Genomic DNA, 72,089 nt, shown 5'->3' on the forward strand with positions numbered 1-72,089 from the left:
ATCTAACGAATCAGTCGATATTTTCTCCTATAAGAATACGCATCAAACTTTATCTAATGGATCAGATTTAGCTGAAAAGAAACGAATAAAATCTTAAATAATAATATGATTATTTAATAATTATCTTAAATCACAAACTATTAAAACAAATCTTACTTGGTAAGTTGCCAACCATTTTGGCAACAAGATTTTCTAGTCGTTTTCTTTTATCTAAATCATTAAATAATTTTAAGAAAACAATACTACATACAATGTAGAAAAATAAAAAAAGTCATTTGCCTTCTAATTTTATACTCTTATTGCTAAAAAATAAATGAGGATTTAATAAAAAAAGACATAACAAAAAAGTCGACAGATAAATAAAAAAAAGAAGTACAAAATAATAAATACAAGTCTAAAAAAATTTTGTTTATCTATATATATTTATATCTAATATCTGTCTATAGATAAATATATATCTATATATAAAGTTAATAATTGTTGTGCGTGATTAGAAAAAGACCTGTACTCACCTTATGTGATAACATCTGATTAAATAATTTGTTTTCTTTGTTTTCCATCTTCTTATATTTGCACTTGTTTCTGCATTAAATTGTTCATACATAAACTCACTAGATGCAAAGGTGACAGCCCACGAAGTTGCTTTAAATGAGTAATCTACAAATTTTTGAGCATTAAATGTAATTTTAGAATGCACACAGAAAAACTATAACAATTTTTAAAAATGTAATAAACACCACATAACCACACAACATTATAGTGGGGTATTTATATCATGATTTTCCTACCCATGGTGAAATTTTCATCTTGAGGCTCCTTTTGCTGTGGAAACATTCACCACAGCTAAGGAGCCTTATCTACCCCTAATTATATATAATATATTAAGTATAAAACTAAAAGTATGTATAATAAAGTATTGTCAAATTAGGTCACCAATAAATACCGAGTGCTGAAAATTCAACTCAGAATCAAGTTGCATTCTCCAACAAGACATGAACTAAATTAAATTCTTGCTACAGGGTGCGATCACAAAAAAAGACGAAGAGAGAGAAAAGTGAATTTTCTCAAACTTTAAAAGTTAAAAGGTTATTGTGTCTTATTACAGAATGATATTCCTAGGCAATAACATAACAATACCATTGGATCTTCCTAGTCAATAATATTTTATACAGAACTTATCATTTGTCATGTAGTTTAATAAATTTAATATTAAATAAGTTATAATAACTTATTTATTATTAAATTAATTACATTGACAAATTTGACAGTCTAAAATATTATATAATAGGGTAAAAAAAAAAGTATACCTTGTATTAGGGTTTGATCTTTTGCATGTTGCAATATGAGAATTATCTGCCATAACGTTACACGATTTTGAACTAAGCTTTGTAATATATTTATTAAACCTAAATTGATAAAACTTAGATATAAAATAATATAATATGTTTAGATAAAATATTATATATGTGACATTTTATATTTGTCAAAAATGCATTGCGATGTTATAAGATATCTTATACCCTGATACTTTTTTTATTATTATAAAACTACAATACAAAATAATTATACTCTTATAAAAGTATAATAAAAAGTAATTACAATAATGAATATATAAACTACATATTTCATATAATCATTATTATAATGATATTATAATGATGATGGGAAAAATTACGGGGAAAATATTCTGAACTTTTTCAGGATATTTTTCGCAAACAATTTTCCAAATTTTTTAAATATAATTTATATTTAAAAAATTTGGAAAATTGTTTGCGAAAAATATCCTGAAAAAGTTCAGAATATTTTCCCCCTAATTTTTCCCTTAATTTTGCATTCAGCCAAGCTGATGACAATAATATATACTTTAACTTGCATGTATGGAAAACTTTTTGGATATTTGGAAAAAGATAAATTTCAGAAAAATATCCGGTATTCCGGGAATATCCCAAAAAAAATAATCACTGAAACTCAATTATAAAAAAATAGTAAATAAAATAAAGAATATCTTTCCAAGTTTCTAATCATAGGTTTTTATAGAGAATAAAAAAAGATCCAAAATACACAATATTTTGGCAATGTAACTTTCATGCCTCAATTAAGTAAAATTGTAACCTGGACGAGGTCACCTAAAATATACATGATTGAAACGTGAAGAAGGAAACCGGGTAAGAGCATGAATCAAACTTTATCTAATGAATAAGTCGATATTTTCTCCAATAATAGATAGCGACTCCAAATTTAGCTAAAAAGAAACAAATAAAAACTTTATTAATAATTAGATAATTATTAAATAATTATCTAAAATCACATACTTTTAACACAAGTCTTACATGGTGAGTCGCCAACTGTTTTGGCAACAAGATTTTCTGCTATTTCTTTGATCTAAATCATGAAACAATTTATAAAAAAAGCAATGCTATATTTGAGAGAAACTTACTTTACATATTGGAAGGATGTCAACATTGAAAGATAAGTATAATGCAGTTTCAAATACAATAGCATCATAATCATCTTTTTGTGGGGAAAACATTGAACAAATCCGCGTTAATAACCTGTATTATATTGTACATAATAACAATAGCAGTAAAAGTCATATAATATATACAATAATAATTTCATAAATACAATTCAAATATATATATTAATCATATAATATTTAAATAATATAAAAAAATGAAATAAATAAGTATTAACATTTTTTTAACAAGTAAAGCGCAAGATCAAGATGTCATATATTACAAAAAGATAAAGTATATAATAATAATATATACATATATCAATAATAAATAACATAACACATTTGTTTATTGATATTATCTTGGATAAATTCTTTAACCTTGTTGATAAAAACCAAATAATAGAAAGAAAAAAAAATCTATTTTTGATTTTTATCTAACCGACTCTTGAGCAATAATGTATGCAGAAGTTCTACAGACATTATTATTGCTCAAGAATTAAGAATAAGTTCTGCTAGAACTTATAATTTCTCCATGTAGCTTACTTAATTTGATATTAAATTCGTTATAACATAACTTATTTTGTACTAAATTAAGTAAGCAAAATGGACAAATTCGCCAGTCTAAAATATTATATCATAAAGTAGAAAAAAAGCATACCTTGTATTTGAGATTAATCTTATTTGTGTGGCAAATAGGGACGCTTGGTACTAATTTATTTAACTTAATTTGATGTAATTTGGTTATTAGATATTGCAACTTAAAATATATTTGGATATTTAGTTTATAGTAAAAAAAAAAAGTAAAATAATTAAAACTAATATAATGAATACAAAAACTATACTATAAAAAAATAAATAATATAATAAAAAATATAATTTTATATTTCTTATCCAGGTTTTTATTTAGAATAAAAAAAGTTTCGTTAGACGGCACGTAACTTTCACGTAACTTTCACGTAAAATAGTAACCTGGACCAAGTCACCTAAAATACACGTGATTGAAGCGTGAATAAAATGTTGCGTGCCTACTGGGGTATATTTCTGACCCACTTGCAGCAGTAAATTTTAGAAAACAAAACATTGCAATCAACTTTGCTTACATACTTTAATGTTTCATTTGCAAACTAGTTAGTGAAGTTGTTGTTGTATTCGTTGCTGCACCTGCTTCCAGGGAAGTTATTTACCCAAAAGGTCATTTAGAAGTTTTATTGAGAATGTCAACTAACTTAGATCCTACGGTTTATTCACTTTTTTTCCCCAAGAAATGGCATAATTGGTACACAATCCTGAACATGCAACATTGGTCAGAAATCGTGTATCTCAGTTTTACAACAAATTTTAAGTTAAAATATAGTCTATGATTAGAAAAGATTCCAATTTGTATGATTCTTTTATGTTTATTTATTATTCAGTTGTTACAATAGTAATATTATTGGTAATATGTTTAATGATAGTAGTGAAATTGAAATGGATAATATTAGGCTCGAAGTTATTAGTATAAATGGTAATAGGCGACATAAAAATAGTCGTCGTCAAATAAAAGTGACAGATTTAGGTAGGATAAAATTATTCGTTGTTGAAATGCAAGAAATGCCGCTCAGCGAGCAGATAACTTACTTGCAAGAATTCAGTGTCAAGCAGTGTTAATGTCTGTTAATTCGATTTTATTTTAGACACTTGAAAACAAAGCAAAGTATGAATTTTTCTATTTATAGTAATATTATTTATATATTTATAGTAATATATTGAGTGATTTATATTATATATATTTAAAGTAATATTTAGAATAATAACAATTTATAACAACAATTTATAAACATACAGTTAATAACATAAATGACTTTAAATTTTTTTATAGTTTCAAACATAATTTTAATTTTTTTTTAGTTGCCTTTGTCATCACTTGATTAGTTTGCTTACTGTTGAAACATGGTTTTAATTTTGTAAAAATAGTATGATGTTAAGTTTTCTCTATTAATCATTAGTTAACAGTCAGAGACTTAATTAAGAAATGGTGGGAAACCATCTTTTATTCAAGGTAAAAATAATTTTGTTTACTGGTAACATAATAAAACCAGTTATTATCTATTGTGTGTTTTTTTACTTTTTTAAACATTCTGCTTTGAAAACACTTTCTTTCTCTCCCGCTTTCTCTTAGAGGAGAAGGAGAATTAATAAAACTTATTACATATTTCTTATTAGCATAATTGATAATGACCATTTATAAGAAATATCTTACAAGTTGCTCGCTATTTTCTGATGTAATTGTTTAAATTAATAACTATAACTGTCCCTCGATTGTTCAAATATTGTAACAAATAAAATCTTTTTAGTTCAAGTATTTTAGTTAATAAAATATCTTATTAAGTTGTAGTGTTATTATGTTGTATTGTCTGTGCTTTTTTATAATATATATTTTTTTAATTTTCTGGAGACACAGTAATGTGTGCTTACAAATTTCTTATGCTATGCGCTATTGTTACTGTATTTTGTATTGATAGAACTAGGCTGTTAAAGCTATTTTTTTGTTCTTTATATTTTATATTGTTATCCTAATTCTACTAACAATAAAACGCAAATAATATTTTTGTAATTAAAAATTGTAATTTTTTTAATTCCTTTTTTAGGTATTTGCAGGCTTTACTTGACTTTCCTTTACTGGTACGTACTGTGTTGTGACAGATTTTAAAAAGAACTTAACTGATGTTAATGCAGTTTTTATGTCGTTAACTATAAGCAATGACATTGCTGATAGGTAGTCAAACTTAAAATGTTATTTATAGATAAATTTGTATTTAATTTTTTAGATGACATATCAAGTTATTGATGTGTTTTTATTGTTATAAATGATTTAATTACTAATAACCCGTATTACGGGTTGCTTACTGCTAGTAAAAATAATTAGCAACAACACTACCAAAAAAAAAAAACACTACTTAACATAAACGATGCACAAAATTACACAACAGTTTAAAAAAACATAGAAATATACGACAGAATAAAAAATACACAAAAACACACGACAGTCCAAACAACTTAAATTAATAAAGCTTAAAATTTTTATTTTTTTGTTTTTTCTTTGATAACTTATTAAAGTTTTTTATTTTCGAACTTATCACTAACATTTTTATTCTTTTAACTTTGCGTTTAGTTCTTCTGTTTATTTAATGTTTTTCTTCAAATTTAATTCTTTAACATTTTCATTTCATTTTATTATTTTTTTATTTTTCAAATCTTCAATTTTTATTTGTTTTTCTTTTGCTTCTTTATCTATTTTTCACTTTTTCACGGTTAAAAAAACACGGTTAAAAAAACACGGTTAAAAAAACACGGTTAAAATGCTTTCTCCATTTGCGAAGTCATTGCAAAGGATGATTAAAGGATTAAAGGGTTTGTTAATAAAATGACCCATTATCATTTTTTTTCTTTTAAAAACAAAGCACATGAGCCGCAAAGCAAACCTTGCTGTACAACAGAATAGCATGCCTAAGTAACATTCGCCCATCCATTTGATCAAAATTTTTTTTTTGAAAAGTGTGTTGGTATAACATGTTTTTCAAATCTGACATCATTTTCGAGCGTTCTTCAACTATTTGAATGTTGCTTTGTTGATGATTACGGTCGTAATAAAAGATGTAGACAATAATTTGTGCGACCTTTTTGGGTACGTTTGCTCTAATTAAGTTATTTATTATCTGTTTACTGCCATCTGTAGTCCGTTATGAGGTTGGCGATATATAGAATCAACAAATTTAAATAGTTTAGTAATTGACCAGGGGTGGTCAATTACTCAGTTATTTCTTTGTTTATATTAACTCATTGTAATATGCATGTTTCATGTTTTTTCAGCAAACTACACTTGTTTTTATATTTTTAACACAATAGGTTAGATTATCTAATAGATGACCAGGTGGTCAAATACTAGAATAATGATGAATTCTGAATCCATTTTTTTTTTGTAATGTTTTAGATTCATTATGCCTGCCATAAAAGGTCAATTTCAAAAATACTCAGAAAAAGCGATGAAGAAAGCCATCTAAGATGTAAGAAATAAAATATACACATAGTCCGGGCAGCAGCTAAAAATTATGGTGAACCAAGAATTGCTCGAAAATATTAATTTAAAGGCAAGTCACCCATTAAAAGTAAACTGGGAACTCAAACCGTTCTAAGCTATGTAGAGGAAACAGCTATTGCCAACTGGGTCCTGAAAATGACCGAAACAGGATTCCCTGTAATTGTTAAACAACTTCAAGATACATCAAGGTACATCGCACAGTGAGTCAAAATCCATAAAAAACGGCAAAAAAAAAACCCATAAAAAACTATGTATAGAAAACAATTAATTAAATTATAATGTAACTAATTTATACGCCTTTTCCCGAGACTTATTTTATTTTATTTATTGGAAAACTCGTTCAAAAAAGTATCGCTTTAGTGTCACTCTTTTAAGTTTGATATGGGTAAAAACAGTTCAAAATTTAATTTAAAGTCATACATTTAAGATGTTTGGTAACTATTAACAACATGACAATAAATTTTATTTTTAGATTTTCATTAATGAGATCTCAAAAATGTGTCATAAATTGATTTTTTTAAATTAGTTTAATTATAATTTTAGTTCAAAAACTAAAAGATTCCACTTGGTTCCATGGTAGTTTTAATATTTTCCCATTAATATGTATATATGAAAGCAGAAAAAATAAAAATCATTAGCCTCAACTTGCCCCAATTAAAATAAAACCTTTTAAATTCTTCGTTTTTTTTTGTATTTTTTTTTTCCGTTTTTAATTAAAACTTGCGTATAAAGTTGCGTATAAATTATTCAACATTTGATGACATAGTGCATGTTTTAAAATTAAAATTTGCGTGTAAAATAACTAACAATAGTTCATTGTTTACATTCAACATGAAAAGAATACATTTAGTTCCTATAATTCAAGAGTTTGGAATCATGATAATTTACTCGAGGCTCTTCTACGTGAGTTATGTAGACTGGAGGGTCTATACTATGAAAGTATTGACAAACCTGAAATGATAAATCTAAAGAAAACTCTAATCATATTTAAATGTAAATTCCGATCAAAGTTGCGGAAACATTCAAGAACCTTCTCTAGACTTTTAGAACACGAACGAACTTGCTTAGACAAAGAGGTAACTGTTGACAAAAAAAAACTTTGCAGCAGGTCCAGGTAGAAAGTGCAAAAACTGGGAATATTTAAGTGATAGAAGCAGAAGATCTTAGGTAATAACAAATTAATTAAATTTAAACCAGTTTAAAAAATAGTTTACAAGTTTAAATATTAAATATTATCTTGTTTAAATGTTGCCAAATTGGCAGAACATCCTGCTTGAACATTGGCCCGAGGCTAAGTCCCAGTGAACTAAATAACCCAGTCTTCTTTCGTTTTTCTTTTAACTCTCATTCAAGGTAACTTGGTGCATTCAGAGCCAGCTACCTGGGGGAGGGAGGCCTTGGGGCACGTACTCCCACTTTTTTTGTAAAGGACTTTTTTTTCTTTTTTTTTTAAATTTCTAGATATATAGGACTTTCTTTAGAAACTGAGGATTGTGCCCCTCCGGTTTGAAATCTGTATTGTTGGCCATGTCATTTAATAACCCGTAGAACATTCAACACTCATGCTACCAATATTTGCTTGTTGTATAAAGAAATCCATGGGTCCATGAACTTGTTTGTTGAATTTGACCGCACTTGAGCTTTTTGGTGCTTTTTAATTATCGATTGCCTTGAGTAGCAAGTTAAGACAACCCACAATTAAAAAAGTACTCCACTTGACAAAACCTCCTCCATTTCATTTTATACCCTTATTTTACCCTCCCTCTTTTTCAACATAAAAGACTTCATTTATTCTTGACCTCAAAGGGAACTCGTGAACAATTTTTAACATGTGTCCTTTTAAGATGCTCCTTTAGCCTTTTAATTCCACCAGTGGTGGAATTAAAAGGCTAAAGGAGCATCTTAAAAGGACACATGTTAAAAAAAATCCTCTTCTGACAAAAAATGCACTCAACATGTATACAAGTTTTGCCTTCCTGCGACGTGATTGGAGGAAGTTTAACACAATACTCCTAACAAGGATCAGTCCTCCCCTTTTTTTCGACGACTTTACCATATCTTTAAAGCTGCAAATTTGTGAAATAGTCAAGAAAAAAAACAATCAACAATCATAGTGAGCTGCAAGTGATGATAAAATTCCATCTAATGAATCTAATGATTAGTTAATACGTATATTCGGACATATAAGTATAACATTAGATTTGATAATACAATTTCAGAATATATCAGTAACATATATATTTATAAATTTGACTAAATCCACCATCATCATTCTGATACATTAATATTCTTAGTAAAAGTAACATAAAAAAAAGCATTCTGTTGAGTTCTCGATAACAAAAATATATCGACTAAACTGTATTTCTTTATAATAATATATGAAGAGTTCACGGGAAAAAACGGCAGAGTCACATTTAAAAAGTTTTGAGAAAGTATTTATTAATCATTTATAAAAGTCTTTGTATAAAGTTAGGAAAAAAAAAATTTTAATAAAAGTTACAAATATTTTATTAAAAATGTAAACTTCAGATAAATTAATCAAGAAATAATTTTTTCTATTTTACTTCTATGCTTTATATGAAAACTTTTATAAATGATTAGTATATACTTTCTCAAAACTTTTTAAATGTGACTATGCCGTTTTCTCCCGTGTACTTTTCATATGTATATATTAAGAATTTATCAAGGTCTAAAATCGCACTCAACAAATTTAAATCTTTTTCAAACTCTCTTTTTAACTTTCTATTTTTTGATTTTTTAATGCCTTCCATATGAACGCACTCATTCAATTCGAGTATCATTATGTTACGTATTTCAAATTACCAACTCTCAACAGAGGAGCTTGATGAAGAACTGAGCGGAGCTCTAAACAGCCCGAAAGTGAAGCTCGCCGCAGCGCGGAAAACCAGAAGGTAGCACGTCCGCAAGGCGGAGGTTTTCTTGCAGCGAAAGGTTTAGGAATTAAGGAAAAATGTCAGGCTACAATGCCCGATTTTTTTTTAATTTGTCTGATCTTGAAAGCCTTAAGCAATATAGATATATCCCATAGAGGTTAGGATATCTCTTTTAGGATATCTTAAAAGAGATATCCTAACCCCTAAAAAACCCTATATTGAAGTATTTAATTCGTTATACAGCCTATATTAAATTATTGAGCACTAAAAAAAAAAAAACTAAACTAAAATATGTGTTTGTATCATATGAATCCCATGCGTAACTCATGCGTAATTATCCCTATGGGTTTGATGTTACAAATTTCTGTACAGTAACTACATGGAAAAGTCGATCCAAAACAAATCCCATAAATCCCACATGGAACCCACAGGTTGATCACGGGTTTTTTTTTGCTGTGAAGTCTCTCCGAAAGCTTCCACGATTATTTTAAATTATTATTTAAGTAATAGATTTTTAAAAATAATTGTAGAAGTTAATAAACTTTCATTAATTCATCTGGTTTCAACAACTTTTATACCATTTAGATTTAAATATATATGTGACACTTAAAATCTATAAAATATGTTGTTCTATCTAGATCTTATGTGGGATTTAGCATATAAAAACCATGTGGGACAAAAAATAATTACTACATGGGTTATATGCGGGAAAAAAAACATGTATCTCATGTAGAACTTGCCATATATAATCCATGTGGGATTTACAATATGAAACTTACTTGGGATAAAATAATATTCCCCATATAAGTTACATGCGGAACAAAACCACGCGTATCCCGTGTGCGATTATTCACTGGGAGGTAGCTCACCACTCCAAGCAGATAGTATAACTCAACGATGAAATAGCTTAAGAAACAAGTGTGGCTGCATAAAAACATAAGTAATGAAAATCGGACAAGAATATTCTAAAAATTTTAATGTCTTTTCTGCAATTTCCCAGAAACTAATGATGATATTTTTTTAATTTAGCTAAAGTTTTGAATCAGATCAAAAGATTTGAGGATTCAACTTCACGTCAACAGCATTGGTACTCTAAGAGTTTATCCGACATTTTGTGACCTAACACAGGAAGAATTAAATGTTCAGGAAGACATTATTTTGATTGTCTTTCGATCAGAACTTCAAGGCTTTTTAATCCATTTTATCAATTATAACTTGCTTGTAGTTCATTGTCAAAAGTTTTGTTTAGGTCAAAAGTTATTTGTTTTAAGTTTCTTCGAAATACTATTAAAGAACTCAGTGTTTGGCTAAATCAGTAAAATAACATTTTACTAATTTAGTTTATATCTTTTACAAAATGAAACAACAGCTCTCAACTATCTAAAAAAATATAATAAGCAATCAATGCCTTAAAAGATTAAATGATTTACGATTTAAAATTTTCTGGTTTTTTAGAATAATTTAGAATATTTTTTTAGAATTTTAAACATTATAAAGTTAATCAATCGCTCCAAACCTAGTAATTATGGTTATAGAACTAATAATTTAAAATCTCCGTTTCAACACTATCGCGACTTACTACTAAACAGATTGTTCATTTAATAATGCAACTAATCCAAATAATATTTTTAAGTTTATAACTTAAAAAATAAATTGCAAAGATTTAATCAAAGGTTTATTCCATTGAAAAGTTTTTTTATAGAAAGTATTATCACGAGAACTCAAAACTCTGTTAACAATCTTTTTCGTAACATTCTTTAAAATAAGTTTTTAAAAAACATTTCCCCTAAAGTCATATTAGTATGTGGCTCAAGTAACAAATAAATAGATTTATTAGATAATATTAAAATATTAACTAAACTAAGAAGTACTGCAAATAAATTGTATATAATAACTTAACTGCCAAAACCCAAACAAAATTAAAATTAAAAAACCAAACAACTTCTTTATTTCTACACAAACAGATTGCAAAACTGTTTTTTGTTCTTATTGTTGATACCTATAATTAGAGTTTACATTATGTCAACAGAGTAATAAATTTCAAATGCTTCATTTTATTTTTCCGTATCAGACAAACAGCCTGCAATATTATTTTTTGCACCTATTGTTGAAGAATAGCTGGTATCTAAAATTTCAGTTCGTACTTTATTAACAGAAAAATAAATTTCAAAAGCTTCGTTTTATTTTCCTATATCTCTTAAACATTTTGCGATACTATTTTTTGTACGCATTGTTGACGGATGGTTGATACCTAAAATTTCAGTTTGTATTTTATCAAGTGAATATAAAATTTCCAAAGCTTCCTTATTTTTTTCCATATGGAACAAACAGTTTGCGATATTATTTTTTGTACGCATTGTTGACGGATGGTTGATACCTAAGGTTTCAGTTTGTATTATCTCAATAGAGTAATGAATTTCTAATGCTTCCTTATATTTTCCCATATGGCACAAACAGCTTGCGATATTATTTTTTGTACTCAATGTTGACGGATGGTTGATACCTAAAGTTTCAGCTTGTATTATCTCAATAGAGTAATGAATTTCTAATGCTTCGTTATATTTTCCCATATGGCACAAACAAATTGCGATATTACTTTTTGTATCTATTGTTGACTGATGGTTAATACCTAAAGTTTCAGTTTGTATTTTCTCAACAACATAATAAATTTCTAAAGCTTCGTTATACTTTTCCATATCGCTCAAACAGTTTGCAATATTATGTTTTGTACTCAATGTTGAGGGATGGTTAATACCTAAAGTTTCAGTTTGTATTTTCTCAACAACATAATAAATTTCTAAAGCTTCGTTATACTTTTCCATATCGCTCAAACAGTTTGCGATATTATGTTTTGTACTCAATGTTGACGGATGGTTGATACCTAAAACTTCAGTTTGTATTTTATCAACAGAATAATACTTTTCTAAAGCTTCGTCATATGTTCCCATTTGGCTTAAACAGTATGCGATATTATATTTTGTATTTATTGTGGACGGATGGTTGATACCTAAAACTTCAGTTTGCATTTTATCAACAGAATAAAAAATTTCTAAAGCTTCGTTATGTTTTCCCATATGGCACAAACAGCTTGCGATATTGTTTTTTGTATACATTATTGACGGATTGTTGATACCTGAAATTTCAGTTTCTATTTTTTCAACGGAACAATAAATTTCTAATGCTTCGTTATATTTTCCCATTTTAAACAAAAAATGTGCGATATTACTTTTTGTATACATTGTTGACGGATGGTTGGTACCTAATGTTTTAGTTTGTATTTTATCCACAGAATAATAAATTTCTAAAGCTTCGTTATGTTTTCCCATATCGCTTAGACAGTTTGCAATATTATTCTTTGTATTCATTGTGGACGGATGGTTGATACCTAAAACTTCAGTTTGCATTTTATCAACAGAGTAATAAATTTCTAAGGCTTCGTTGCATTTTCCCATATGGCTCAAACAGTATGCGATATAGTTTTTTGTATCCATTGTAGACGGATGGTTGATACCTAAAATTTCGGTTTGTATTTTATCAACAAAGTAATAAATTTCTAAAGCTTCGTTAAATTTTTCTAAATCCCTCAAACAGCTTGCGATATTATATTTTGTACACATTGTTGTCGGATGGTTGATACCTAAAATTTCAGTTTGTTTTTTATCAACATAATAATAAATTTCTAAAGCTTCGTTATATTTTCCCATATTTCTCAAACAACTTGCAATATTATGTTTAGCACAGATTGTTGCCAGATCGTTGATACCTAAAATTTCAGTTTTTATTTTATCAACAGAATAATAAACTTTTATAGCGTCATCATATTTACCCATATTGTGTAAACAATTACCAATGTTCACTTTTGTATCAAGAGTTAGTTTATTATTTTCTCCATAAGTTTTAGCATTAAAACTTTGAACAGCTTTTAGTATTTTAATTGCTTCTTGGAATAAACCTTTATTTGTTAAGAAATTATTTATAACTGTTGATGAACGGTGAAAGAATTCAGTCATTTCTTTTCTATTTTTTTGAAACATGTGCAGAAAATGAAAAACAAAATCTTTTCCGTAATCAGCGTGATCGTTTATGTTTTTTAACTCAAAGTTAAAATAATTTTTGATAAGATTAAGGAATGTTTGTGAACAAGAAGTTTTACTTTGAAAATATTTACACGACAACTGTGTTAGATCGTGCATTAAATATTTACCATCGCCAAAAGAATCTAGTAAGGTTAAACTAACTAGTAATCGAATGGCATCATCAATCAAGTACTCTGTGTCTATTGACAAGCATTTTGAAACTTGGACTATAAAATTCTTGGTGATGTTTTGACCATCGCAATGTGATAAACAGTTCAGTAGTTTTAATGAAAGGCTGTCATCATTCTCTAGTTTTATTAAAACTAAATTGATTGTTCTTACAGCAGACATCGATTCTTCTTCGGTAGGAAATTTATCATTATCTAGTATTTGTACAGGATGCAATCTATATCGATCAAGATACGTCTCAATTGAAACTGAGTGTGCATTTATATATTTTATCGCCTGAGTGATAGCAAAAGGATGAAAACCAAGTTCTTTTATTAGTTCTTCTAACATTTCATCTGCATTTGTTTCAATGTTATTTTTTATATAAAGTAAAGCTTCTTCAGGAGAAAAAACATCTATTGACATCAGATTTACGTTATGTGACCACGTTCTCCATTGGGTGGTGATCAATGAAAAAGACTTCGGACACTTTGAAATGTACATTTGAAAATTTCTAACACTTTCATTGTCAATGTTGTCAAAAATATACAAGGTCTTTTCGTTTTTAAAATAGTTATGTATTTTTTCAATGATAACGTCAATATCGATATAATTGTTTTTTGTAGGTCCTATTTTTTGATAAAGAGCTTCTATTGAAGTTCTTAATTTTCCAAATCCTGCGTCAATCCAAATAACGTTTTCATAAAACTTTTCATATTCTTCACAGTACTTTCTGGCTATTTGTGTTTTTCCAACACCTGACATTCCGCATAATACTAAAGGCTTTTTTGAATCTTGTAATTCGACCAATAAACGGTGTATTGTACTAAGTTCTTTGTTACGCGGATGGAAATTTATCGAAGAGGGTTGGACACCAAATTTTGAATTCAGGGATAATTCTACAATAAAATTTAAAAAGATCAGTAAATATGACTTAATCACATGACTCAAAAAGAGCCATGACATAAATAATAATGGTATACTATCGCAACACTCCCCCGCGCAAGGAGCCGTTAACATAAATCGGAATAAGTTTTTCATCTAATTATAGTATGTTCAATTTATTAACATTCTCTAAGGCACATTCTATTGGGTAGAGTTTATTTACCGGTCTGTTAATCCTTAGACGCTCGTTGTTATAAATATACAACGAGCATCTAAGGATTAACAGATCGGTAAATAAACATTGTTAATTACTGTGACGCTTATAATACTAATTATTCAAACGTGGCTCTTTTTTATTCCTTGTCCTTTGATTGCTTGATGTTTTCAACAAAACCTATTTTCCACAGTATACGGGATTTACTGGGTTCTTCTATTAAATCTGTCACCAACTTGAACTAGAGATGAACCTTTAATTTTGGAGCTTTTGTGTTGTTCACGCTAATTCTTTAAATACTCGTCTCTTCGTCTCAATCTAAAATGTGTCAACAGGATTGAAAGATGCTTGGTTTACACGTTTTATACGTTGGTTTATGTTTGCACACTGATAATTTGCTGACGTTTCAGGTAGAACTTTTAAATTCAACTTCCTTTCAATAATTAAATAGTTGGGCGTTATTACCATGTCCCGTGGTTCTTCGTAAATGAACGTCAATGATCGGTTATTAATGACACTTTCATTCTCGAGATGGACAGTTAATAACTCTTCATAGGTTAATCTTAACTTGGCTAATATTTTCTTTAAGCAACGTTTTGTAGATCCTATTAGTCTTTTAAACATGCCACCCCACCATGGAGCAGCTGCTTCATTAAAACGCCATTTGATTGACTTCGATACAACAAATGCTTGCGTTTCTTCTAAAGTGAGTTGCGTGGTGTCAGATCAGGGCTCGAATTAAGCGTATCGCGATTGTTTTTCACACCATCGCGATTAGTTTTTTCTTTAAAAGAAAAATCAAATCGCGATGATTTTATTTGAAATTGCTAAGGTTTTATTATGGAAGCCAAAGTAAAATTTTAGCATACAAACTTGTCACATTAAAAAGTAATTTTAGATTTTTTAGCTAGCGTGTATTTTAAATATAACAAATTCTAGTATATTGGTGACTTTTTCAGCTGAACAAAGCTAAAGAAACAAAGATTTTTAAATTATGTAGTTCTCCTTTATTTTATCCTACAAAAATGAATACCATTTATAGTAGTTTCTTTACGTAGTTAAATACCAATTTTTAATTAAGCATGTTTAATATATATTGTATAGATCGTACATTTTTGGTGCTATATATTTATATCTTATAGATGTACATTTTTTGGTGCTACTTCACTTTTTCCTCTCCATCCCCTCTCCCTCCTCCTTCTTTGCTTTTTTTTTTTATTGTTGATTGTGATAGAGAACATTATGATGATTAAGAATCGTATGAAACATAGGTCTGAAATTCAACAGAAAGTGCTCTAATTCGATGTTGAAGTTTAAAAAATGACACTAAAAAACGCTAATAGTCGCCATTTTTTTCATACTCGGTTATAATTAAAATCCTTTTCAAAGATGACTTTAAAAAAGCCTGGTTTCTATCGACAATTTCCTTACTGCACAAACAAGTTTTGGCATACGTTTGATAAATTATCCAAATAAATTTGAGAAATATTTTTCCACACTCGTTAAAAAATTGACCGCAAATGAGTTGATGTAGGACACTCTTTTCTTACCTCACGATCCAGTGGTTCCCATAGTAGCTCCATTGGGTTGAGATCAAGGGATTGTGGGGGCCATGTCATAATTTTGAATTCTCCGCGAGCTTCTTTTTTTTGAAAATAGTTTGTACAGTATTTAGCTGTGTGTTTTGGGTCATTATTTTGTTGCATGGTGAACCCATGGTCAATTAGACGCTTTCCACGGCACGGCATGTCTACATAATATCTTATGGTATCCGTTCTTATCAAGAAGTCCATTCATTTTTATGAGATTACCAACCTGATTAAAAGCAAAACAGCCCCACACCATTACTGAACCTCTACCATGTTTGACAATAGGCTGTAAACACTGTGGATGAAATTTTTCAATAGCTGTTCGTCGCACATAGATCCGTCCCTTTGTTCCAAAAACAAGAAATTTGGATTGGTCTATCCACAATACATTTCGCCAGTTTATATCTGTCCAATTTGAATGTGCTAGAGCCCATTGAAGCCTCTTTTTCCATTTTATTGGTTTTAGAAGAGGTTTTCGAACAGCTACTCTACCATTTAAGCCAACAGTTTTCAAGCGACGTCTTACAGTTCTTTCTGAAATAGTTTTATTATGAGCAGCATTGAAGTTAGATTTTATTTCTTGCGCTGTTAATCGTCTATTTCGTTTACATGAGAGTATAATTGACTTGTCTTCAGCCTTTGATGTTTTGCAGGCACGTGCAGTTCTTTTCCTATTTTTATTTGTACCAGTACTTTAAACCAACGAATAGTATCACTCACTGTTGATTGCGGTATTTTCAACAACTTTTGAATATATCTAGTATAACGATTATCTTTTGCCAGAGCAACAATCGAAGAACGCGTTTCTAGTGATAAATTATATTTCTTTGACATTTTATATCATTTTCTAAAATTTTAGTCTAAAAATAATCAAAACGCACTTTTATAAACTAGAAATTAAAAAATAATATCAAATTTTATTCAGCTATATAAAATATTTGCTAAATTAATTTATTAATCCAATATATTATATTAACTTCAACGAAATTATGCTTTGATGACTAAAGAACAGTTGAATTTTATTTACAAATTTTTTACTCAGGCATATTTACAATCCAAAAGCGAAGAAAACATAGATTTTGCATTTTAATATTAAAAACACATTAGCACATCTTAATTGAATTATTTTATGGCTTATATACAGTTTTAAAATTTTATATCAATCATTACAAGTTTGTTTAAAACATTAGCACATCTTAATCGAATTAATTTATGACTTGTAAAGAATTTTAAAATTTAATCTCAATTATTATTAATCAATATTTATAGTTAAATATATTTATAATAATATATAATTATTATTAATCAATTATTATAGGTAAAAAATATTAGAACTTTAAGTGACCGGAAACTTTGGCCGGGCAGTGTATATACATAATAATGATATTGTAATTATTTAAGTGAAATGTAAGAATATTTTTGTGAAAATTATTTTTAGATAAAATTAGATACTCTGCGTGGTCAGTTTTATGGTATTTTTCACTTCTAATTTTTTATTTTACTTGTCAATATTTCATCTTTACATTAGCTGATTTTATTATATTTTAGTTTAAATATAAAGTGAAAACTTGTTTTCTTTTCGAGATTGTTTGAATGACAGTAATGAGGATTCTCTTAAACGTACACTAACTTTTTTAATTTTAAATATGTTTTAATGATGATTGATGTCTATATCCATATATATGTCTGTATTTATATAAATGTCTATTTTCACATATATATATATATATATATATATATATATATATATATATATATATATATATATATATATATATATATATATATATATATATATATATATATATAGGAGTTCATTGTTGGTACAACTTGGATATTAGTATAGGATGTATGTACTTTTTTTATATTGTTGGTACAACTTGGATATTAGTATAGGATGTATGTACTTTTTTTATATTGTTGGTACAACTTGGATACTCGTATAAAATGTATATTACCTTTCTTAAAGACCAAATTATTAGAAAAGGAATAATTCAAAGTTTTAATAACCGCTACACCTTTCCAAGATGAAATTGAGAACTTGAAAGTTGTAATTAATAAAAGTAAGATTTAATTGAGAAGGTAATTAAGTTGTAATTAAGAAACGTTACATGTAATTGAGAAGATGAATGCTGTAATTAAGAAAAGTAAGATGTAATTGAGAGGTTAAAAGTTGTAATTAAGAAACGTCAGATGTAATTGAGAAAATGAAAATTGTAAATAAGAAATCGTAAAATGTAATTAAGAACGTGATAGTTGTAAATAAGGAAAGTATAAAGAATACAAAGTTCTTTGTATTTTAAATTTTGTAGTCCTAATATACTTTGTAATTAAAGGCTGGAAATAATAATATAATACCAATAAAATATAGAAAGTCATGAAAAAGGCAAATGAAGTTTAAGCGGTAACTTGAAAAATCCTATTGGGTGTTAATTAAAGTTTTCTTTTATTTTTGTTGGTGTAAAATTTAATTGAGATTTCAGATGAATAATAAATAAAGCACAAATAATTTATTTACATAAAAATTTAAAATTTAAATTTACACAACGTCATTAAAAATTATTGCAATATTCAATTAAGCACCAGCTTGGACGTCTTCCTATTTAAAATCGTTGCGCAATGCGTGGTCGTATGTTGTACAGCGGTGTTTTTATTATTGCTCTTTTCCCCTGTTTGACACGTCATTCCGTTTTCATACAAAAAAGGTTAAAATTTGTTTCATCCAACCGAACTATCTGATGACCGTTTGTGATGTGTTCGTTAACGTTCCTAACGTATTCAGCTCTTTTTTGTTTGTTTTCATTACATTGTAGTAGGCTCTTTGTGTATTTTTTTTTAAATGAAAATAGTCTATCTTCGAAGTAATTGGCAATTGTGGTTGTGCTGACGCTAATTCTTGTTTTAATGGCCACCAATGTCAACTGACAGTCACTTTCAATCCATGTCAGTGTTTCTTTGATTTGATCATTGGTTAATTTTTTTGGTTTAAAACCACCTCTTTCAACGAAATTAAAATTTCCGCTGCGGACCCAATTGTATGTTGTTTTATATTTGAGACCTAAAGTTTGCGCCAAAGTCACCCAACCATCATTTCGCTCAGCACATTCAATAACTCTTCTTCTATCGTTCGATGAAGATAAAAGATGTTTTCTTTCAACTTGTTCAGTTGTATGTATTTCATATCTACAAATTGGACAAGGTGGTTCTGGTTGTTCCAGAAGTAAATGTAAACAGATTTGGTGAAATAAATGCTTGCACGGATTCAATTTAATAACAGACTTTCTGTTCAAAGTGTATTGACAAGTAACACAACGATCTTTCAATTCCATTCTGTATTACTGTATTGCTGGTGCATATAAATGCTAAATTTGATATAATTAACTTATTAAAATGCATGTCCAAGAGGATCTTTTATAATGATCTTTAAGATTACATTGCGAATTCGCAATTACAAATAATGTATTCTCGTTTACATATTACGATTTCTTAATTACAACTTTTGTTTTTCTAATTACTTATTGCGATTTCTTATTTCCATGTTGGGTTTCTTAATTACATTTTAAATTTCCTAATTACATGTTGTGTTTCTTAATTACATATTGCGACTTCTAAATTACATGTTGCCTTTCTCAATTACATCTTACTTTTCTTAATTACAACTTTCAAGTTCTCAATTACATCTCGAAAAGGTGTCGTAGAAGAGTTAAAAATAATGTGGCGAGAATTATAAGATAAGATGATTTAGATCCATATACATATATGTGTATGGATTAACGTTGAATTATATAAATTGAATCAACGTTGATCCATATACATTAGAACAACGTTGGATTTTACACAGTGGATCAACATTGTGTTTGCATCAAGAAAAGGCAAATATACAAATATACATTTGTATAATTTATAAGAATTATTTTTCATTCAAATATTTCAGTTGATTATGGAAATATATTTTGCTAACATTTTTTTCTCTTTTTGAAATAAGGAAATATCAAGCCACGAGAAAAACAAACATAAAAATGCATCTTTAATCAGATGCTAAGTATAATTATTAAAATATATCTCATCAGCAAAGCTAATGCTTCAAAGTGGTGGAAATATGTATGTTTAAGTATAAACAACACATATACAACTATATATGCGTGTAAATACATAATGTTTTATGATTATGTGTATGTGCCAAAATATAAAACAAAAAAATTTAATTCCGATAAAAATATAATATGACGTTGTGCAAACGTAAAATATAACGTTGAATCAACTTAAAATACAACGTTGTGCCAACATAAAATACAACGCTGAATCAACGAAAAACATGCAATGCCGACTTGAAATACAACGTACAATACAAAGTATAAATACAACGTTGTTTTTTTGTTGTTGGCAACGTCGCATTTGTAACCAAAATGATATTAAAACAACGCTGGCGGTCGATGTTGCGCCAACGCAACGAACAATATTGTTCTAACGTTTTATCAACGCATGTGTGTTAGCTGGGATAGGATGCCTAATACAGTAAATATTTCAATTTTAACCTAAATGGAAAAATAGAAAACAAAGAAATAATTTATAATATAAATATTATGCAGGTCAAAACTTTTAATAAATGAAAATTATAAGAAACAAATAAAAACAACATATTATATATAAATATATATATATAAATATATATATATATATATATATATAAATATATATATATATATATATATATATATATATATATATATATATATATATATATATGTATATATATATATATATATATATATATATATATATATATATATATATATATATATATATATATATATATATATATATATAAATACATATACATATTTATGCCACTTATGCCAGTAATTGCAATTGCTTTGTTTTTATATTAGTTTACATTTATGCAGATTCGCACTTACGCCAGTTCGCACTTACGCCATTCGCACCAATAAAATTCGTGCTTATTCCGTCTCCTTCACGTGGGATAGTTGCGCAGGTATCAACCAATTGGAAAATGTCTTATATAACCTATAATCTATAAAAGAATGAGTACAATATCACTTGCTAAATGTGCAAAAGAAATTTTTTTTATTGGAAGACAACAAGTTTGAATGAATGATTGCTGCACGTTTGAAGATTCCTTAGATCACTAATTATGGTATTGTTCAACACATCAACTCACAAATGGCATTTAGTAAAATCCTGTGAAAGATCAAGAATTTCTATTCTAAAACAGTCAACATTTTACTCTAATTGTAATGAACATATTGATTTCAAGCTTACCTAATCTTATTCAGCATCCTTTTAGGAACATCCTTCTAGAACTTGGAAATTTTATCGAGCAATTAGTTTAAAAGATTTCAAATTAGAAAGTTTGATATTTGAAGATATTGAAATTGAAGCATGCTTTTGAAACAAACAGACAGGTTTTTACAACACGATTTTTTTTTTTTTTCAAAAATGGAAATTTTTATCAAAAACCTAAAAATAAGTTAAACCAAGAAATTAAAAAAAGAAAATTTTATAAAAAGAAGTTTTAGCACCAATATTGAGTAAAAACTAGACAAGTTGACCGAAAGAATTGTGAAATTTAAAAAATATGTTAACAATAACAATCCCAATGTGTTGAACTCTCAAACAAACTTATGCGATGTTAAAATAACTCTAAATCAATTAAGAAACAAACCTAATAAAATAAATGATAAACGGAAAAAAACACATACTGAAACTTTTTAGTACTTGAGTAATAAAGCAGGCATCATTGAAAAGTGTGCTGAACTGTGGAACGATAGAAGCGGTTATTCAAAAAGAGGGTATTGCCGCTGAAGTCTAGTACTAATGAGACATGAAGAGTTAATTGGTGTCTGAGTTACGCAGGTCTTAGAGTTTCAGTTTTGTTTCGATTCCGTCCGTCCACGGGAGACGTTAAATTCTTGATAAACCCTTTAGTAGGCATACTGGGCTTCGGCCTAGTACAAACGACTTGGACATCGACTAATGCATAGCCATCGGTAAATCATTCCTATGGGACTTGCGCAAACTGATCGGTTTTGACTTTCGGTCGCAAGTCCCAAAGTAGGATGGATAATATGGACCTTAACGGAACAATCTGGACCTTAATGGAACAATCTGGACCTTAACGGTCCTTATAACAATGAAACGTCGATGAAGAAAAAAGATTTATATAACTTTTCAAGAAAAATATTTGTAAATACTTTTTGATAAAAACCCGGGCTAAAAAGCATAAAAAAAAAATATTTAAAATAAAATAAATAATACAAGTTAAAAAGTGTCGAACGAGTGATTGTAAATGTGGAAAAAGCGCATTGAGTAGACAAAATTAAGAAAAATAATTTACCCAGAAAAATAGTTCTAAAACAATCAGGATAAGAATAAACTCTTAAATGCAGTTAAAAAAAGCAAAGAAAGTGTGTTTTGTCTATATAAATGATGGTTTGGCAAAGAAAACTACCAAGAGTAATATAAAGTTACGGCAAATAGTTGAAAGACTACACAGTGAATCGTTTTCGGTATATTGTTATCAAGTATGATAACATTTATCAGTATCAATTAACATTATCAAGTATTTAACATTATCAAGTTTGATAACATTTGTGAAATAAAGGTACAAAACCCCATCGTTAAAAAAAAGTCGTTAAGTTTTAAAAAGAAGTTTTTCGGAAATATAAATGATTAAATGAATAGAAAAAAATGATCGGATTTTGTGACTACAAATCCGTAAGTTTTAACTTCCAAAAGCTCATGCTGATGAAAATGTAGACCATGTAAAGTTTACTTCATAAATTTTTCATAGGTTTTTTGTTTTAAAACTTTACAATCTTAAACGTAACAGAGGGCACTTGATTCACTTTTATTAGGGATACTTGATCTGGAGATTAGATCTGCCATGAACACACGCGTCTTGAAATTTATTTATTTTTCTTTCAGAATTCGGTATGCCTAGAATATACAAGATAAAAAGAATTTACTCAAAAAAATACTGATAGATAGCTGTGAATGACGTTTTTGGAAAATAAAAGTATTTGTGGAACTGCTAAAGCTAGCAAAAGTTTAATTATGACTCTCAAAAGGTATGTACAAAAAGAGAAAAAATCTACTAATGAATTTCAATATGTTCTAAATTCTTGACTATAAAAATTATTTTCTAATAAGGCAGATAAAGAATTAATTGACTAATTGAAAATGGCAAGTACACTTTATCGTGAGCCCCAAAAACAGCAAGACAGCTAGCATATCAATATGTGCTTTTGCCTTCAATAAGAATAATGTAAGCTACTTTTTTGAGAGTTTAAAAAGTTTGTTAGATTGGTACAACTTTGTTCCAGAGCAAGTTAGGAATGTAAATGAGTCAGGTATTACTACTGTCCGTAAACCAAAATAAATAATAGCTTGCAACGGTATCAAGCAAATTTCAAAAGCGTCTTCAGGAGAGCATCATTAGGTTGTTAATAACTGTGCAGAATTAAATACTTTGGAAAACCACTTACCACACTTTATGATATTTTAACACAAAAACTAGAAGCAAAAATAGTGAATGGTGGACCACTAGAAACAGAGGGAGCCCCACATCTAGTTAAAACTGTAATAAATCATCTGAGATGCAGCAAAGATTTTTCCAGACTTATTGTTTTTAATAATCCTGGATCACATCTAACAATTGAATCAATTAATTTTTGTAAAGATAATAAATGCTGTGACTTTTCCAACTCATACATCTTCAAAACTACAAACTTCAAACTTTGAGACCGAATAATAATTGGGCAATGAAATCACATTATAACACAGAACGTGATAACAGGATGGTCTCTCATCCTGTGCTTCCACTAACTACATATAATTCATCTTTGGTTAAAAAAAGAAAAAAAGTCTTGTGAAAAGTCTTTTGAAAAGTTTTGAAACACTAAATCAATTCAAAATTTATTATTTATATTTGATGATGGTTTTAAAAAAAAAAAAGGAACAATTTTTATCATTTCTTTTTGTTTATTTTAAATAAGTGTGGTATGACATTTAAACACTTTATTCATCACGGACTACCTAAAACACTATCGCGTCGCATGTACCAAGCCCGATTTAAAGCGCCACATTTAAGTTTTTTTTTATTTCGTGCCGCAAGAAGTTCTTACGGTCTTATCAGAGAACACCGCGGATGAGCATTTAATTGGAAGTTCACGCCTAACCCTAACCGTAAACACTGCGCCACGGCTGCTCTATTTAATTGTGGTATGATAAATTGGATTTCATTTTTCATGATTTCACAGTCATTTTTTTCAGTCAACGTTTTTAAAATTATTTATTTGAAAAACTATTGGGGAGGCAAGTGCCCCTGCTGCCCCCTGGTTGCCACGGGCCTGTTTGTCACATTTAAGTATAAGTTTTTTATTTGTCACTAATTTAATTGTAAATGTCATGCAATACCTAATATCTAAAAGTCGCGTGACCATTTTAATTCTTAACGTCACGTGTTAATTTGACCTTTGCGACATGGCAGTTTTATTAGAAAATTGGCGTGACATTTTTTACAGTATAACAAATAAAAAAACTTACTTCGTTCACATTTAATAATTACATCATTTCTTTCACAATAAATCAATCCATCTTTAATATCTTTCCATAATTTGTTAGGATTTTTTCTAAACCAAATTTTTAGAATTTGATAGGTTTGTTCAAAGGCTGTAGTGTACTCACTCAAAACACAATCGATTTTTTCATCGTTAATGTCCAATCTGCGAGCAAGTTTTTTCCAGTCATTAGGTAATTCATATGCAAGCGTGTTCAGCACTTCTTGGGGAAGTTTTTCAACTAAAAAATGAAGGAGTTTTGTCAAAATAATTATTAAATATACATTTTATTTATTTAAAAAATAGTTACTTCTCAAATGATCGAATTTGTTGCAAACTTCTTGATCATCCATTTGGTTTTGAACAACAGTATTTCTGATAAAGTTATAATTTTATTATTAAAAAATAACTTTTAAAAAATAGCGCCAACAACTGTAAAAACTTTTAACTTCAACTGTAAGGAACTTACTAGTTTTTATGTTCAGCAAAAACTTATTGTTATATTAAATGAAAAGAGAGATTAATTATTTATTGAAAAGAGAGATTAATTATTTATTGAAAAGAGAGATTATTTATCTATTATCAATAGATAAATAATTTCATTAATCTTAATAATCTTTTCATTTGAACTTTCTATTATTATATTAATAAATATTTCAGATAAAGCTTTATGAGGAATATTTTCATTAAATATCATAACGACAAAAACTCCCACGAACAGATTATTATATACATAGATATGCAGATTCCTTAGGCAATATTATTATTGCACTATATAATATGTAATATGCAGGGCCGTAGTGAGGCGAACCGGGCGTTAAGGTAAAATTTATTGCGGGCTTTATTTTTACAGTAATACTGATGCCCATATGAAACACGTAACTTAACGTAACTTATTAAACTTAAAGTGTATAAAATGATGCGTCTTAAGTTAGTTAGGCTGGTCAATGTATCCTTACATTAGTATTAGAAATTTATTAATTAAAATATTTGTATTAAAAAGCTTTTTAATTAAAAGAATTTTAATTAAGTGATTATCAGTAACTTACTTGAAAAAAAAAGACAAATATATTTTGAGAAAACAAAATGTTCTTTGTTTTTCTTCTTACAAAAATACTATTTTAAGTTTTAAAGTTTAAAAAAAGTTATTGTCTTTAACTGTATTATTTTGCAATTTACAATTAGTTAAAATGAGCCTTGCAAGTTTTTTGCTTGCAAAAAGTTCAATTACTACATCAAAGTTTAGCTTCCCTGCAAAAGGCGTTTTTTTTGCTCGTCTTCCCAAAATAAAAAGTCTTGACACATCGAAGAACGTAAAGCATTTTTAACTATTATAAGCGTTGTGAAATGGCGTTCTCCTGGGGAAATGGCGTTCTGCTAGTGCAACGGTCATTGTAAGAGTACAAAAGCTCTAAGAACATCTAAAGTGTTCAGAAAAGGAGAAGTAAGCTTTAACTCACGAGGTTTGTTTAATAATTGAAGAAGCGATAAATATATTTATTCTAGATTTCAAACGAGAACTGTCCTTAATTGTTCAAACTTATCTATTAAATAAAAAGAAACATCAATTCTGTATTTAATGCAAACAAGTAAAACTTTTTACGCTGCAGATCTTTATTTAACGTCTTGCTCTTCCATACAACAACAAATGATGCCTCAGGATCCATGGCTGCTTTAAAACGCTAGTTCATATTTTCTAAGAACATAACAAACATCACCCTTGAAGCAAAATTCTGCACTGGTGTTGCCTAATTTATGACTTGGTGCCTCATCTGCAAATCTAGCTTTTCTCTGAGGATAGGTATTTGGATAATTTAAATTTTCAATGACCACATCTAAAGTTACATCTCTGACTTGCAGCACTGTGACACTGACTTGCTGTGACACTCTGACATTGTGTTTCTGTAACTTATGCTAGTTAGAATTTTAAATCAAGTGCTAATGAGGACGGCGCACTTAAATGAACTCATGTTTTTTTTTAATGTTTTTTATATCTAATTGAGTTTCTGCAGTCCGATTTAGATCTTGGTTATCATTCTTTAAAAGATCGTAGATTCTAGCTGACAAACATGTATCTGACATACTCAGTGTCGTGGTGGGTTTGTCGAAAGCCCCTTCCCCCTCCCACCCTCTAAAAAACTTTTCATTAAGGCTCCAATTTCTAAAAAAATTTTCCACTATGCATTACTAAAAAAAAAGGCTTTGTAAATTTCCAAAAGAGCCCCTACATTTACAAATGGGTTCCATAAATTGGCTGGTCCCCACCCCCAATGGGGGTGTAGGACAGCCTAGCCACGTTTCTAAACATACTGTGCAAATAGCATCCAATGTTTTTTTTTTTTTCAATTTGCCAATTTTGCGGGCTAGAGCCGAACAAGTTATAAAACTTCTGCACAATACTGAAAGAGTTTTTTTCATCAAATCTTTACTCTATGACTAACACACGGAGTATAAATTTATCTTTTATATTCTTGTTTTTAGTACCACAACTTTGTCATTTACACAAATCATTTTATACTTAAAAGTCCGGACTCGTGATGGTAGGTTATGGTAGGTGTGATACTTTCCTTCAACAACAGCAGTTGAATCAGTTGCACCATCTAACTGAAAAAATGATAAACTGTTATGAGTATTATCTTGAAAGTTATTAATATTTTCAGATTCAGAAAAAGATGCAACTGTTTCAATTTGATTTTCTTTTCTTGAAAAGTATTCATTAACTTTCTTCATTTTACAACGTACAACTTATTACTTAAAAGTCAATGCACTGTTGAACAATTTAAAAATTTCTTCAAAAACTTGAGTTATTTAAATAAAGCGAAGAAGACAAATAATTAATACCAGTAATACTGCCAAAGTTATCAATTCTGAACGCGAAAAAAAATTAAAAATTTTAAATGAACATTTAACTCACTAAACTATCAGCTCTTCAGTTTTTGTAGTTGCGTTTGTTTGCTTTTTTTGAATAGTTTTTACCGATCTCAAACTTTCTTGAGACATCGTAAGCATGGAATTTCTGAAATTCGACAAAATAGGTTCGAAAAGAGCTTGAACTTTTGAAAATGATCATAAGTATTTGCTAAAACATTTCTATTGTTTTTAAATTATTATATTTATTATTGCTTAAGTATATTGTGATTTTTTTAATATTTTTGAATGCTTAGTGAATTTTTCCGCAATCTACGCCTATGGTTATGCTGACCCTTTCAATTTTAATATCATGTTTTATATTGAGTTTTTCTTTAATAAAATATTTTACTTTCGATTCGCTTTCCTCCCATGATTCGCTTTATTTTTCTCCAAAACCTTTAAACCTCAAATTGTTTCTCCTGCTGCGATCTTCTGATTTAGCAATTTTGTCTATAAAAATTTCGCTCAAACTTTTTTTTTTCATTTTCTTTGATGTGATGGTTTTTCATAAGCTTCGTTTTTGTTTGCTTTATGGTTTTTTCATAATATTTGTTTTAAAGGTTCATCCCAATGTTTATGGAAGAAACTTTATTTTTTATGGATATGTTTTCATTTTTTAAAGCTCTATTTTCCCTTTAAGTCTATTCTCTTACCATTGATTTTTAACAAATTATTTTTGTGAGCTTCTAATAGTTCTTTTACTTGCCTGATTGTTAAACTTTATGCCATTTTTCTTTTTTTAAAGAGTGTCTTATCTCGACAAAAGCCTCGCGCAAAAAAAAGATATATCCTATATGGGTTAGGATAGCTTTTTTGTGATATCATAAAAATATTTGAACTTTCATTCATCTGGTATTAAGTACTTTTTAACCATTTAGATTAAAATATATAAGGCACTTAAAATCTATAAAATATGTTGTAATTTCCACCTAGATCTCATATGGGATTTAGCATATAAAAATCATGTGGGACAAAAAAATAGTTCCTACATGGATTACATGCGGGAAAAAACACGTATATTACATGTAGAGTTTGCCATATATAACCCATGTGAGATTACCACGTTTATCCCATGTGGGATTTACCATATAAAACCCACCTGGGACAAAATAATAATCCCCAGATGAGTTACTATGGTGTAACAAACAAAATATTTAGTTGGGTAAAAATTTATCTTATTAACTGAAAACAGTATGTAGTCAATCCGGATTCTGGTACATTAAACATTTTGTGTGGAGTTCCACAAGGTTTAATTCTCGGCCCTCTCCTATTTCTAATTTATCTGAACAACTTCTGTATTGTATCTGCAAAATTAAACTCAATTATGTATGCTGATTATACTAATTTATTTATGTTTAATAGTGATATTAATCATTTATATGGAGATATAAAATAATAAAAGTAAATAAATGGTTTAGAGCTAACAAACTCTCAATAAACACGGATAAAACTCAATATACATTATTTTAAATAAAAACACAAGAAGAAAATCTGCCACTTAAATTAACAGCTCTCTTCATAAATGATAAATAAATTAAAAAGGAGGAATTTTTAAAATACCTTGGAGTTTTTGTAAATAAAAATTTATCTTGGCTTCCTCACATAAAATGCATAGAATTAAAAGTAAACAAAACAATTGGCATCATGTACAGAATTAGCCCATTCGTTAATATTCAAAGTCTTAAATTAACATACTTTTACCGAATTCATAGCTAAATTAATTACGGTAACATGGCGTGGGCTGGCACACAACTTGCTAAACTTAAAACGATGTTTAGTATGCAAAAACATGCTAGCAGAATAATAGGGTCAGCGTAACAACATCAGTTTTTGCCATGTCTAATAACATCTGTCCAACAATATCTGTAAATATTATGAAGTATACTAACATCTTTCCAACAACATCTGTAATTTTAATGATATCTAATAACATCTGTCCAACAACATCTGAAATTTCATTGGTGTCAAGTAACATCTGTGCAAAAATTAAATGAATTTTACAGATGTAGTTATATCTTTTAAATTATCAAAGTGTAATAACTTCTGTGCAAATACATCTTTGGATCTTTGAAACAAAATTTAAAATAAATCAAAACAATAACTATTCTCTAAGATCTAATCAGAGGCTCACATATACACTGCCTCGTAAATTAACTAAATACAATATAACATACCGAGGGCCCAAGATATGGAACAGCTTTAAAAAATCCATTTCAATTTAGTGAAATCAGTAAATTCATTTAAGTTTCAAATAAAAAGAGAAATTTTGAATCAAATGAAAGCTTTGAAATTTGATATGCAAACCTTTTTGATAAATCTTTTTGTTAAACTTATTTTCTTATATTATATTTTATTTTTTGTTTAACTTAATTCATGTTGAAAGGAGTTTATTCTATTTATTGTCTTTTACTTTTAATATATAACAGAGATGATTGTCTTTTTATATTTTAACGTATTTTTATATAATTTTTTTTTCAACAATTTATTTTACTTAAAACTTGTTAAAGTAAAATAAATTAAAGCCCAAATAGGGGTTCTATAAAACAGTTGTGATGACTTTGGTCATACATATTTTCTTTGAGTCCTTGTGTGTTTATATAAATCATTTTATTTTTTAATTTTTTGTAAACGTTTTTTTCTATTTGAACACGTTTTTAATTTAAAAACTCAATGATGAAATAGGCTGAGGAACAAAATGGCTGCATAAAAACATAAGTAATAAGAATCGGACGAAACGTTCTTAAATTTTTAAAGTCTTTTCCGGAATTTCCCAGACGCTAATAGTGATATTTTTTCATTTTACTTAAAGTTTTGTATCAGATCAAAAGATTTGAGGATTCAACTTCAGTTTGCATTTTATCAACTGAATAAAAATTTCTAAAGCTTCGTTATATTTTCCCCATATGGTACAAACAGCTTGCCATATTGTTTTTTGTACACATTACTGACGGATTGTTGATACATGAAATTTCAGTTTCTATTTTTTCAAAAGAACAATAAATTTCTAAAGCTTCGTTATATTTTCCCATTTTAAACAAAAAGCCTGCGATATTTGTTTTGTATCCATTGTTGACGGATGGTTGATACCTAATGTTTTAGTTTGTATTTTATCCACAGAGTAATAAATTTCTAAAGCTTTGTTATGTTTTCCTAAATCGCTGAGACAGTTTGCGATAATATTTTTTTGTATTCATTGTGGGCCGATGGTTGGTACTTAAAACTTCAATTTTCATTTTATCAACAGAGTAATAAATTTCTAAAACTTCGTTATACTTTCTTACATGTCTCAAACAGTTTGCGATATCGGTTTTCGTATCCATTGTTGATGGATGGTTGATACCTGAAACTTTTTATATTTTATCAATAAAGTAATAAATTTCCAAGTTTTCGTCATATTTTCCCAAATCTCTCAAACAGTTTGCAATACCATGTTTTGCACACATTGTTGTCGGATCGTTGATGCCTAAAATTTCAGTTTATATTTTATCAATAGAATAATTAATTTCTATAGGATCGTTTTATTTACCCATAACGTGTAAACAAATAACAATGTTCAGTTTTGTATCAAGAGTTAGTTCATAATTTTCTCCATCAGTTTTTGTATTAAAACTTTGAACAGCTCTTAGTATTTGAATTACTTCTTGAAATATATCTTTACGTGTTAAGAAACCAAATATAACGCTTGGTGAACGATGAAAGAATTCCGAAAAATTCCTGAAAAAATCTCTTTTCTATTTTTTTGAAACATGTACGGAAAACGAGAAACAAAATCGTTTTCCGTAACCAGCGTGATCGTTGATGCCCTTAACTCAAAGTTGAAATAATTGATAAGATTAAGGAATGTTTGTGAACAAGAAGTTTTATTTTGAAAATATTTACACGACAACTGTGTTAGATCGTGCATTGAATATTTACCATCGCCGAAAGAATCTAGTAAGGAATAACTGACTAGTAATCGAATGGCATCATTATTCAAGTATTCTTTGTCTATTGACAAGCATTTTAAAACTTGGACTATAAAATGCTTGGTGATGTTATGTGACCACGTTCTCCATTGGGTGGTTATCAAAGTAAAAGACTTCGTACACTTTGAAATGTGCATATTAAAATTTCTAACACTTTCATTGTTAAGATTGTCAAAGCATATACAAGGTCTTTTCGTTTTTAAATTAGTTATGTATTTTTTCAATAACAGCATGAATATGTGCCGCCGTGGCGCATTGGTTTGAGCGCTTGCTTTAGATCCAGGTTCGAAATGAACTCTGGACATATATTCACGTCACGGTAAGGAAGGAGGCGTGAACTTCCTGTTAAATGCACTTCCACGGTGCTCTGTGATAAGACCGTCAGATCTTCTTGGGGCACCTAAATAACAAAATACAAAAAATAACTTCGTACACTTTGAAATGTGCATATTAAAATTTCCAACACTTTCATTGTTAAGATTGTCAAAAATATAATTGTTTTTTGTAGGTCCTAGTTTTTGATAAAGAGCTACTATTGAGGTTCTAAATTTTCTAAATAATGCGTTAATCCGATTTTGTCATCTTACTTTTTCATTAACTACATCAATATCTAAAGAATAGCTATTTGAAGACTTTATTGAATCTTCGAGAACGGGTCTTAGTTTTTAACAAGGACTTCTATTGAAGCTCCTAATTTTCAAAATGCTGCATCTATCCTAATAATAAATAAATAATAATTTGTATTTTTCCAATACCTGATATTCCGCATAATAATAAAGGCTTTTTCGAATCTCGTAATTCGACAAATAAACGGAGTATTTCATTAAGTTCTTTGTTACGTGAATGAAAACTTTCAAAAGGGTTGAACACCAAGTTTTGAATTCAGAGATAATGTAACAATAAAATTTATAAAGATTAGTAAACAAACAATATCTTTTTAATTGAAGATTTTAAAGTCCAACACTTTTTATTGTTATAAAAGAGTTCATTGCTATGAAAGGTTTGCAAAGCTTTTTATTTCTCTCGAGAATTCAGATTTTAGTAAAATTGGCGAAATCTCAAATGTTAAAAAGAAAAATATTGTGTGCGTTGTATTCCTACGCGTCGGGATGGCTGAATAAAGAAGAATTTTATAAGTGCGAACAGGCATTAATCCTAAGCGTTACAAAAACTGACATAATTGCAAGTTGGCATATGTGTAAATTGGTATAAGTGCGCCAAATACATTTTCAAAAATTGGAATTTTTGAGTGCGAATTGGTATAAGTGCGAACTGACATAAGTGCAAAGCAGTTACAAAAGCTGACATAAATGCAAATAGACATAAGTGTGCTGAATAAAATTTCAAATATTAACATAAATGCGAATTGACATTAAGCACTAATACCAGTTTGCACTTATGCCAGTTCGCACTTATGCCAATTTTTGCAAATTCTTTCGGCGCACTTATGCCAGTTTGCAAATATGCTGATTCGCACTTATGCCAGGTTTTGCAACTGCTTCGCAATTATGCTAGTTCGCACTTATATCAATTCGCATTTATGCCAATATTTGCAATTTCTTTTGGCGCACTTATGTCAGCTTGCACTTAAGCTGATTCGCACTTGTGCAAGTTTTTACAACTGATTTGCACTTATGACAGTTCGCATCTATGCCAATTCGTACTTATGTCAATGTTTGCAAATTCACTTATGCCAGTTCGCACTTATGTCAGTTTGCATTTGCGTCAGTTTTTGCAACTGCTTTGCTTTTATATCAGTTTACTCTTATACAGGTTTGCACTTACGCCAGTTCGCACTTTCGCCATTCGCACCTATGAAATTAGTGTTTATTCAGTTGTATCTTTTAAACTCGAGCTTTTTTAAATTAGAAAAGTTAAAAATTTTAAAAGTATAAACAAATATAAAAAAATTTCTCACAAAATTTTGTTTGATTTGCTTCTATAATGAAATATGCTGTCAAAGGTTTTAAAAGCATATTTCATCACAGAAAATTTAAAAGTTTACACAGAATTAGTAGACTTTGACTTCAAGTCAATTAATTTTATATTGATTTCAGTATTATTTTTCATTGGTTTTAGCAAAAAAGGGCTTACCCATAGACACCAACACGGTATTTTGGAGTTTTAAATTAAGTTAACAGAAATAGAGTAAACTCAAACACTAATATATTCACGCTTATGTTAAAAGTAAATGCTTTGCAAAAAAATGCATCGATAATAAATATTAGAATGAAAAATCACTAATAGTTTGATTTCATTCTATACCTAAATATGAAACTATTAAATTTATAAATGATTTTTATAAATTAATACTGACATCTTTTACTCTTAATATAAGACGTAATGTTGACAAAATATTTTAAATATAATCTTTAACTAAGCAGAGTTTCAAAAAATCTTTTTACTGTTCTAAAATTATAACCATATGAAATTTTAATCCCACTTTCAAATGTCGGATCACAATTTTTTCATGTTTGAATATTAAGAGATGATTGTATGAAGATTGAAATCTTTAAATACAAATTTAGTTTAGATTTAAACAACATTTATTTAAATTGTTATTTCTTTTCGCACCACACACTTGAGGTAAAAGGTGCCAAAATTTTGCGAGTTTGTTGCGCTTTCTAGATAGACAAAGATTTGGATTTTTAACAATAGGGTAAAGGAAGGTATGTTCGTGATAAATTAACTAGATGTGTAATTACAAAGTCAATTTCAGTAATTTTACTTAATTACTTTAATTGTTTGATGTACATAGAGTAAAGTTACTAGAATCTATGCAGTTTTGGGATTTTAAGTCCTTTGATAAGTTTTTATAAAAGCTCAAAAGTCATTGAGAAAAGTTAGGTAATTTTGTGATATGATATTTAATTTCGTGATAGTGGTTAGGTAATTTCGTGAATACACAATAATATTTAAATTTTTCTTTATTAATTAAGTATAACATCTGGTATAATATAACAAAAAATATCAACACTTGTTTTGAATTCATAACTATTCAATCAGACTTTAAGTTCATAAAATATAAATATAGTCAGGCTTATAAGTTAACAAAATTACAATAATACTTTCATTACTTTATATTTATATATAAAAAAAATATACTTTTAACATAGGTAGCTTAGAAAATAAAATAACAGACCTACAAAAAACTCTTAATATAATAACTATAATATTAACCATACTTATATCTGATTAACTTATTTTTCTAAATCACATTCTTGTTGACAACATGTATCACACATAAATACTTCACCAATGTCCTCATATGTTTGACAACTCTCATGATAAGGTACTAAACAATAGGAACACTGCACCCATTTTTTTCCATTTTTTTTTTTTTACATCACTGTTGTAACTTTTTTTACAAACACCGCACTCCCAATCATCATCTTTTGAAGCATTTTTATTTTTTTCACTTTTTTTAGAACATACAGGAATAGAATCCTTTGAAGTTAATGGAATAGGTTGATCAGGAGGAGTCAGACACTTTGCACTTGAATCCCTTTTTGGCCTATTAGGGTTAGGTGTGGTTGGCTCTACAGATGGAATAGTTAACAATGTTTGTATAGCAGTATTACTGTGTGGTTGAATTTCTGTACTTTGAATCTCTCTGTTTGTCAATTGAGAAACATGATTAAAAATGTAAATTCATTTGAGGTGAAAACGTTAAGAAAATGTGTAACTGCGATAAGGAATCATAAGTTATAGGAAGTTAATAAAAAAACAAAAGTTTTACCATTAAATCAAGCATCTTTTCTAGTTTAATATTTAATAAAAATAATTTACTTACCTTAAAACACAAGTCTGGAAATAAAAATGTTGGACAAGTACTCCAAACAAATGTGCTGAACGCACGTTAAATAATGCTAAAGAATGTACAAACTGATAGTAAACAATTGACGTATCACACGCACCCAACGACTATTTGTGAATCGACAGTAGTACCCCGGGGTACCATTTGACGCAATTTCGATGTTTTTGACTAATAGGTATGTTCGCTACAAATGCCGAGCGAAATATCACGAAATTACATATATCACGAACATACCTTCCTTTACCCTATATAAAAATTAACTTTCAAAAAAATAAATTAACATTGTGATAAATATCAAAAAGCAATATTATAGATAATTAATATATAAAAAGATAATATCAAATAGATTCATCCTCATTGAAATTGAAGCGTCCTTTTGAAGCAAACAAACTCGTTCTAACAACACGATTATCTTTTTTGAAAAATGGAAATTTCTATTATAAACCTAAAAATAAGTTATAACCAACAAAATAAAAAAATAAAAATTTATAAAAAGAAGCTTTCAACACCGATATTAAATAAAAACTTAAAAAGTTAACCGATGGAATTGACAAAACTAAAAATTATGTAAACGATAACAATCCCAATGTGTCGAATATTCAAACAAACTTATGCGATGTTAAAATAACTCTCAATCAATAAAGTTAAAAAGCGTTATGACATGATAAGAATTTCAAGCAAAAAATGTTATAGCGAGATAAGCATTTTAAACAAAAAAAACCTATGAAAGCAGGTCTTAAAAACAATAATTTGCGAAATTGTTGTGTAGAAAAAAACCTTGTGAAAGCTGGAATTTCTGTAATAATACAGTTAAAAAATTTTTTAAAGGTGATTGTGTGTGTGGAAAAAGCGCATTGAGTAGACAAAATTAAGAAAAATAATTTACCCAGAAAAATAGTTCTAAAACAATCAGGATAAGAATAAACTCTTAAATGCAGTTAAAAAAAGCAAAGAAAGTGTGTTTTGTCTATATAAATGATGGTTTGGCAAAGAAAACTACCAAGAGTAATATAAAGTTACGGCAAATAGTTGAAAGACTACACAGTGAATCGTTTTCGGTATATTGTTATCAAGTATGATAACATTTATCAGTATCAATTAACATTATCAAGTATTTAACATTATCAAGTTTGATAACATTTGTGAAATAAAGGTACAAAACCCCATCGTTAAAAAAAAGTCGTTAAGTTTTAAAAAGAAGTTTTTCGGAAATATAAATGAATAGAAAAAAATGATCGGATTTTGTGACTACAAATCCGTAAGTTTTAACTTCCAAAAGCTCATGCTGATGAAAATGTAGACCATGTAAAGTTTACTTCATAAATTTTTCATAGGTTTTTTGTTTTAAAACTTTACAATCTTAAACGTAACAGAGGGCACTTGATTCACTTTTATTAGGGATACTTGATCTGGAGATTAGATCTGCCATGAACACACGCGTCTTGAAATTTATTTATTTTTCTTTCAGAATTCGGTATGCCTAGAATATACAAGATAAAAAGAATTTACTCAAAAAAATACTGATAGATAGCTGTGAATGACGTTTTTGGAAAATAAAAGTATTTGTGGAACTGCTAAAGCTAGCAAAAGTTTAATTATGACTCTCAAAAGGTATGTACAAAAAGAGAAAAAATCTACTAATGAATTTCAATATGTTCTAAATTCTTGACTATAAAAATTATTTTCTAATAAGGCAGATAAAGAATTAATTGACTAATTGAAAATGGCAAGTACACTTTATCGTGAGCCCCAAAAACAGCAAGACAGCTAGCATATCAATATGTGCTTTTGCCTTCAATAAGAATAATGTAAGCTACTTTTTTGAGAGTTTAAAAAGTTTGTTAGATTGGTACAACTTTGTTCCAGAGCAAGTTAGGAATGTAAATGAGTCAGGTATTACTATTGTCCGTAAACCAAAATAAATAATAGCTTGCAACGGTATCAAGCAAATTTCAAAAGCGTCTTCAGGAGAGCATCATTAGGTTGTTAATAACTGTGCAGAATTAAATACTTTGGAAAACCACTTACCACACTTTATGATATTTTAACACAAAAACTAGAAGCAAAAATAGTGAATGGTGGACCACTAGAAACAGAGGGAGCCCCACATCTAGTTAAAACTGTAATAAATCATCTGAGATGCAGCAAAGATTTTTCCAGACTTATTGTTTTTAATAATCCTGGATCACATCTAACAATTGAATCAATTAATTTTTGTAAAGATAATAAATGCTGTGACTTTTCCAACTCATACATCTTCAAAACTACAAACTTCAAACTTTGAGACCGAATAATAATTGGGCAATGAAATCACATTATAACACAGAACGTGATAACAGGATGGTCTCTCATCCTGTGCTTCCACTAACTACATATAATTCATCTTTGGTTAAAAAAAGAAAAAAAGTCTTGTGAAAAGTCTTTTGAAAAGTTTTGAAACACTAAATCAATTCAAAATTTATTATTTGTAACACAAAGTACAGAATACTTTGAAATCTCTAGACCCAAGTTGAATTCTCTTTTTAAGGTGGTTAAAGTTTTTTGCTTTGAAATCAATGGAATAGACTCTCTGTTTTAGGTAAACCCAAAATGTCTTAATGGCCTTAATTGCGGTACATTTTGTGGATTATCATCCTTAAAAACATAGGTTATATTTAACTTCTTTAAAAACAAGGTGGGCGGGCTAAGTAATTTTTATCTTAATTATGTTTCTTTTAAATCTTTAAGAATTTTATTTCAGAGGATCCTAATAAGCTCATCCGCAGCTTATTAGGATCCTCGCTCTGATAATTATTTTTGAAGAAGACTTAACTAATTAACTAAGCACATTAATAATATAAGTATCTCTATCATGACATATGCGCAAGTACATCATGACGCATGCGCAATAAATTTTTCCTGGTGTTTTGATGCTTTTAGAAGTTTGAAGGTTTTTTTAGAAATTCTCTCCTTTTCGATTGTTAACATCTTTAAATATATGTTATGTATATAATATCTATAGAAGTTTAAAAATTAAAAACTTCTTTCAATTGTTAGCTTTGCATAATGACAGCTTGCACCATTGAGCCAAAATATATATTTTATATTTTTGAGATGCGGTTTGATAAAGGGAACAAGTTTCTTTTCAATGCATTCTTTGGAATATATTTTTGCAACAATGGCATTATTCTTAATTGCAAAGAAAGGCTTTGATTTACTAAATCTACTGATTGCAATCCGTACTAAAACTTTCGCTTGAAACTTTGATTTAAACTTATATTCAATATTATTTTCAGTTTTGTCTTTATCTTGACTATATAAGCTATCATTTCCTGGTGTGTTTTGGCTGCTCAATGTAAATAGGACTCGTCATCCATGATAATTTCGAACTCGTTTGACGGTCGGAAAAAAGTTTTCGAAAGTTTTAACAGTCGTTGCTTTTGTTTAATTATTTGAATCTCAGAGCTTTCTGATGCTTTCTTTCTTTTGAAATATTTAAGTCCATGCATGTTAAAAATTTTATAAACATAACTTCTATGAATTCCATATTTTAATGCAAGATTTCTCTGGGAGATTACAACTTTATTTTCAGCCTTGTTAATGAGGGAAGTAATTTTTCCTATGTCCATTTTGTATGGTTTCTGCCGCTTTCCGAATTTCTTTTAAGGTCAATATTGCCGTCAACTCTTTTGATAATATTATAAATTGTTCACCTTGCAACTTTCATTTGCATAAAATGATGCACTGTAATTGTTTTCCCTTTGTCTATGTTATTTAGATAGAAGTTTCAAATAAGCTTCGTTTGTCGTTTTCTTTAATTTCATCCATTTTATTTAAATAATTTTAATTTCCAAAATCAGGATCAGATTATGAAATAAGAATGTCTAGTGAATAAATTTAACTCCGAGCTGCAGAAATATTCGAATTTGTTCCCGAGTTTCGAACGTTCAAATTTTGTGCAAATTTTTAGTAGCCTCGTTTTATTTGACGATGGTTTTTAAAAAGAATACATTTTTTATTTTTTTTTTTTAAGTGTGGTGTAACATTTAAACATTCTATTTATCACGGGATACCTAAAACACTATCGTGTCGCATGTCACTTAGCCCGATTTAATCCGCTACATTTCATTTATTTAATTGTGGCGAGAAAAATCGGACTTAGTGACATACAACACAACAGTGCTTTAGTGTTTTATTTGTCCCGTGACAAATAAAAAATTTAAATGTTACGCAATTTAATTTTTTTATTTATCACATTTAACTATAAATTTGTTATTTGTCACTAATTTAATTATAAATGTCACGCAATAATCAGTGCCTCATAAAAGACTACTGACAAAAATTTAGATGTTATGGGATTTCTGGTACATTGTTAAAATAGATTAAAGCATTTCTAAAAAGTAGAAGACAAAGAGTTGACATGCGAGAAATTGTCTTATCTTGGAAGAATATATTTAGTGGTGTGCCGCAGGACTCGGTTATTGGCCCTTAACTATTTATTATTTATATTAATGATTTGCCTGAGAACTTTGTTAATATTTTAAAATTGTATGCTGATGATACAAAAGTATTATCAAGGGTTGATTGTGAAGAAAGTGTTAACCTATTGCAAAATGACCTTGATAAAGCTGTCAATTAGTCCAACAATGGCTATTAAAATTTAATTTTGAAAAGTGTTTGATAATGCAGTTTGGTAAAAATAACCCAAAAAGAACTTATTTTATGCAAAATATACCTTTAAGTACCACTGTCGCTGAAAAAGATCTTGGTGTAGTATTTAACTCTGACTTGAAATGGAAAAATCAAATAACTCTATGTACAAGTAAAGCAAATTAAGTTTTGGGTATGTTGAGGAATACATTTTTAAGTTTAAATAGTGAATTACTAAAAATTATATACACAACTTTTGTATGACCATTAATTAAATTCGCTGTATCTGTGTGGTCTCCATGTCTTAAAAATGAAATTAATTTCTTAGTTACAGCATTGTGCAACAAGAATAATATCGCCACTAAAAAAACTACGTTACAGGGCCGTAGGAACAAAAATTATATTGGAGGGGCAGTACTACCCCGAATGGTTTTAAGGATCATTTTTTTTTTAGTCATTATTTTCAAAATTATTTATTTGAAATATTATTGGGTGGGCAAATGCCCCTCCTGCCCACCCGGTTGCTTCGGGGCTGCGTTATAAGATAGGATTAAATAAAGTCTTACTACCTTAGTCGCATAACGGATTCGGGGTGACTTGATTTAAATGTATAAGTTATTCAATGGAATTGAAAAATTTAATTTATGAAATTTTGCTATGAAGTTATCAATCACCAAGAGTGATCAAATGAAATATAGTTATCAATCACCAAGAGTAATCAAATGAAATATAGTTGCGAAATAACTAGTTTTTTACCTTGGCATCATTTTTTAACAAACTTTTTACTGGAGTTGACTACCTACTGATGTCGTTAATGCCGTTAATGTCGTAAATTTCTATGAATTCTTTTAAGGCTAAACTTGACAGATGGATTTTGAATAATGCAACTATGCTGAAAAATGATATAGCTGTCTAAGTGTACTTACACTCACCGAGTTATCGGTCACAGCTCAAATATATTGCTATTACTATTATTAATACCTATTAGTTAAAAGTTGCGTGGCTGCTTTAATTTTATTAGAAATTAAATCAGTAAAGACAATTTTATTAGAACATTTGGTGTGACAATTTTTACATTGTAACAAATGAGAAAACTTAATTCATTTGCATTTAATAAGTACATCATTTCTTTCACAATAAATCAATCTATCTTTAATATCTTTCCATAATTTGTGAGGATTCTTTGTAAACCAACTGATTAGAATTTGTAATTTTTTTTCAAAGACTGCAGGGAACTCATTCAAAGCACAACCGATTTTTTCATTGCTAATATCCAATCTGCGAGCAAGTTTTTTCCATTCATGACTGGAAAAAACTTGCTCGCAGATTGACTAGTCATTAGGTAATTCTTATAAATAAAAGTTATTTATTAAACAAAAAAATTCAATTAAACAAAATATAATAAACAATATATAGGTAAATAAAATAAAATACATCAGGTATTCAAGTCTAAAATAAATGAAATTTAGTGAGATCCTTGTGCTTGATGCAGGTTACAAAGAGATTTTATATTGGGTTCCAATTTTGTTAGCTTCATTCTTAGATCTCCCCGTTGTGTTATATCGAAACGATTTCTTTTTTTAAGTAACAAATCAGTTATGGCACTAAATTCGCATTCAGCTAAATATGAAGAAGGAAACGGTAATAATAGTTTTCTTGCACATTCTGTTGTGCCTGGATATTTAATTTTGGTCTCTTCAAAAAACCATGCCATCGATCCTTTTATATTAAATAAAGTTTTAACTGACTCGTCATTCTGCATTTCTGCTAATTCTTCTTGCATATTTGAAATATGAGATAAATTAACGAACATTGGCTGCATCAACCAAGTTGGAAAATCAATTTCTTTTAAATCGGAAAATTTGCCGTTTAAATCAGCTCATAAGTTTTTAGATGCTCGACAATATTAAGTATAGCGTTATCAGTTACTACACATTTTTGAAGCCAATGAAACTTTTTAAATTGTTTTTGGTAAACGTCTTTTTCAAATAGTTCAATAGACGTAATAAAACCAAATATCTTCGCTTTTGCATCAACAAGAGTTTTATTTGTTCCTTCAAGTTCTTTATTCAATATATTTAATTTTTCAAAAATATTGGTTAAATAACTCAAATATGCCTTAGAATCGATCGTTAACAGATATTGCATTTCAGTTTTGTTGTTTAAAGAAATCACTAAGAGTATCAAACAGTTCTATAAATCTTTTTAAACAGTTCCCTTTCGACAGCCATCTTACCTCAGTGTGACGTAAAAGTCTCACATGGGCTTCGTTGTTTTCTTCACAAAATAATTTTAAAATGCGCTCTTGTTTTGTACTTGCTTAAATAGAATTAAAGCATTTTATAACCAAGTTCATTATTTTATTTAGAACAGGAGAAAGACTTTTAACTACAAAGTTTTCCCTGTGAATAAACAGTGCACAAGAAGCATATCTGGATTTTGATTTTTCATCAGTTTTAAGCAACCATTTTTTTTGCTCATTATTTTAGGAGCACTATTAGCAGCACAGGACGTTATATTTTTCATCGGTATTTTACTCGTATCTAAGTAACTTTTTAGAGTACTTTATATATCTTTAGCGGTAGTGCTGCTTTTTAATGATTTGCAAAATAACATTTCTTCAGCAAAATCATTATTATCAATGTATTTGACATATGTAAGTAATACTGCTTCGCTGTCTCTCAATGTTGATTCGTCCATTTGCACCAAAAAAAGTCTTGTTTTTAATTTTTTGATAAGTTGTATTTCAACATCTTTACTCATTTCGTCTATTCTTCTGCTGACAGTATTGTTACTTAGTGGCATGATATTCACGTCTTTGTCATCTTTTCCAAAAACAGTTTTAACAAATGTTGATATTGAAGGCTTGATTAACTGCTCTCCTATTGTATGATTTTTCCCAGATTTAGCGATAAGTAATGAAATTTGATAGCTAGCCTCAAGAGTGCAATTAATATTAACATTATGAGCAGTAAAGTGAGACTTTAAAGTTGCTCTTTTTTCATAATTTTTCTTTAAAATTTGAAAATAATTCAAATTTGAATTAATTTGATCTTTATGTTTTGCCTTCAAATGTGCTTCAAGACGACCTGGTTTCATCAATTCATTGCTCAAGCATTGTTGGCATAATAGACAAAAAGGTAACCGTGCATTATGGACAGCAGGTATGAAACCAAATTTTTTTCTTGCTTGCACTACTCATGGGCTAAAAAATGAATTTTAAAATCAATTAGGAAATTAAAAATATATATTTTGTAATGTTTCGTATTCTTATTTATTATTGAAAGAGAATCCACGTTAGTTTTTGTGTTATATTTATTTCTATATTTGAATATTAAATTATAAACAACGAGTTATATATAAACTGTGTGTAGTCTTCTCGACTTGTTATTCCAACTGTTATTATGTTTAGCGCTATGGCTTTTAAGTGAGAATTCCTCGGGCGGAATTAGTCTCTCAAGGGAATACTTTCGCAATAAATTTTCGTGCAATTCTCCAAAGGGAATTGCTTATTCCGCAATCGCTAATCGTTATTCTGAACTAGCGTTTGAAGTTATTGCCCAGAGGGGATTGTTTTTGTAACAATCATTACATACTTCTTTATTTTTCTATGAGGCATCTAAATTCTAAATAATTTATAAAATACATCTACAATTTTATTTACTTACCAATTATATTTAAATGTCACTTATATCTATTTATAAAATGTATTAAAAATTTGAAAACAAAGGTTAATTCAAACAACTGCTTTTATTTCTAGTAAGCACAGCACTGCTTTTATAAGCACAGCTCTACTTTTATTTCAAATTAACGGTAACGCACAGTGACAGAACGATACAAACAACTGATAATCCTGGTCCAAATTCTAGTTTTCCGAATTAGTTTTTCAAATCCTAGTTTTCCGAAGCAAATCTTAGTTTTCCGAATGCATTCCAGCGAAAAAATTTTACATGATGCACTTCATAATGGACGTTTCCTGGAGATTCGACTATGCGGTTAAATTTAGACTGAAAAAGTCCTTTTTTTTTCCCATACTCCCGAACAATCGAATTGCCCCTAGAAAATTTTCTACGCCCCTCGTTTGGGAAATACTGCTATAATGTAATGCGTCTTAAGTTAGTTAGGCTGGTCAACATATCTTTACATTAGTATTAGAGAATTTATTAAGCAAAATATTTGTTATAAAATGCTTTTTAATCAAGTGGCTTTAAATAAGTAAATTTTTCATTAACAATTAAATTATCAGAAATTTACTTAAAAAAAAATCTAGCTTTTATCTGAGAATATGTTATTGAATAATTTAAACTTTCAATCAACACATCTAAAGTTACATCTCTGGCTTGGAGATCTGTGTTTTTGTAATTTATGCCAGTGATAATTTTAAACCAGGTGCTAAGGAGTATGATGCACTCAAATAAACTCAAGTTTTTTTTAATGTTTTTGATATCTAATTAAGTATCGCCAGTCCGATTTAGCTCATTTAGGTCTTGGTTAGCATTCTTTAAAAAAATGCAGAGTCTAGCTGTCAAACGTGTATCTGACATACTCAGTGTCGTGGCTGGTGGGTTGAAGCCTCCCCCCCCCCCCATCCTCTAAAATTTTTTTTTAAGAAATTGGGTCTTAAGGGACCCGATTTCTTAAAAAATTTTCCGATGGGCATTACTAAAGTAAAAAGCTTTATAAATTTCCAAAAGAGCCCCTACGTGGCTTCCTACATAGGCTTCCCCACCCCCAAAAGGAGTGTAGCCACGACTCTAAACAATAGGATCAATAGGAATAATGTAAGCTACTTTTTTGAGAATTTTAAAAGTTTATTAGATTGTTACAATTTTGTCCATAGCAAATTAAGAATGTAAATGAGTCAGGTATTACTACTGTGTGTAAAACCATAGTCGAAGCAAGAATTCTATCATCTTTACAACATACTCTTCTATTACTCAAGCCATCTTTATTTTAATTGATAATTATTAACAACACTAAAGTTAAAAAAAATGAATTTGAGATTAAGACGAATTTTATTATAGTATTACTTAAATATAGTATCATGAATGTTGTCTTAGATTTTATGATTAAAAGCAATTCGGTGGAGTAATGAAACTAACTATAACCATTTTTAACGATAGACACCAATGGAAAGATAATCTAAGCTGTCTATTAACACAAAACTTTACAACAATAACATCATAACAATTACGCTGAGCAATAGCACTTGGCATAAGATATTTGTAGGATCAAATTACATTACACTGATTATTACGAAACATTACGTGTTTTCTAATTAATTATAAAAGGTTAGACTACAAAGCCTATATATACATTAGTAACACCTCTTAGAAAAATTTTTTTGACCGATGTTTCTGATGATAAAATATTTTTATTGGTGCTGATCAATATTAATAAAATTATTTTGAAGAGCAAAAACTTTCATTTGAGTACTATTACATAGCCAAGTTTAATTAAATTTTAAATTTTGAACATTGAGGAGACGTACCTGGACGAACTAAGTTATTTAAAAACTCAATAGGAACGTTATTTCTTTTATTGCTGTTCAAATTGAGATTATCGATCTCAGTTTGATCAGCATTTACAAAAGCTTTCACTCTTCCCGGTTATTTCGAGCACTTGCTCATTGACTTACAGTGAATCCACATTAGTGAGTGTTTATATAAATCGTTTAGTATAATCGTCTCAATCTCCAAATATCTTATTAACAATTAAACAGTTTTCTTTAATAATGCACTGATGCGGTGTTTCCATACATCTTTTAAAAGGATCTTCTTTTTTGACAGGTATTGTTTAACTGCCATGTTTTAATAGCCGTTGTCAAAGTTCTCCTTCCCCATTATGTACTTTCATATTTTTAGTTAATAAAACTTTTGCACCCATTTCCAATGTAATAAACATTTTAAACATGCTTCTACAACTTCAGTCCTCTTTACGCAACAGACAGCATTTGATTAAATCTCCCCCAAAAAGAATAACAGTTTCTTCCAAATCGAAAGTTGTTGTTGCAAACATATTATGAAAAGTTGTTTTAAAAAAACTATAAATTGCATTTAAGGCGCGTTTAGGCATAATGAATGAATGTCTCATCAAGCAAAAAAAAAGACAGCTTTGCTTTAAATAACATACATGAATTAAGTTATGAGTTATATTACACATGCATACTACCAATATTAAAACAGCAGACTTGCTGTTGTGCTAGCCCATGCGACTGTAGCAGATTTAACACCCTTACTGCTGGTTTCAGTTATTAAAATTATTATACATAAACGTTTTTGCACTTCCGGCTGGTCAGTCCATAAAAAGCATTCAAGAATGTTAATTATATAGGTACTAAATAACCCACGGGGTACCGGTCCAATATATAGCTAATTTACAGCATGCTTCTAAATTACCTGCTATATTGATACTACATAGCTACTATATAACACGTGGTCCGTAACATAGCTACTACATAGGCATCTAGTCCGCTACGTGCCTTTATATAAAATATAATATTCAATATTTTAAATAATTCTTAATTAAATATATGAACCTAGTTTTAGTGATATAAAATCAAAAGTTGGAAGAAAAAAGCAACATTTTAGTTAAAAATAAAATAATAAAATTTTCCATTTAAATATATTACCTGATTTTTTTGATATAAATTCAAAGGCTTTGGATGTTTATACAATTTAATTTAAGGTCAGTTAACGTCAAATAAACTACCCAGAGAGAATAACTAATAATCGTAACTATGTGCATCAAACAGTAACTAAGCGCAATAAATTTGATTACTTACATACAGCCAACTACATGCTAGAAGATTCTTTTTTAGCCAATTACAATAAAGCTAACAATCGTATTTAAACGCATTAAATAGTAACTTAGCGTATTAAATTATTCGTATGAACCTAGCAGGCATTTTGTCCTAAAAAGACGTTCTGAACATAAAAATTGCATCATGATAATTGCGTATTATTATTGACATCGCGATCATAAGACGTTACTACTAGTAATCATAAGACAGTTACGTTATGGTCACGAGGTAGCGTTATTTGTGATCATAAGACATTTATATTATGGTCACAAGACAGTGATATTTATATTTATTTGTGGTAACAAAAAACTATTATAAATAACGATGGGACAAATTTATTCGTTATGTTTTCTTTTCAGTTGGCAATGTTGCAACCGAAAGGGTAAGGTATTGCATATTTTAAGTTTGCGATGTTGCAACTTAAAGGGTGACATAATGCTTATTTTATCTACTTATGTAATAATTCCTGTTGAATTTTGCTTTAGAAAAAAAAAAATTTCTCCATAAATTTATATTTAGGGAACACTTTGTACATTTTTAAGTTTATCTTTTGTTACAGACATTTTTTTTTTTTTAACTTTTTATGAAAGACATCTTCCGAGTTCGACAATTTGTTGTTATATAAAATTGTTTATATAAATATTTATTTCTACAGTTATACAAGTCTCTCCTAATCCGACAGAATATATATTTTAATTGAAGTACTTAATATTTATAACAGATTTTAATTGCAGTTTAATACTTTATATAAAAAGTTTTGTTTAATACAACGTGACAGAGTAAACTTTAAAGATATTTATTTGCTTTATTTTCTTCAACCAATTTTATCCAAATGGCTTAGCTTTAACCAAAGTATTTTTTAACGTTTGAAATTCAACACCTAAATGTGAAAAAAATATTTGATTTCTTTATTTTGCTCCGTCAATTTTAGCCACATTGCTTTAACCAGAATATTTTAAAACATTTGTATTTTGACTTTTTTTTTTAGACTTTTTTATGTTTATATTAATGTGAACTTAAAATATTAGGCTAAAAACAAAAAATTCCTATATGTTTGTCTCCAGCCCCCCTTAATGTTTGTCTATCCAACCCGCCCCCCCCGCCCCCTCCTTTCTTCTCCTTCAGTAAATAAAGCTTTAAAGACTATTTTCTTAATTCTTACTTTTTTAAAATTGTCTAAAATTTATTCGAAGTCTTAAAAAATCATAAAATAAAAATGTTAATAAAATTTTCTGTCATGAAAAATTGTTTCTACCTAAACTTTTTCTGTATGTTTTAAGAGAATAAAAATGTTAATAAAATTTTCTGTCATGAAAAATTGTTTCTAACTAAACTTTTTCTGAATGTTTTAAGAGAACAAAAAGTACAGAAATTATTTGACGCAATTTATTTCCTACCTTTTTTTATGAGAAATAATTGTCAATATTAAGCTGATTAAGTGAAGTTATAAATAAATTGTTTTGTCTAAAACCACATAATGTGTTTACAATAACTTCAGTTTTACCTTATGTGTCATTTACTTTGCACTTAATTCCAAATTACAAGCAAATTCCTTGTCAAACGACATTAAAGCTTAATCAAATAAAATAAAACTTATTCAAAAATAGAAAATATTAAAGATTAATATTAAAACATTAAAAATATTAAAAATTATGTTAAATATTAAATATTATGTTAAGACATTCCATTTTTTAAAAGAAATTTTCATAACGTAACTGTAAAATCTTTTTTTATAAACAAAAAACTTTCAATTACATAGAAAGCACCTACAAGAATAATTGAAAATAATTAAAAGCTTCAAAAACAAAACTTTTTAATCATCGAAGAAAAAAAAACTTTAGGTTAGCAGTTACTGTTCTGTGCGATTGTCAACTGAATATTTAAAACAAAATTTAAACTTTTTGTTTTCTTTTAGCTTTAAAATAAATGAATAATATAATGAAATAATCTTTTTTCTTTTAAATATTGACTTATGTTCTTAAGAAATCGCATTCAATATTGCAGTATTCATAAAGTAGCACGTGACACAGATCAACTGATAACTACATTTTATTGCCCATATGTAAAAACATTATGCCGCCAGACAAAGCCAAACCTTAGATTTGAATATAAACTTTTTATTTACCTTCACCGTGCAAGAAAACTTTACAATACTTTCTGCATTATACTTATTGTTTTAATTGAAATTGCAAAACCACTTATGAATCTATGACACCCCCGAGTTGGGGTGGAGGTGGGTGGGTAGGGGTGGAGTGCAGCATATTAAGGGGAACATTCGCAAATTTTTGGAGCCCTTTTGCAAATTTAAAGAAGTTTTTTTTTTAGTAATACGTAAGAAATACCTAAAGGAAAAATTTTTAAGGTTTTGGGATCCTTAGGAAAAGTTTTTTTTTTTGGTGGAGGAGGAGGAGGAGGGAGGCTTGGACTTAGTAGCCACGGCACTGTATATATATATATATATATATATATATATATATATATATATATATATATATATATATATATATATATATATATATATATATATATATATATATATATATATATATATATATATATATATATATATAATTTTCTTAACGTTTATATATAAATTACCTTTTGCATGCGTTTTTAAAACCAAATAGTTTCCTGTTGTTTTAGTTTGCTTGGTATGCTTTTTTTTAAATTTGCTTGTTGTATGCTTTTTTTAATTTGCTTGATGTATTTTACATTTTATTTTTACTACATTTTATATAAACTTATTCAACTTAAAATTTTTAAAACTTTAAGTTTTAAAATAAACCGTACATTTTACGCTTTGTATGTAGCGGCGTATTTATCCTGAACATGACCTAATTATCCTAAACATGACGTACTTATCGGCGTATTTATCCTGAACACGACTAAACGGCTTATTTATCCTGAACATTAAAGTAATGTGTAATATTTTATTTATATGTGCTGGTTATTATAATAATTTAAAATATTTACTTCTTTTATTTATAAGATTATTTGATATTTTAACATGTAACATATAAGTTTACTATGTACATCATTTTGATACGTGTTTGAATATTTTTAGTAATTAATATTTTTATGTTATTTTGTAGTAAGTAAAATAACTTTTAGTAATAAAATAAAGAAAATGAGTGTATCAAAATCATTTATGGAAAATAGAGATACAGTAGATACCTATATTATTAGAGAAACTTTAAATGAACCACCTCTATTGACTGAATTATTAAATTATACTGTTGCAAATGTTCCTAGAGCAAACATGATATCGGATCCTGTTCAAATTCAGCTATTTCGTATGCTTCTTAAAATGCTAAATGCTGTGAAATGCATTGAAGTAGGCTCTTTTACAGGCTATAACGTTTTAAACTGTGCACTTACAATACCAGAAAACGGTATTGTGTATGCTCTTGATATTACCGATGAATTCATCAGTCATGGTAGACAGTTTTTTGAAAAAGCTGGTGTGAGTCAAAAAATTAAAGAATGCATTGGTCCAGCTAGTGAAACACTACAAAAGTTTATAGACGAAGGTCACGAAGGTACATTTGACTTTATTTATGTTGACGCAGATAAAACTGGTTATCCATTGTATTACGATTTAGGAATTCAACTTTTAAGACCTGGTGGAGTATTAGCCTTAGATAATACACTTCTGTGGGGATTAATGGTTAATCCCGCAGCAGCTTCATTGGAAAATAAAGAATATGTAGCAGCTATGGCAGAAGTAACAAGAAAAGCTCGAAACGACGAAAGGGTGGATATTTCTTTTTTAAAAATAGGAGACGGAGTATGTTTGTGCCGAAAACGTTAAATATTAAAACATTTATATTTAAGCATTCTTATTTCTTGCATTACTCTTATAATGGTTAAATTGTAATAAAAGATAAATAAAGTGTTTTTATTTATTTAATAATTTAATGAACTATAATAAAATAATGTTGCACATAATTATAAAAAGGTCCTTTAGAAAAAAAGTGGGGGGAGAAGGGGTCCCTGGTCCCCCCGGTATCGTCGTCCCTGATGAAATATTAGATGGTTAAATTCTCTTAATAATATTTGATACATTTAGCTATTACAAACAAGAGCATTATTTGCTACCTTTAAAATACAAACAACCAGTCGGTTGTTTAAATTTGATGTTTTTGAATAACTATTGCAAATTTTTACTACCGAATACCCTACCTGTTGTTTCTCCCATGGTGTAGTAGTTAAAGTTGTTAATGTTGTTAATACAGCCGTGTTGTAGTTAGTGTTATGACCAAAACTAAAAATTGTAACTAACTTAACTAAAAAAACCGTAACTAAAATTACCCAACTAACTTTTTAGTCTAACTAAATTTAGTCGACTAACTTTTTAGTCTAACTAAAATTAGTCGACTAACTTTTTAGTCTAACTAAATTTAGTCGACTAACTTTTTAGCGTAACTAAATTTAGTTGACTAACTTTTTAGTCTAACAAAATTTAGTCAACTAACTTTTTAGTCTAACTAAAACTAGTCGGCTAACTTTTTAGCGAAAATAAATTAGTCGACTAACTTTTTAGTCTAACTAAATTTAGTCGACTAACTTTTTAGTCTAACTAAAATTAGTCGACTAACTTTTTAGTCTAACTAAATTTAGTCGACTAACTTTTTAGCGTAACTAAATTTAGTTGACTAACTTTTTAGTCTAACAAAATTTAGTCAACTAACTTTTTAGTCTAACTAAAACTAGTCGGCTAACTTTTTAGCGAAAATAAATTAGTCGACTATCTTTTTAGTCTAACTAAATTTAGTCGACTAACTTTTTAGCGTAACTAAAATTAGTCGATTAAAACAAGCTTCAGTACTAAAAACTGAATAACCTATGAAGCCATGAAATTTTCACACACGATGGCACATTATTGTGGCGGTTGAATGTCCCAAATATGGTTCATAGGGGCACGTCAAATCAAGTTCGTAACGTATTAAATCAACTTTGATTATTAGAATTTTGTCCCAGCTCTGAGACAACTACCAATGCGGTTGTTGCAACTGTTTATAAACACCCAATGGGCACGGAATCTAAAAAAGGCACCCTTTGAACGTTTAATTAACATTCTGCAGTTTAATTTAACGTCTAATTCGGGGTTGGGAAAGCCAACTTGTTGGGGGTATTTTTGTTCTCACGCTCCAATCACCGCAATTTTTTTGAGAAACATTTTCATTTGACTTAACAACATTCTTGGGTTATGAGTTCGCACGATGCCTAAAAGTGTCATATCTGAAACGACAAAAAAATCCTGCCCACGCCGCTGGTAAAGCAATATACGAAAAATAAAATTTTCGCAAGAATCACAAGCGAAAAGAAACTTGCTCATCGATTCATTTCGAAAGAAGATTTTTAAAACCTACCGAAAGGACTCAGTAAAAAAATAATATCAGTTTTTTACTTCATAAAAATTTGCATGCGCGATAATTGACACTTATGAGTAATGAGCATTTAATTACTTAGTTCATTGAACGGATTTTTTTAAATGGAACATTTCAATCTTGTTTTTATGACGAATTTCAAGTTTTCTTCCGTAAGTGACCGTTCTTCAAGTGGATTTATCGAAATTTTCCTTTCGAAATAAATTTTTTGATCATTATTTGAAAAAACAAACTAGTAAAAAATTTTTACTAGTTTGTTTTTTCAAATAATGATCAAACTGTTTGTAATGAAACTTTATCTTCAGTATAGCAACATGTTAAATTTTTACTAAAAATTTAATATGTTGCTATACTGAAGATAAAGTTTCATTACAAACAGTTTGATATATACAGATATTTTATTTTCACATTTCTTGCAGTTAGGCGAATAAACTTCCTTTATAGATTTCGAAACGTAGTTATTAAAAGCGCTCATTTCTCAAGTGCTACTTCCGAAAGTGAAACTTTTGGAAGTTTTGGAAGAGCATTATTTGAAATAGCAACTTGCGAAAGTCTAATTTTCAGAAGTATTATTTGCGAAAGTTACTTTGACAAATTTTATTGCTTCTATATATTCGTTACGAATAAAAATAAATACTAATTGTATATACCCTTTTGAAAGATTTTTTTACAGAAATCTTTGAAACCTTTCGGTTAACAACCCTATTTCCAAGGCTTAAAATAGCAACATAGGAAAAATTATCCCAGGTAAGTAACGTTCCTAAAATTGGATTTTATTATACCTTGCCTATAAATTTTCATTTTCATATTAGTGATATATAGTATTGGAGCCAGCGAGAAGGGAAGGTGGTGTTGGGGGTATGACACTCACAATCTATTACCATGGAACTATAAGAGATGGACGTGCAACCTATTGTTTTACATCAAAGAGGCCGCAGAAATCAGCAAGCTATGCGAGTTTCCGACGAACTCTAAATTTTCACCCGTCAACAAAAAAATCTATTAAAATGGCTGCCCTTAGTTTTTAAACAGAAACTCTGATCACGTGGTATTAGTTTAAATTTTATAGCATTTGTTTAATAAGACTGTTCAGGATAAGTAACAACTTCACGTGTTGACAAATTACTAAACAAATTACACCAAGGAAAAGGAAATCAGTTGTCAGCACGAACAGATTTTCATCATTTTTCCAAGATAAACATTTGTAAATTTGGGAACTTTTTTCGTGTAAACAAAGTTCCATCAATAATAAAATAGATCTGTAAAGATAATTTTAAAATGACTAAAAAAAGTAAAGCGAAAAGTAAAAATGCTTAAATAAAATTTTTAGTCAAGGTCTGGTTTCATGCAACTCCTTGGTCCTTCATTCACCAGCCTTAGTTTTGTGTATTTTTTGAGTATTATTTCCGATATGTCGCCATTTTTTTCCTCGACTACTCTATAAGCTCCATAATATATATTCCACTGAGCATTGTTTTTTAGTAGGTGTATTTTCTAATGGGCTTTTTTATAACTCGTTTGATAATGCAAAACCTTTTAAAATGTAGCCAGATATTTCATGTTTTCGTATTTCATATTTCATATACTATTTCATTTGTCATAAAAGGCACATAATAACCCATTTGTTTTTGTCAAATAAAAATTAGTTTATATATAGCTGGTAAATCATGCTATGTTAATATTAAATACTTAGTTATTCTTGCGGTTTGCCATAAATTGGCTTTGCTAAATTCTTTAAAACTGTGACAAATTATTTTTTTCTTTATTGTATTTATATTCATTTTATGTATGAGTTATTTATCCGTAACTGTATATATTTCTGTTGTTAAACATAAAAATAAAAAATTCTATAATATTCATAAACAATAAGTCTACAGCAATATAGTAGATGGTGTAGTTCCCTGGACATGAAACCAATATTCTCTAAGTAGCTACAAAACTAGTTGATATTTTGTATTATTTGTTATATCTCTAGTTATACATGTACTAAAGTAGTTAAGTAAATGATCTCAATTTCTATATTATTACCAGTGTTATTTCTTAAAATATAAGGAACATCTAGCTATATAAAAATAAACTTAAAATCTGATTCTATTGTAGCCATTCTTGACGATTTTTTTATTATTCAAATAAACATATGTAACTTATATCATTGTATAGAGCTTGACTTGACTTAAAAAATGAGGGGTCATTCGGCCTTTGAAGTTAAGCGGATCTAAAGTTATTGAATTTTTTGTAGTGCAATAATTGATGATTTTTTGACGAAAGGTATAGGGCTTGAGTATAGAAAATTTGCATTGTTATGGCACCGAAAATTTGTATTGTCACGCAAAATCAAAACAAAAAACGTCATAAAATATGCGAAGGAAGATAGTTATATATATATACATAATTTCTATATAAAAATCATAAGAACCTATTCTTCAAGAAAACATAAATAAATACTTGTTATAAAAAGAGGAAAGAGTAAACTTGCAATTTCCACCTGGACACTTTTAAAAAATACTTTTTTTTTTTCTATAAAAATAAACCTTGAAGTTTTGAAACGCTAAGAACTAAAAATTTATGTATAAAAGTTAAAAAATGTGCACATTCCATTTGATTCGTCATCCCTTTTTTAATGTATACGGAAAGTTTTATAAATGATGTGTTTTGGTACTAAGGAATCCTAACCTCTAAATGCTTTGTTTTAAAAAAATGTTCCCGCTTCGAGCTTTTTTCTTAAAAGTGGTCTTAAGATATGGATAAAATTTAAATGAAGCCATATAAACCATAGTACTTTCTATATATGACTGGAAAGAGGTTGAGTAACACTAATTGATGCAAAAAACCTTAAGGTGTTTGCTTAAGCATACAAAAAGATATAAGAGAGTAAAGTTCATGAAAGTTACGTGTTTTTTTTCAAATGTCAAATGTTTTTCGTTGAGCCGTGGAATCGCTATCTATTGCTGTTATCTTGAATAACTAAGAGGAAGTTGATGTAACTGGTTAGACGAGACCAAAAGTTTTCGACGAATCCGACAGACTTTATAATTTAATTTCTATTGTTTAAAACAAAAGATTTGTAACAATGCGCAATGAGTATGGTTCGCAAAAAAAAAAAAAATAATAGGTTGTACGTCCATCTCTTATAGGTCATGCTATTACCAATATTTAGTTTGATCATTCGGCAAATTAAGATGTTATTATAATTATTAGCAAATCTCAGCAATCGATATATATATTCTTATACTCAGCAAGTATAATTTTTAATCGGCAATTATTCTTACGGCAGTTTTCAACTTACCACCTCCCCCCCTCCCCCCTTTATACTAGCGAATATACTTAATCTCTAAATATTTAATTTCATATAAGCGATAAGAAGTACCAATTTATTAACGCTAACTTCCATCATTTTTCTCAACAAGCTTGACATTTAATGCGAAAGCTTATATATGCAACGTTATCATTACATTCATAATTAAAACTTAATCATTTTCTCATTTTTTCAACGTACGGACAAATAAGCACGGAATTGCGCTTAAATTGGTTGGCGTATTTTGGTTATGTTTGTTACAATTTAAGTACATTTAAGCTTCGGCAATTTATTTATTCTAAAATGCATACCAAATGTTAAACGTATTAATAGAGTTTTTAAAATGCAAAACATTTAATAGCATTTACCGAGAGGCTCATCGTCTGCATTTAAAAATGCAACCTCCGCAATTAAATCGTGTAAAACTGTAAAATAAGATAAACATTCTGTTAAATGGCAGCGGTCGCTTTATCAAACCAGAAAATTTCTTATCACTTTTTAATGACTTAAAAAATGCAGAATATCTATCATTTTAATGTACATTTTCACTTTTTGTTAAAAAAAAATTAAGTTACGATATATTTTTCCCAAAATAATGTGTTTTTTTTGGTATCAAAAATTTAATTTTTAGTCGTATATAAACTCATTTAATTATATTAAATATGGCTGTATACTAGGCAGCAGCAATTTTTGGCTTTAAATTGCTTCAAGCTGGAGTACATAGTTTGTTAGAAAATAAGAGTTTTAGAGTGAAAAGTAAGATCTAAAGTTAACTAGAAGCAATCTTATTTAAAAAGTAAGTTTGAAATATCAACTTAAATGAACCGCATTTAAGACGCCATTTTTTGTAGAATTATAAAGAAAAGGAAAGGTTAATGAAATCATTCATTATGAAATATAAACTTGGGTCGTTCATAATTAATACATGAAAATGTAAAATACGTTTACAGATGTAAAAAAACTTAAATTTAAATAACATAGAATCGGGAAGACTTGCTACGTTCATATTTTGCACTTAGTTTTATAGTCTAATTAAGCAATTGGTTTTTCTAAAAAAAAAATTGAAAATCGGATAATGATACTTTGCAAAAAATTGCGATAATTGTAGCCTGGAAACATAAAAGCCCTCAAGTTTCTGGGGTCCCCCCCTGTCCCAAACATGAGAGCAACAACTTTATAAAATCATTTTTTAAACATGTTGCAACCTTGTTTGATTGTTTTTAACACAAAACAGTTCAAGTTCTAAATTTAAGAGTTTTTATTTAAGAACAATAAATTAAATTCAAAAATAATTATTACAACAAGATATTCCCGTATTACATTGATTAAATTGCACCAATTTTAAATCAAATTAAAAAATTCCAAATTTTCGTACAAAAACATCAACATTTGAAAATATTCAGCCGTCATCCTGTTTCGCTGAGCATACAAATTGTTTAATGCATCAGAAAAAGGCGCTCATTTGGTGCACTGGTAGCAGGTGTACATAAAATCATCGTTGAAATGCAATACAATATTGGAAAAACATATTGATTTTGATCCCAAAACTCTAAAACATTTTGTTCGTGCACTGACAATCTTATATATTCACTGATTTCTTTTTTTAAATCTAAGGTGACATTTTTGTCACTATCACTTCCGGAATCATCTTCTTCATCCTCAAATGACAACTTGAATTTTTTTGATTCCTTTGTCACCTTTTTAATTGGAAACTCTTTTTAACTCTTTTTGAGAGATAAAAATCTGACAAAAATTCTTTCACAATTTTTAAATATTTCTTTTTTTCGTACTTTTCAAAGAATTGAAAACTTTTATAATTTGGATCCAAAAAAGTGGCACACAATAAAAAGGAATTATTCTCTAATTCATATGAATCTTTGTAAGTTTGTAAAGATTCGAACAAATGTGATTTCAATATTACAATTAAAGGAGGAGTTTCACTTTTATTTTTACTCAGCTGCTTCTACTTTAAACTTGGAATAATTAAAGAACACGTTCCTACCTATCGCCAGATAGTAAAACACTTACTTGATTAAAGCTTAATAAAGCATTTACCGTTTCTTTTAAGTTAACCATTTCATCTTCATCGAGTAAATATTTTCTCATATCTTTGTATTGTTGTTTCGAATTAAAGATATCTTTTACGTAGGAGTGTAGCTTAAGCATTCGCTCTGCCATGATAAATGTAGAGTGCCAACGAGTTTTCACATCTTGAATCAAATGAAGTATGTGATTTTTTTCGACACCTTGTTGTGTTTGACTTTCCTCTAATAAATCATTAAGTTGAGAAGAATGATTGAAAGATGTAACAATTTTCCTGCACTTAGTTAATGTTCTTGCAATGAAAAAGAATTTAGACGAACTATCTTTTTCACCTTCTTTAACTAAATCTATGACATTTTTAACAACTAATTGCAAAACATGTCCTATGCATCTTATTGGTTGAATGTTTAAACAAACTTTTAAAGAATTTAGACAGTTGCGTACGTTACTGGCGTTGTCTGATACTATACTCATTTTTTTTATCATCTACTTTAAACTTTTCTACGATTTTTAGCAAAGCCTCTTTTAAATTATCTGCATCATGGCGGCCATTAAGGTATGCAAAGCCCAAACAAAAACTGATGAAATTTATTTTGTCAGAAATTAAATGTGCAGTTGCAGATATATAACTATAGTTTTGACAGGACGTCCATCCGTCAGTAGTAATAGATAAAACTTTAATTGATAATAATTTTGATTTCAAAAGTTCAACTTTTTCTCGATATAAATCAGTTAAAAGAGATCTTAACTTTTTTCGGCAAGGCACTTTATACTTTGGATTTAAACACAAAACAAATTCTTTAAATGCACTACTTTCTACCAACATAAATGGAGGACAACAGGCAATAATGAAAATTAAAAGAGCTCTATCAATCTTATCGCTAACTTCTTTTGACAAGCCACTCATAGTTCGTTTTTTTTTCGGCGTTATTATATTGTGATCATGTTCAAGATGGTAATCTAATATACTCTTTGATGTTTTACAAGAGTACTTTTTAGGTCTGTTACTATTACATTGATTGCATATCCATTTTGATGTTTCCTCCTCGATTGAGTAATATTCGTATGTAGTTTTAGCTGCTTCTTCAATGGACTGAGCATCAACTTCAATTTCTGTTTGACCGGATGAAAAACTTGAACTTGTTTCGCTATCGTTATGATCTGCAGGGTTTTGTTCATCTATAGTCTTTCTTTTATCCGATCTTTTCTTCGTCAGATTTATCAAATCAGATACTGGAGCAGCATATTCAATTGGAGACAACGTATTATTTTTCGACATAGTTTAAAAATGCAATTTCTTAAAGTAAATTTAAATATATATTTGAGAATAACGGTTTATCTAATATATAGCGGGAAACCATTACTTTGAGGTGTCAGTTAAGACATTCCTTAAATTTTGTTGTGTTGAGAAATTATATGAACATAATATGAATAAAGACAAATAAATCAACTTAAAGACATTCATTAAAATTTATTGTTTTTAAGAAATTTAAAATACGTAATATAATTTGTGACAATTAGGCAATAAAAATGTTTTGTTTGTACCTAGTATTGCCCCACATTTTCTTTCATTGAATTAAATAAAAATTGGTTTGTTAGTAGAACAACTCCGGCAAAAACAGCTGATATTTTATGCCGAATACATAATTAGTTATTAGCATTTTAATAATAATTTAAAAAAAAATTAAAATTGTGAGTTGAACAAGATATATATTCAATTACACAATATAGAAATAATAAAAAACATTAATTGCGTAACAAATTGTTACGCAATTAATGTTTTTTATTTTTTCTATATTGTGTAATTGTTACTAACAACTACAATCATATTGTCGTCACTGTAAAAACTGCGTTTTATGAGTGTAGAACAAAATAAATTAGGTATTATTACCTCAAAAAATGATTGCGGGTATTATATAAAAGAAATCCGAAAAAGCTTCTGCATACAACACATTTCAAAAATATGGCACCATTTTTTTTTCTAATAGTTTATGGTTCATTTTAATTAGAAATTGAAAAAATCCAGATTTAAACCGCTTTTCATTGAAAGTTAAAACAAGTACTTAGTAATAAGGGGGGAGTAATTGGATACAGTTTTTTTACAAAACTCCAAGTGTATATCTCGCAAACTTAAGAAAAAAAAATTTTCTCCAAAAACTTGAAAAACTCTGAAAATCAACTTTGACAAAGATGCCATGGAGATCTAAATTGTAACTTACAGCAATTTGTTATTAAAAAAATGGCGCTCAAACCACTTCACAACTAACACATAACAAGATTTAAAAAAAGTATTTTTTGGGTAAAAGTAACAATATATTTTTCGCAAATTAAAAACTTAGTCGACTAAATTTAGTCAAACTAAAAAGATAGTCGACTAATTTTAGTTACGCTAAAAAGTTAGTCGACTAAATTTAGTAGACTAAAAAATTAGTCGACTAAACTTAGTTAGACTAAAAAGTTAGTCGACTAAATTTAGTTAGACGAAAAAGTTAGTCGACTAAACTTAGTTAGACTAAAAAGTTAGTCGACTAATTTATTTACGCTAAAAAGTTAGTCAACTAAATTCAGTTAAACTAAAAAGTTAGTCGACTAATTTTAGTTAGACTAAAAAGTTAGTCGACTAAATTTAGTTAGACTAAAACTAACCTTAACTCCCACCCCTAGTTGTAGTGGTTAGAGTTCAGACTTCAGAACTGCTGGTCCGTGGTTTGAAGTTGGCTCAAGCCATAGCCATGATCAGCATTGGTAAGAAAGAAAGCGTGAACTTCCTTGTTAAATACTATTTCGCGGTGCACTTTGATAAGACCGTTAGGATTCATTGAAGCACCTGAATAACTAATGGAAAAAAATCTGTTTCGCTGATTAGGACTGAGTATTTTTATTGTTAAACCAAAATTATCTTGCATTTTCTTTCATTAAAAGAAATGACTCTAATCTTGCGGATATTTTGAAATGATTATTGAATAAGCTGAGGGGGGTGTGGGGTAGCCTAGCCATGGCTCTGCTATCAAGTATCCGATACGTAATAGCAGAACCGTCACACATACCAATAAAATGTAATGATTTGAGTCAATGACGCAAGCATAACTTTTTGATGTTTCAGATATGACAGATTCAGACATTTTGTAAACTCCAATGTTCATGCTTATGTCAAGTGAAAATTTTTGCAATAAATTGCAGCAATAGGAAACGTAAAAGAAAAATTTATTGCCGAGATACCATAAATGTGAAGGCAATTAGTAAATTAAATACATTTTATTAGTAAATTGTACTAAATTTAAACTTATCAGCAGGTTTAAATTTTCAATTAATAACTTTTTAGTTTCAAAAGTAATGATCATATGAAATTAACAATCTTCTAATTTTAGGAAAGGCGAAAGTTTTACATGATCATAACTTTTGAACGTTAAAAGATTGGTAAATGAAACTTAAAAATTGAAGATGAATTTAAGTTTTGTACAAAATGCTAAAGAATAAACTTTATTAACTCATTGCCTTCACGTTTGGGGTAGGGAGCAAACTTTTCTCAATATTTTTTACATTCATGCTACGTAAACATGCTTTTAACGTAATTATGACTGCGTTAACATGCTTCAACAGTACAGCATATTGTAGAAGCAATACACTAATAAGTAAAAAGCTAAATATAGGGTAGATTGGGTTAATCTGAGCCTATTTTTACCCATTTCTGACTTTGAACCAAAAAATATATAACAAAACAATTTTTTTTTGTGTGTGTTAAAATCATGATCAGACATTAAAATCATTAGACATCATTTTTAGTAAATCAAAAAAGTTTATACAAATTTTCAAAGATGTCTATGGAGCACTAATTTGAGTTGTATTCTATAGACCCACATTACCCTGTTTAGTAGGGGTATGTGGGTCTAAGTTACTGTAACTTAGACCCACGTCTATGTAGTAATGTTTCTTTAAATGCGCCATTTTGAATAAAAAATATGCTTAAGAAATTTCAATGTACAATGTCTCAAGAAAAATATAGATAGAGATTTGCTTTTTGAATTGCAAAAACTTTATTATGACCTCCTTCATTGAGATATTTGTATTTGATCTGTTTTGAGTTAATCTGCGACAAGTAAAACTGTGCAGCTATTAACACCATTTTTCATCTTAGCGCAAGTTAACAGGGAGAATTTTACAAAAAGTTAGTTGTTTTAAACAAACATTTATAGATTAGTTGTAAGACAAATTGGCTAAATGTAAGTCAAAGTTAAAATAAAAACGTTACAAATAGTTATTTTAAACAAAAAACGTTACTTTAAATTGAATTGGGAAATAAAAATAAACTGTTGATAAAATTTAAATTTTGTTAGTTTTTGTATTCACTTAAAAGTTAAAGACTGATTTAAAAAAGATTTTGTTTGTTTTATACTTTTTATTTTATATACATATATTTTTTTCTTTAGTTATGGATAAGTTACATAATATCTTTTTTGGTGGAGATATAATATAGTATCCACAGGAATCCAATTTTTTGCGCTATTGTTGTAGTTAGTTATTTTGAAACCATCATTGCTTACGCAATCTTTATAAAAAGTAACTTTCAAAATAAACTTGTTTGTTTTCAGATTATTTAGTTAAAATACATTTAAAGTAAAGAAAATGCGTCAGACACATGCTGCCCGCAATTTTCCAATTTTCGCCCTAACCCTCGAATTGAAGACCAAAAAAATGACAGTATGTCCATAATCTAGAGACACTCACGGCTCTTTTGGCATAAAAATTAAAACCTTGTTACAACGTCCAAGAGAGAAAATTGAGTTTGAAGTTAGATGGTCTTTGTTATATTTTAAACAATATGCCGTTTGAATAAAATGATGTGTAAATACCTGTCAATGTTCCATTTAGTGATATAAATGTGATTTTTGATAGATTTTAAATCGTTTTTATTAAAACAGAACCATTTTAAAGGTTTTTGTTTAAAATATTTTGTTTCTATTTAAGGTTCAAACATACCAGTTAGAAAGCAAAATTTTATCCGCCATTTTTAGCAATGTCAGTTTCTATCAAAATGATACAATTAACATCACAACATTTAAAATTGTATAAGGACATAGAATATTCAAAGGACTTTTAATAGAAAAAAGAATGGGGCATTTGCCTTTTCATTTGTTCTATGTTTTATTCATAGTGAAGCTACAAGAGGAAACTTTTTTAATGTTTTTGATGAAATTTTTTTAAATTTTTTCAGCCGTTGATGGTTTTTGTGTCAGTAATTGTTCTTTTTTGCTTTATAAATTCATAAAATTTTAAGTAACAGGTTTGCTTGTACACAGTAAAAATTTGAGTCATGGTAATGAAAGCATCATGAAAAGTTTTATTTTTCCTTCTGATCATAAATTATTCTAAAAATACATGAAAAATTTATTCTTGATTAATTTTCTTAAAACAAAATAGGATTTAAATTGTTTGGAACAAGACTCTTTAAAAAAACAGTAATTCAAGTTTCACATATAAAATAATCTGTATTCAAAAATAAGCAGAAATTTAAACCAAAGATCTTTATCAGCCTTTAATCATAAGATGCTTGTTGATGTAGTCAAGAACGTAATCAAACAAATGCTTTTCATTTCTTGCCCAAACCTCTTTTGTACCTTGTCTATTGGGAGCTGAAGACTGAATAAAGTGCCTCAGAAGATTGCTCACTAAAACGACGAAGCCCAGTGTTGTAAATTTTGATGAACTCTTTGATGTGGTGGAAAACAACGTGAACCTTTGGAGTCACTGTGACTGGCAGAGTCATGTAGCATTCTTGAAATGCATTAATGTGAACCTCAAAATCTTGGGACATATTGTTTCCTTGATGTTTGGTCACAATCCTCTTAAAAGATCTGTATTGTTAAGAAGCTTTACGCAGTCTTTTCCAGCAAACTCTCTACCGTGGTAGGACTGAATATTCAAATGCAACTTTGAAAGGTATTCACTGGCTTCTTACTGGATTCTTTGAAGACCCTTGAAAATATGGTTCATCACCCCAAGCAAATGGTGGATTTCCATTGGAGAAATAAGTTCCAAGACAGCTTTGGAAGCATTTTCTACTTGGATGAGAGGCTCATAAATCACATTCAAGTACTTCTTTTCCAGCAATTTGTCTTGAATGTGAATTGTAGAGTTGGACTTGATTACTTATTGGTTCGATTATTCTTGGTTTTCCTTTTGACTTCAAATTGTCTGAGGTGAGGTCTCACCAGCAGCATGGGTGTGAACTAGAGTGAGATTGGTTTCCACAAAGGATGTCAGCAACTTTCATGTCACACCAAATGAAAAATGATGTGCTGACAATCCCCAAAAGAACAAAGGTTAATTTGAGGTTCTTATAGTTTTTCGGCCGAAGATTTTTGGCTGTAGCCACAATTAGTTGCTGCTTGACACCAGAATCCAGAAATGTGGAACTAGTGAGGGCTATCCTTATTTGATATGCAGTCTGCGTGTGGGACTTCCTGTTATCAATAATGCTCAAGCTAAACTTCAAGAAGTTTCCACTACCATCACACAGTGGGTCCAGTGGTGGAAGTAGACAAAAAATACTTGTTTGAGGAAAATTAATTATTTAGAAAGTTACAGAAATTTATGGATAAATTAAAAAAAGTTATGCTTCTAGCTAATTTCTAAGTGATGATATGCAATTTTGAAGTTGATGAACTTCCAATTTTTTTTTGTATCTATAAAAGTTTAGTAAATTCAGTAAGTTTCCATTTAAAATGAATTTACCGACATGAAATTGATAAACCACTTATGTAAAAGTTGTTTTTAATATGATATAGAATATATTTTTAGAATAAATAAATTAAAAATGTGTTACTTAAAAAAAAAAAACTTTTTTTTAGAGCTTTTAAAACGTAATTATGTCATAAATTTATGTTGTTGTTTTTTACAAAAAACCAGATTAAATCTTAGTTTTTTTTAAAAGTGCTAACTTGCCTCTACTGTGTCATACATTTTTAAAATATTTAAAATTTCTTCTTTTTAAATATTTTAAGGGGAACTGAGGCAAGTTAGCACCTTTTTTTATTTACATAATTTAAAAAATTTGAACAGTGATTATTATTTTTTTCTTAAAAAATGCGAATATTTTATTTTTGGTTACAAACCCCTATAACATTTTAAAGTAACTAAAATACGTCTCAAACAGATTTTTTTAACGTTAAGTTACGTCATAATTTGTTACAATTAAAAAAAAAAAAGAAGACTTTAAAGTAACGTAAAAAAATTATAGTTGTGACGTATTTTAATTACGTTTTTATTCTTAAATGTTTTACGTTACGTTACGTCTCGATTGGTTAAACTTTTAAAGGTAATAAGTACCTTAGATTGCTTAAGTACCGTATGTTATTTTTACTTTTAAAGGTACTTTTTTTATGTTTTTTGTTACGTAACTTTTAAAGCTTTAAAACTTTTTTAAAAACTATCCCACAAGCGTGGGTTAATTTTTTTTTAATCTTTTTTAATTACAATAGTTTTGACAAACGTGTTATTGGGTTTTCAATAATCAAATACATGTATAATCCAATACAAAATATTGTTAATAAAACAATTTTGTTAAATACCGTAGCTTTTACTGTCAACCTATCTTGTGATATATATGATGTTTTAAATATACAAATTATAGAAATAGTTTGCGCTTTCTGTGCAATATTTGTCTACGCTCTCTAATCTATCTTTCTGACATGACTTTACTCTTTATCCAAGTCATTTTTTTCTTTTATCTCTCTCTTACTCTCTTTATATAGTTTTCTCTCTACATATATACATATCTCACTCTGCATATATATAAATGTACATACGAAATACCAAAAAACAATTAAATAGAAAGTTATTAAAGGTTACAATGTCACGTGTCTTTAGGTAAAAATGTTACGTGTTGTTACGTAACATTGTTACGTTACAGTGTTAGTAGTGTTATGTTACAATGTTACGTCTCTGTTAGGTAAAAATAACGGACATTTTGCACGTAACGTTACATTACAGTGTTACGTAAAATGTTACGTCTCGGTTACGTAAAAATAACGTACATTTTGCACGTTATGTATGAAATTTTTTTGTTTGTTTATTTCATAGTATTTTGTATTTGTTTTAGTAGAAGTAAAATAAATGTAATGGAGGAAAATAAAAATGTAAAATACATCACAGAAATAGATTTATTCACACAATTATTAAAGCTGACAAAACTGTCAACTCAAATTCAGTAATATATTCAGCCATTAAAGAATTACTTTATAAAAACTTTGAACTATCAGTTAATTCACTGGAGTTTGAAAATGTGTGTGAAAAAAACATTAAAACGTTATAAACGCCTGAAATACAAACATTTCAAGAAAAATGGATACGCATTTATACTTTCACAAGCATCAAAAGATATTATTTATGAAATAGAGGATGCTTACATAACAGAACCGTATTTTTCAAAACAAAGAAAATCTTTTACAGAACTGGTGATAAGATGAAAAAGAGAGGATACAGGAACTTCTCAATTATATAAACAACTTTATTACTTATGAGTGCCCAGATTTGCATGTTAATCGGTTATTGGGTTACCTCTTATATAGAGTTAACACACAAAGTAGTAAAAGTATTGCTCGAGTTAGAAATGCTACTTTTACAAACCATATGGAAACAACAGATACCTTTAGCATAGATGAATCCATTGCTTTAATGCGTTCCCCTACACTAAGGGAATGTATTAAAGCAATGGATTTCTTTTTGCTTGAAAAAGCATCTATTTTCCAACAACCAATGAAAGAAGAAAAAAAACTGCGCCCTACAATCAGAAATGTTTTGACTGGAAGAGGTGATTCTGTTCAATACAAAGAGCTTGTAAAAATAAAAATTGGTTCTGTTTTGAATTTAATTTAAGATTCTTTTATTCCAGTAGACGGCGATGAGAATCAGATTTGTTTTAAGGATGGTTGTGATGGAGCAGGGCAACAAGTATGGATGAAGTTAAAAGAAATGATTGAAATAAAGTCAAATGTGTTTCAATATGGTCTTATTCCTCTGAAACTAATATGTCATTGAGATAAAAATATGACCCTGTGCCAAAATTATTCACCAAATGCATTGAGATCATTACATCTTGTGTTTTTGGTAAGAGAAACAAAAACTAATCAAGACTTGCTAGATCTTATTGTCCCAACTACTGATAATGCACAAGAAGAGTTAAATGCTGTAAGAATGTGTTGTCTGTTTGGCAAAAATTATATTAATGTCAAAAATTATATTCAATGAAATGAATATAAATTTTGCAACGAGGATTTAAAGTTTAAACGACTCATCAGCGGACTAGGAGGTGCAGATTGTATACTTTGCAAAACAAAAACTACTGAATGGACAAATATTAGGTGAGTGAGTGAAGGATTTCCAATTGATCGATCATAAGAAGAAACTTCGATGCTGTACAAAAAGCTAGTTAATAAAAATGGTATCATCCTACTGAAAATGGAGATTTTGCTACACGAAAAGGACTGACTGAAAAACCAAATCTGATCAAAAAAGCATATGTATTACACATTCATATATAAATAGCACTATCTGATTTTTAAAACTACTGTATCGGTGTAATATATATTATAGACTTTGGGTTAAAAAAACTTGGTGAACCAATATGTAATGTAAAAGAAAGCTCTGGACTGCGATTAGATACGTGTTTTAACTTTGGTGAGAAAGAAGGGACAATACAACAGGGTCACAAGGCCATAGATTTTTTCTGAAGAACTAATTTCTACTATAAAAGATCTATGCTCTCCTATATACAAAGATAACATGTTACTACTACATTTTCAAATCAGTAAAATACTTCGTATAGTTTCCTCTAAGCATAAAATTAAAATGGACAAACTTCGGGAGTTGTGCAATAATGCTACACTTAACATTATTACAAATATGCCATGGCCACGAGTTAACTACACTTTTTATGGAGCTTTAACAATAAAGGTATTAGAAACTTTTGATATTTAATATCTAAAACTTCTCTCTCGTAAGACATCGCATCTAGAATAACTTACAGATGTGATGAGTCGTCTTTTAAAGAGATCGGATCCTTGTGTTTTAAACTGAATTATCCATTCACATCCTCCAAAGTTTTTTATGCTCATTTGAACCACAAGATTGTGGTACAAATGAGCATACAAGCAGATCTCATGAGGCTATGTTTTCAAAACCAAAGAAATATATTGATGATATGTTTGAAAACCTTATAAATGATTTACTGATTTATGATTTTGAAAACGTTACTTAAAATTTTGCCTTCTGGGCCCAATGTGGGAACATTACATGTATTTAAGTATATTTTATTTTATGATCTTATTGAACTATGTGTTGTTGTTTCTATTAGATTCTGCTTTAAAGTCAAATAAAAAGTTAACCCAAATGGATGCCATGCAATTTATTGGGAGAGTAATTAGGCATTCTTCTGACCTGTTATAGAGAACTTGCACTAGTATCGATATCGATCAATGATGGCTTAATTAACTATAATCAACTGTTGTATTTTTTAAATTTATTTTGCATTTTTCAGTAATTTTTTTTTATTTACAATATACTATCAATTATACTCTACAGAATATATGAGAGTTATTTACATTGGTTCAAATCCAACGCTGAGTCAGCGTTGGGTTTGAACCAATGTATAGAATATATGTAAATGACTCAAAACGACAATAAAATGGACAACAAAAAATGCACGCTAATAACTCAGAAATGATTGATCTAAAGAGTTTTGATATTATTTCCTAGATGGCGTCATTAAATATTAGTTGAGCCAACTTTGAAAATTAAAATGGCGCTATAAGCCACCAGCGTTATTAGACTACTTTACCCTATACCATATAAAGTGAAGTTTAGTTGACAAAACTGTTATATGATAGATTTGTTAACTAATCTTTTTCTTTAAAAGTACTTTACAGGGCCAGCGATACTTTTTTTCTAAAGTTTCCTTTTTTTTTTTGTATAGAAAATTCTAGATATAGAGAAATTTTTTACGATTTTAAATTGACGATTGTGCCTCCCCACTTCAAAATCCGTGTTGTCGGCCCTGCTTTATAAATAACATTTAATTTTAAAAAAATTTTCATTTATGGTTAGAATTCTTTATATATAAAAAAAATCTGCCCACAAGTAGAATTTCCTTCACTTTTTTTTTACGGAATTCATGCGGAGTATAATAAAATATTTTTTCGCTCTGTTACGTCTTAATTGGTCACACATATAAAAGCTAGAATCTCCTATAATATCTACTTTTTACCGCTTGATTAAGACAAAGAGTCGGTCTCAAAATTTTAAAAATTTTGTAGTGTTTTGCAGTGAGCCCTATGCATTCCAAAAGCCACTGTTGTCACCAAATCATTGCATTTTATCTTTAGTAACATAAACACTGTATCAAGTTCTTCTATCGTGTCATCATTGGAAAACATTGTTGTGTTTTCTCCAATAAAGAGTGATTCTTTTATGTTTACAAGACCAAATAATAAATTCATAAGGTTCGCAGAGCCCATAATTTGTCGTTAAAGTTAACTAGTTTCCATTTCAGCTCTGATGGTATCTGGTAGTTATATGGTAAAATATGTTTTATTTCGAATAAATTCTTCAAAAAATTTCGAAAGCTTATAACTTTTGAAATATTTTGAAGAATTTAATACAGATGCTTTTGGACAAGTTATTGATGCTTTAAAACAGATTCTTTTGGACATAAACGTAATAACGTTTTGTTATTTCAGAAGGAATGAAAATTGTACACCTAAATTCTGACCAAATTCAATTGCTGCCTAATTCTTGATGACAAAACTTATATCATATTAGACTTTAAACAAATACCTGGTCATGCAGTGGTCAGAAATGCTTGAAAATGCAAATTAATTCATTTTTCTTCTCCAACAGATAAAACTCGCAAAATTTAAAGAACTTTTTAGAAAAGAAATATTGTATATTTCAAAAAAAAAATTTGATTAACCCATCTAAACTCAAAAATGAATAAAATTTAAAAAGAATAAAAAGTGTTAAAGGTAAAAAATACCTATCACAGCCATTATTCTGATAAAAATAAATATTTTCAGTTCTTTGCAAAGCTCAGCAAACTTAGTTGGCAAATCCACTTGACAGTGACCCCAAACGATTGCAAGGTTTTCAACAAGTTTAACAGAGACGTTGCAAATATCTGCTGTAATTGCAGGGTTGTCAATTCTGGCAACATTGCCAGTAAAAACATTTCCGGCACCACTATCTCTTCTTTTATCAGCAATGATTTCCAATATTTCAACAAACTGAGCCTTTACACATTTTGTGTGATTGCAATCGTCACTTTTTCTGCATGTGTCAAATGCTTGCGACATTTGTTTACATCTTGGAGTTAGCCAATATGACAAAGACTGTCAAAAGCTTGCAAACCAAAATGAAAAACTTATGCTCTAAAGTCTAATGCTCCTGGTCTAGGGGTAAAACCTCCATCTGGCATGATAATGGCAATTTTTCTACAAGATTTGGAAAAATCTTGTAGAAAAATTTGGAAGGCATATGGAGCATGATAATGGCCATTTTTTATCTGAATTAATTTAGATTTTTTTTCGAAAATCTGAAAGGAATTTTTTCTCAAATATAAATTATATTATAATATGTAATCTTAAATTTTTTAAGACTAAAATGAATGTATAAACAAAGTTCTTCAGCTGAAAATATTACACAAAAAATTGAGGTAGATGACATTTTGCAGTATTTTTTGAAAAAACTATAAGTTGAGAACTTTTAAAACTTACCTTTGATTCACGAATAGGATGCCTCTAATAACAATAAAAATGAAGATTTTTAGTTTTACTCATTTATCCACTAAAAAATGCTAAATCAAGTTTTATGAAAAATTACTCATTTCATTAAATGTCTAATTTAGACTCCAAATAGCTCTGTATGCTTAAAATACTATTTTCATTGATTGGAAACTTTACAATTATTAAACTTTAAACTTTAAAGTTTAAAGTTTAACACAAAGTGATAAATACACAAAGTGATAAATATCACTTTGTAGCTAAAAATTCCAGTTTTCCATGAGTACCTATATTTTGTTATACTATGTTCTAATTAAAAGTTATTTGAGTTTCATTTTTCTTGCATTTGCGCGTCACTGGTATAAGTCGTTTTAATACAAAATGGGGGTATGAAGAGAGGTAAAGGCTTTACCACAAATGTAAACAGGTAAATTGATACTTTGGAAGTGATTTTTTTATTATTATTATTATTGTAGTCGTAAAATATACATACAGTATATACATACAGGGAAAACACCCTACTATAAACAACCAGTTTTTTAATTATTTGTTCCGATTTTTATCCCCAATAAGTGATCTAGTCTAATTTTAAAAGAAATTACAGTTAAATAGAAAGTTACTTGTAGTTTGTTCCAGTATTTTGCTGATCTATTATATAGTTGGTTGTGTCTTGGAACATAGTGGACAGTTTGGAACATATTCACACCTTATTTTAAGATGGTGACCACGTGACAAGAAGTTAATAAATTTTGGCTGATATTTGTTATTAATTATATCAAATCGATGCATTAGTTTAAAAATTTGGATCAGATCGCATCATAAGCGCCGAAACTTTAGTGATGGTAGATTTAGTCTTTTTAGTCTTTCGTAGTATTAAAGATTTCTCAAGCTTAAAGCCCATTTTGTTGCTTTAAGTTAAACAGATTCAACCAAAGCTACGTCAGTTTTTAAATACGAGGCCCAAACAGACACTGCAGTTTCATGGTGTGGTCTAATAAACACTTAATATAATTTGAGAGCCATTTTTTCATCAATAATGGTCAATGTCTTTTGTAGTATACCAAGAATTTGTAGAGATTTGGATACAACTGATTGAATATGTGTGCTGCACTTGAGATTAAATGTAAAAATGACTCACAAATTGCGCTCATTAGTAGAGCTTCTTAGGCTTTCATTTATACTATGGTTGTTTAGCAAAAAGTAACTATACATAGGATTGGTTTCACCATAATGGATAACACAGTATTTTGAAATGTTTAATTTAAGTAACCAAGTGTTTGACCACTCGTATGCTAAGCGTAGACGACGCAGATTTCGTTGATCTGCAATCAACGAAATTAGTCTGCGATAAAGTTTTATAAAAAAGTATAGTATCGTCAGCAAATATTTCAGAAGTTTCAGTAAGTTGGACAAGATCGTTTTTAAAAAGAATAAAGAGAAGCGGGCCAATAACAGTACCTTGAGGAACGCCACTAAGAACATATTCCCAGACAGAGCTAGTATTGTTAATTGTAACACGTTTCTTTT

At 28.8% G+C, this 72,089-nt stretch overlaps 4 protein-coding genes and 1 long non-coding RNA gene across 6 annotated transcripts in view; 1 reads left to right on the forward strand and 4 right to left on the reverse strand.

Moving 5' to 3' along the window:
• Positions 1-2,571, reverse strand: part of LOC136087241 (uncharacterized) — a 2,787-nt gene extending 216 nt beyond the window's left edge. Inside the window, exons 1-6 of one of the 2 annotated variants that reach the window (XR_010641660.1) lie at positions 2,331-2,571; positions 2,113-2,242; positions 1,308-1,406; positions 513-657; positions 157-210; positions 1-71 (exon numbers count right to left, since the gene is read on the reverse strand). The exon at positions 1-71 is cut by the window's left edge and continues 216 nt beyond it. This is a non-coding gene — a long non-coding RNA (uncharacterized LOC136087241). Of the gene's footprint in view, positions 72-156; positions 211-512; positions 658-1,307; positions 1,565-2,112; positions 2,243-2,330 lie in introns of those variants that run through there. The other variant, XR_010641659.1, reaches the window with a different exon arrangement.
• An 8,688-nt stretch (positions 2,572-11,259) lies between these two features.
• LOC105843262 (uncharacterized) lies at positions 11,260-25,449 on the reverse strand. The gene is made up of 3 exons (XM_065810822.1): positions 25,252-25,449; positions 24,928-25,182; positions 11,260-14,573 (listed from the first exon to the last, which is right to left on the reverse strand). The coding sequence occupies exons 1-3, from the start codon at positions 25,292-25,294 to the stop codon at positions 11,611-11,613; spliced, it is 3,261 nt and encodes a 1,086-aa protein (XP_065666894.1). The 5' UTR covers positions 25,295-25,449; the 3' UTR covers positions 11,260-11,610.
• A 16,278-nt stretch (positions 25,450-41,727) lies between these two features.
• LOC136086980 (SCAN domain-containing protein 3-like) lies at positions 41,728-42,045 on the reverse strand. Its single transcript, XM_065809482.1, has one exon. It carries the CDS (start codon positions 42,043-42,045, stop codon positions 41,728-41,730), a length of 318 nt encoding a protein of 105 aa, XP_065665554.1.
• A 782-nt stretch (positions 42,046-42,827) lies between these two features.
• On the reverse strand, positions 42,828-43,361 carry LOC136086981 (zinc finger BED domain-containing protein 5-like). Its single transcript, XM_065809483.1, has one exon. The coding sequence runs from the start codon at positions 43,359-43,361 to the stop codon at positions 42,828-42,830; it is 534 nt and encodes a 177-aa protein (XP_065665555.1).
• A 6,763-nt stretch (positions 43,362-50,124) lies between these two features.
• On the forward strand, positions 50,125-50,959 carry LOC100213913 (probable caffeoyl-CoA O-methyltransferase 2). The gene has a single exon (XM_065810823.1). The coding sequence runs from the start codon at positions 50,192-50,194 to the stop codon at positions 50,873-50,875; it is 684 nt and encodes a 227-aa protein (XP_065666895.1). The 5' UTR covers positions 50,125-50,191; the 3' UTR covers positions 50,876-50,959.
• Positions 50,960-72,089: the final 21,130 nt, after the last annotated feature.

Source organism: Hydra vulgaris, chromosome 11 (genome assembly GCF_038396675.1).
Source record: "Hydra vulgaris chromosome 11, alternate assembly HydraT2T_AEP".
Taxonomy (NCBI): Eukaryota; Metazoa; Cnidaria; class Hydrozoa; order Anthoathecata; family Hydridae; genus Hydra; species Hydra vulgaris.

What these genes read in the sequence shown, in the direction of transcription:
- LOC105843262 (XM_065810822.1), bottom strand. Translation starts at nt 25,294, where the DNA reads ATGGATGATCAAGAAGTTTGCAACAAATTCGATCATTTGAGAA. An exon ending in CAAATTCGATCATTTGAGAA is followed by an intron (nt 25,183 to 25,251) that starts GTAACTATTTTT and finishes TTCATTTTTTAG; the next exon opens with TTGAAAAACTTCCCCAAGAA. An exon ending in AATTATTAAATGTGAACGAA is followed by an intron (nt 14,574 to 24,927) that starts GTAAGTTTTTTT and finishes ATTTTATTGTAG; the next exon opens with AATTATCCCTGAATTCAAAA.
- LOC100213913 (XM_065810823.1), top strand. Translation starts at nt 50,192, where the DNA reads ATGAGTGTATCAAAATCATTTATGGAAAATAGAGATACAGTAGATACC.
- LOC136086980 (XM_065809482.1), bottom strand. Translation starts at nt 42,045, where the DNA reads ATGCAAGAAGAATTAGCAGAAATGCAGAATGACGAGTCAGTTAAAACT.
- LOC136086981 (XM_065809483.1), bottom strand. Translation starts at nt 43,361, where the DNA reads ATGAAACCAGGTCGTCTTGAAGCACATTTGAAGGCAAAACATAAAGAT.